Source organism: Coptis chinensis, chromosome 8 (genome assembly GCF_015680905.1).
Source record: "Coptis chinensis isolate HL-2020 chromosome 8, ASM1568090v1, whole genome shotgun sequence".
Classification (NCBI taxonomy): Eukaryota; Viridiplantae; Streptophyta; class Magnoliopsida; order Ranunculales; family Ranunculaceae; genus Coptis; species Coptis chinensis.
The window spans coordinates 82005118-82077206 of NC_141463.1; the positions used below are offsets into that span (position 1 = coordinate 82005118).

Here is a 72089-nt window from a genome sequence, read left to right on the forward strand (position 1 = left end):
AGGTTAGCCTTAGCCTTCATTTCTGAAGTCTCCACATTGAGTTCAGCCTTCCTGTTATCCTCCTCGATCCGAAGGTTGACGATCAGATCTTCTAGGGCCATCTCTTTCTTCTTATGTTTCAGACTATTTTTGTACTCCTTCCACGAAGAAGGGAGTTTCTCAATGATAGAAGCAACCTGGAAACCTTTACAAATTTTATAGCCTTCCTGCAGAATCTCATGAATAATGATTTGCAGCTCCTCCACTTGAGAAACAACAAATTTCCCATCTTCCATCTTGAATTCCAGAAACTTTCCTACAAGAATTTTTTTTCGAACCTGCATCTTCAGTAGCATACTTTTTATCGAGTAAATTCCACAACTCTGTTGCAGTCGTACACACAACATAGACATCATATAATTCAAGAGAAAGACAGTCAAGTATGTAATTTCTACATAAATAATCCTTCTTCTCCCATCTTTCCACACCACCAGAACGACCATGTTCTTCTTCATTGTCATTTGAAATGGGTTTCTCAGTCGAAATCCATTCAACTAGTTTCAGAGTAGTAAGATAAAAATGCATTTTTATCTGCCACTGCTTGAAATTTTTGCCATAAAAAATCTCAGGTTTGACAGACTTAATATTGGGTTTCTCCATTTCAGCATTATAAACAATAAAAGAGCACAAATTGCGATACTAAACAACAGATCAGAAAGTAATTTTTTCGTCTTAAGATTGTAATATCTAGTAAAGCAAAACAGAAATAAGATTGTATTAGAAACTTATCACTGAGGATTGTGCTCGGCACAATTTCCTTAAGACGAAAAATGCCGGTATGTTAGCTATCAGCCTCAAGCACACGCCTCCCAGGATACAACAGCAGAAGAGTCAGTCACCAGCAAATGAAAAACCTTGGAACTCTCAGTACTCCAGACATGGTTTTCTTTATTTTAGAAGAGAAAGAGTTTTTAATTGGATCCCTTTGAAACAGGAAAACGTTTTGTTTTATAGAAACTCGAAGTCGCAACTGAAGGCAAGAATCATGCAAGCACGCACGATCTTAGGGCAAGAAAAGTGTGATTTGGTTTTCTGGAAACAGCTGTTTTGAAACCAACCAAAAGAGAAAGAGATTTTTTTATTTGCAAGTACTCACACCCACGCGAAGCCCAAATGGGTGGATTTGCACTCCCCCTACGCGCGACGTGTGTGGGCACACATACACTAAGGTTTTCTGGAGATCCCACCTCCTGAGAGCCCCTAAACCAAGGCGGCCTTGTGTGCGCGCGAGCACCTCCTTATATCTCTCTACACTATCCCTCCATAAGGACACAAAACAAATATAAACTTAAGAGACTTAAGTTTAGTAACCAATGTGGGACTAAAGCCCCCCACATTAGAGAGTAGTAGAGACATAAGGTCATGGGTTCAAACCCATGAGGACACAATTTCATTCAAGTTTCCAACAGTTTATAGAGGTTAGGGTTTAGTACGTGTCTTAAGGTTTAAGGTTTAGGCTTAGGGTCTAGTTTATAAAGATTTTGGGTTTAGTGTCTAGTGGTTATTTGGGGTTTAGACTTAACGACTAGTGTCAAATGTCTCCACAAAATATTGGAGGCCGGCATAATATTTTTAGTTTTTTCATTATATATATTTTTAAATGTAAAGGCAGGTGGTTATAAGTGAAATAGTGACTTGGAATATATGTTTTAAAATGTTGAGTTCAAAATAACTTAAATACATTTTAAAATGTTGAACGAGTTAAAATGCATACTTTAAAATTCATTTAAATTTTTTGAAATTTTATTAAAAAAAATACTTACTTTCAAATGCATTTAAAATTTATGAATTTTTAAGTGATTATGGGAGAGGAAATCTCGTTGTTTCACATATTGTAGAAGTAATTGCAAATAATCAAATAGTGTATTTTTGTCTATTGCTTCCAAAAGTGGTTAAACATGTGTCAAATTCTGGTTTTGGTCAAATTTGGGGGTAAAAACTAAAAATATTATGCCTTTGTCTTAGGGGTCCAAAAAATTCTTAACCGACTCCCTTAAACTAATTTTCTGCATATTTAAACTATCTAATTTTTCTACAAATAGTGACATGTTTAATTAAGTTTTCAATTGTTTTTATATATTTTGATAATTTTCTCAAACTTAATATGTACCATTTTGGTTCCGGTTGTAGTACCCATGGTAAATTCAAGTTTGTTTGTTGCTCCGCCTATGTGGGGTAAAAACAAAGGAGAAAAGAGGTGTTACTAAAACACAATTCTCATTTTCCTTGTACTTGGACATAAGTTAGGCATGACTGAGATTTTCAACTATTGATGCAAGTATGCAACAACAATTTGTTGGTGACCAATTTGAGTTGCTACTTGCTACGAATTTTTTGCACTGAAAAGGAATTTTTGATATGCTGCAACGTTAAAAATGTACCAATTGTTATTATTAGTAAAACTTTTTGTGCTTATATATCCTACAACAAAATTACCAATTCAATACATACATTTAATTAGTTTGATATGATGGCCTTAATTACCTTTATCAATTCGTTCGACAAAGTTGTAACTTCCAATTATTATCTTTTTTGCAAAAAACAAGTGTATGGTTGATCCATAATGCAGTGTCGCTTAGATGTTCACGTTACTTGAAAATAGAGATGGTTTTCTCGATTGATCTGCCAGAATGCTAGGAAGACTGGAAGAGTGTGACCAACTCTGAACAATGTCTGACTTCTAGCAAGGAATTTTGATTCCTTTCATTATTCACTTGTTTGTAATTACAACGCTAATGCATTCACCATATTATGCGTAATATATATATATATATATATATATATATATATATATATATATATATATATATATATATATATATATATATATATAGGAGACTTCATCTCCACTGTAGCACTATCAAATATATAACTTGTACTTAATTAAAGAGGACAAAGGACAAAGGACAAAAATACATTAGAACCTAATGAAAACACCATGGTTAATTTGCCATTTTACCAGCTAATATATGAGAATTTGATCTCCTTGCAAGTTGAAGAGGCTATCAAATTTAAAACAATTCTTTAATATCTTACTCCTTCAATGTAGCGTCTCCAATCTCAGGTCATTCATTTGAATGAATCCACTCGATCAATTCCACAAATATGATCGATCATCTTTATCGATCCTCTCTGGTCCCACAATATTCCCCTCGTTAATGAATATAAGATATTTGTCACCTCCGCAAGATTCCGAATGTCTTTCTGATGCCATGTGAACTGCCATCAAACACTCAGCTCTCGCCTCAGCTTCTGTATATTCGGTGCTAGTCTCAGGAAAAAATACATCTGTTCCAATATTAAGTGATGAGGCACCCGAACCACACATATAAGAATTAGTTTCTTGAATATCTTCTCGTCTACTATCCACGATGTAGATTTTGTGCTAATTTTCACCTTGATGATACCCACAAATAAGAGCCAGTAGGTTACGACCAGTACATAGTGGATCCTCATTGTTTTGTGATCGCAAAAAAGCATGAATCTTGTTAGCAAAACATCCCACAGTAAAAGCGACATTGTCCTCATAAAAAATACCTAAATCTTCTAAATATTGAAGTACACTTTTGCGGCGGTATCTGTTCCCTGAACACAACATGTAAATACTCCCATCTCTAATAGGATCATATTTTGGTTGGTATTGAGTCTCCAAAGTATCAGGATTCACCCATTTTGAGTCGGTGCAACAACATATACCATTATTATATTTCATTGCAATGATAATAGTATTTGACTCCATCCTATCTTCTTGTCTTTTTACTAAGTCAGTTTATAGTTTTCATTAAAAAATTTTATCTTATACTTAAACTTTAAATTCTCTAATGTAGTGTGTTGTATTTAAAGGTTATGTTTGTGGAGAGAGAGAGCATATCATAATTGTGAGAGAGCATAGCATAATTTTGAGAGTTAGTTAGGAAAGGATAAGCTACTGGCATATACTTCTCTACAGTAAAAGATTACTAAACTTTCTCAAACCCTTTTTCAAAATTTAGATTTTAGATATGGGGAGGGATTTTAGAATACTTATCGAATAAGAATAATTATATGATGTTTAACGAAAGTTTAAGTCGATTAGAATTTTGTGTGTACTCCGGTCAATTATTGATGTGCCTACCCTTAAAAACTGCTAGGCAACGGCTACAAGCCCATGAAGAAGTGCGTAGCTAGGACAGGGCCGAGTTATCCAAGATATGTTATTGCCCATGTACATTAAAGTATTAAACAACAAGAAAACCAATGTCATGAAAACCCTAAGTTCTTGTGCCACACAAATCCAACAATAAAGCCCTTTCCAAGAATTTTTGCCAGACAGTAAAGTTCGTGCTGTTTTTTTGTCAGTGTTCCTACAATTCTATTCAACCGTAAGTATGCATCTATATATATAGGAATAAGTTTGAGCTTCACGTTCTAGGTTCTAATTGCATTTCGTTGGATTAAGTTTAGGAGACTCGACACAACCATGAAAGACAAGGTTCATGTGGCTATCAAAACCAAATAACCATGCAAATGAACCGAAGAATGTCTTGAACTGTCATGTTCATCATCAATTCATCATCTTTGCCCCAGTTTATTGTTTGAGTTGCTTAGATTGGGCTTAAATTTGTTTTTGTTGGTCTAATTTTCCCACAAATTTATCAAAATCTTCCTTCTTTAATTGTCTACAATTATGCTGTTACGTTCCGAATTTTGACAAAATCGGAAAAACAATATTTGTTCTTGATTCTTCGATTTTTGAGGTGTGATGCACTCCTAACTTTCAAAAAAGCCATCATCATTGAATTATTCTAATAATTTGAAACCAATAAATTTTTAAAATAAACCAACGTCCTCTTCATTACAACAATTTACAAATCGGATTACGTTACAAACTTTCCATTAAACAACACTTCAATTATAATTACAACCGAAAATAGAAAACATTGTCTCAACTAAAAATTTATTGCACATCAAGGGAAAACAAAACATATTATATAATGAGACGTTAAAGCAAACCACAAACAACAATCAACCTTCTTCAATACTAATCCTGTCAAGACTTATCAACTATGTTCATTTTATGAATACACATGATAAGCAAACATGCAAATCGGGTTAGCATTATAAACAATGCTAGTATGAGTAGCTTTAAAATACAAATCATACTTAATACATACTTAATATATATATATACACACACACACACACACACAATTAATAAGGCAGTTAGTTTCTCCACCAAGGCGCATTAACTTCCAACTAATATTACAACATCCATACGTACAATAATTTAAGGCAAGTAGTATAATACCCCGTGGGGGTATGTAAGGGAGTAATATTCATATCCAATGAATATCACACATGTGTCCAACATATACAGAACTACCAACCAACCTAGTATTCTCGTTCTCAGAGCTCGCTTCATAGTGATTCCACTTAGGCAAGTAACTTATTCAACTCGCACTCAGAGCGGTATCACCAACAACCGAACTCGCGTACTAGACCTGTGAGCTCACTTTAAAGTGACTTAAGTCAAGTAGATAACCTCACCCCGAAGCGACCTCCATAACGCTCGCTCCTCTCGCTCCATAATGGTTGGTAACATATGTCTTTATTATAACCATCAAGATTGAAGCTTCAGGCCCACAACTCATTGATTCTTCATAACTCGCCATCATGGCTCATAAGTGACCTGAAGATCTGGATATGACCTGAAGCAAGAAAGCACGAGGCGCGGGTTCCTTGCCTATATAAAGAGGATGAGAAACTACATCTGACTTGATTCAAGTTTCCCCCCCGAGAGAGAACTTGGTACGTAGGCCGTTCGCCCATACGAACTCGGTCAAACCCACAATCAAACATCATCTCCCTCACTTTCTTGAATCTATAAGGTTAAACCAAATACAACATTTACATTGGCGCCGTCTGTGGCTCGATTTCTTGAGTTCACAAGCATTCAACAAAACTTTCGAACAAAATCTCAAGCCCACGAAATATGGAAAACCTACATGATCAACTGAAGGCTATGGCTACCCAGATGGAAGCCATGAACGGTAGCATCGCCCAGTTCCGACAGGAGAACGCTGCTCTCAAAACCCAGAGTCCGAACGGGGTTACCGCTGAGGACAGGATCAATGAAGTCAACCAGCAGATCAACAACCGCTCCCAGTGGATTGAACAGAGCACTAGGAAGAAGGACACCACTCAGGTCGTCCACAAGATGCTGAAGACGTACTGGGCATCACCTTTCACACTCAAAGTACTCAATAAATCCCCCCCCCCCTAAAGATTTCATTCAACCTAGGTTCTCAATGTACGACGGCAGCACGTGCCCTGGTCAGCAAATAGCTCGCTACATTTAGAGTCTTGCACTCTACAGTGCGCAGGAGTTCGACCACCTGCAATGTTGCTTGTTCCCAACAAGCTTAAAAGACGGAGCTCTCGACTGGTTATACTCACTAGGACCAAACTCAATCGACAGCTTTGAAAAGCTCACTAACCAGTTCGCCAGCCAGTACGTCCACAACAGACGTAAGACAGCCGACCTCAATTCACTCTTCCAATTGTCTCAGAAGTGTGACAAACCAATTCACACCTTCCTGGGACGTTTCAAGACAGAGCTACTATCCATGGAGAGCGGCCTCAAGGACTCTTTCACCACAGTGGCCTTCTCCAATGGGATCAGGAAAAACACTGATCTATCTAAGTCACTCATGAAAGAGCACCCTGAAACACTAGCGAACTATACACACGCGTGGAGAAGTACATCAAGCTTGCGGAGGGCATTGAAAAAGAAAGGCTAAAGGCAGCAGGCGAGGTCGCTGCAATTCAGATAACGCCCCGTCCTCCAACAAGCGACCCAGGCAACAAGGTCAGCAGACCAGCAACTGAAACCAAACCAAGAGAAAGTTTGCTGTGCTTACAAGATCTCCAAGTTACATACTGGAGAAAATAAAAACACGACCTATTACCAACCTGAGGTAAAACGGCCAGAGGACACACCAGGGAAGCTGTACTGCGCTTTCCATAAATCAAAGTGCCATGGGATAGAAGAATGCCAGGGGCTAAAGTACTACCTTCAAGACCTCATCGAGGTAGGGCATCTTAAACACTACATTGATATACCTGATGGTGACCTGCGCCACAAACTCATGGCTAGCAGAGAGCGGAGCCGAACTCCACCGCGATCAAACAAGAGAGCTCGCTTTCACGCTAGAGGACATTCACACGAGCGATCGCGTCACTAGCATCGCTAACACTCCTCTGATAGAGACACTAACAGAACCATCAACATGATCACCTTCCAGTTTGACTCAATCATGTCCTCCAGAGAGAAAAGGAGACGAGTAGGTGCCCTCCAGGAAGTCTACCAGTTCTCCTCACAAGCGGCTCCCATCCCACGCACCAATGGCCGTAGCTTAGGAGACATCACCTTCACTGAGGCCGACCTTAACAAGGTGTGTCTCCCACATAATGATGCCTTGGTAGTCCATGTCAAAATTAGCGATTGGACTATCAAACGCGTCCTGATCGACCAAGGAAGTTCATGCGATATCCTATTCTATCGAACGCTGAAGGAAATGAATATGCCCAAGTCAGTCATGGTCGATCCAATAGCCCCCATCTATGGCTTTAACAACTCACGAGTTGATCCAATAGGTGACATCATTCTACCTATCTCAGTGGGATCACATGAAGGCAAGGTCAGCATCAACACACACTTTAGCATTCTAGATGTCAACTCGTCCTACACTGCTATACTAGGACACTGTTGGATCCACAAAATGCAAACAGTCCCATCAACACTTCATCAAGTGTTGCGTTTCCCTGTCCCTAGAGGCATGATTGAGCTCTAGAGCAACCAACTCAACGCTCACAATTGTAATAAGATCTACTTAGTTAGCAAGCCCACTGGGGATTCACACAAAAATAAAAAAGAGATTGCCAAAACCAAGCTGGTAGAAGACTTGATTTATGAGGTCAAGACCTTAACCGGTACCCCCCGCAGTGAGTTCACTAAATAGAACATTTGGGGCTCGGTAAAAAACATCCCTCCAAAAGTCCAGGCCCCAGAGGTCGCCCTACCCCTTCAAACGAAAGAGACACTGCAAGAGACCAAGACCCTAGAGGTCACTCACCCCACTGAGGTGGCTACTCAGAACCGAGATAAAGGAAAAGGTCAACCTAGGAACTGAGGATGACCCTAAGTTCGTTTACATAGGAGCTAACCTTGATCCTACTCTCAAGGCACAACTTGTAAGCTTTTTATCATTAAATAAAGATGTTTATGTTTGGTCGTATATCGATGTGCTGGGAATTGATCCCAATATTGCATGCCATAAGTTAAATGTTAACCCTAATGCTAAGCCAGTTCGCCAACGACCTATGAAACTATCTCTTAGGTTCAGAGAAGCAATAAACGATGAGATCAACAATCTAAAAAAAGTAGGCTTCATTAGAGAGGTGGAATACCCTGAATGGATTGCCAACATAGTAGCAGTAGCAAAAAAGAACGGCGCAGTTTGCCTATGTGTTGACTTCACCAATATCAACCAAGAAACCCCTAAAGACGGCTTTCCCTTACTAAGAATTGACCAACTCGTAGACCAAACCGCTGGCCACGAGCTTATGTCATTCATGGATGCCTACAGTAGCTACAACCAAATCCCACTGGCCGAAGAAGACCAAGAGAAAACATCATTTGTAACAGAATTTGGGCATCTACTGTTACAACGTACTCCCGTTTGGCCTAAAGAACGCTGGAGCGACCTACCAACGATTGGTCACCGAAATGTTCTAGGACATGTTAGGTGCAAGACCCCAAATTATTTTTCCATTATTTCATAATAATATTTAATTTTTCAGAATTTGATATTTATTTCTTGGTCAACAGGCTAGTAAATGTGGGATTGACTTTTTGATAGAAAGAGAAAGGAGGGAAAATTTGTATTTTTGAATTTTGAATTTTGTGTAGAGATTTTTAATATTTGGAAAGTTTTCAAAAGATATATTAATATAAGGTATATAATAAATATAGTACTTATAATAGAGAAAAATATTTCATAGTTAGGAATAGAGATATTTAGTAAAATAGGAAGTTTCTAAAATGTTAATCATAATATAAATTCTTTAGAATGAAATGGTTAATCATAAATGAAGGGTTTTCAGAAAGAATAAGTTTTTAGAACTAAACAGCTAAAACAAAGAAGAATGGAGACATGTCGGATTTGTGCACCTCTTATCTAGCTAGTTGTGAATCGGATTTTTGGCGTTCTATTATATATATATTTTCTGCAGAATACGAAGGTGAGTAGTTATTTTGCTATTTCATCAAACCTATAGTTTTCACGTGTATAGATATATTTTTTTTGTCCCTTTTTCTGCTTATTCTTCTGTAGTTATTATGTCGAATTGCTAAAACCGGTTAAAGGTTACCCTATTGATTTGCTTAATTATTGAAACTATGAAAGTGAACTGTTGAAGCTTTATGGGTCCGTTAATGGTGGCGCAAGCCCAAAGAAAAATTGTCCTGTATATGATTTGATTCTGAACTATTTTGGTTGTGGTTTTGAACTCCTATTGTTGTGGTTATGGTTGAAGGATGCTTGGTTGTTGTCGTGAAGTGTTGGGTATGTTGAATTGATTGTGGGTTGTTAGTTTATGGTTGATGTCGGGTTTAAAATTGGTGGTTCAACTGTCGGGTTGTATGGGTAAATTGTGTTGTTGGGTGAACTGTGTTTGGTGAATGTAAATTTGGGTTGTTTAATGGGATGGGTGCTGTTCAAGCTCTAGACAGGCGTTAATGGTGGTCAAGATCTGTTGGGGAGTGATTTTGAAAGTTAATGAAATCGAGTTTTGTGTTTACTAAAGTAGTAGGGGTTTTGTCCAGGAGTCAAACCGCGGGGATGAGAGTGAAGGAAGAGGAAAGTTGGCAGCCAGAACTCGAGATGGTGGTGGAGGAGAGTGCTGGTGAGGAAGAAAAAGAGAACAGTGACTCTGTTATCTTAGTTGGGCCTTGGGCTGAAATTTGAGTTTTGTTTGGTTGGGCCGAACCAATTAGTGTTTTGGGCCAATTTCATTTCTTTTGTTTGGGCCAGTTCTATTTTTGTTTGGGCTGGGTCCATATGACTTAAAATGGGTCCAATTGGGTCTTTAAGTGTTTAGACTTTTGGACCTTAGTTTTGGGCCTTGGTTTTGGGGCTTTGTCTTGTTTAATTGGATTAGGACAATGGGTTGAACTGTTTTAAACATGGGTTTGGGTTAGGACCTATTTGGATGAACACTGGCTTGGGATTGGTGACTGTTGGATTAGACCTGTTGACCAGTCAACCCTTTGAATGTTGACCATTGACCGTTGACTTTGTTTTTTTTTTTTTTTTTATATATATATTAAATTTTATGGACTAATCAAATGGTAGAATGTTGTGGAAGCCTGTATAAACTGGTTAGTCATTATCTAAGAAAGATTGGATGTTGATATTGTGCAATTTTTGACACGTGACGAGATTGAAATTTTAGGAGACATAATATTCCTAAAACGCTATAAAAATGTTATGCGGTACGTTTGGAGCAATTGTGACATTATATGGTATGTTGAAATTGTTGTTCTGTTAAATGATATCATATGTTAGGATATCTATTAAATGCAATATCTTTGAGAAATAAATGTAAACGCTCTATTATTATATCTGTGAGATGCTACTATGAGGTGGTATAATATTTGTGGATATTTCCCAAGGGATTGTGGCTTAGTGCAATAATTTATTTGGCACGAGAAAGAATGAAAGTGGTTATGAGATATAAATGTATGATACCTGAATAAATTACGTAACGAAAATCCTAGAACCTAGCTACCACAACTCATGTGATTTGGCCCATGTGTAGGGCGTATGTGATATGATTGGCCCTTGTATAGGGTGTATGAGATATTGATTGACCCATGTGTAGGGCAATCGTAGTCGAATAGTGACTTGATTTTCTCGTTCGCAAAATTAGAACGAGACGCGCGATATTTTATGCCGAATAGTGGTAGTACCCACATAATGACGTTCGTGTGAGGGTTACCTGGTATGCGATATCCCGCTTAAAGTAACTACGCACGGAGTGGTGCATTATGTGAGGGGAGGTATGTGGATGTACATGTTCGGCGTTGGGAAGCGATTGTGGTAGCCAAGAAAACTATGTAAGACATAGAGACGGCGTGATTCAAGAGACACTTGAAGAAACTCTAAACAATAATTGTAATGAAATATCAAAGTGTACGTTAAATCTATAATAAAAGATTTATTGTAATTTATGTTGTATTCACAATGGTTTTGCAGAAGGGTGGGTTGAATTGATTATTTATGCAGGTGTGACCCACTCTGTGATTGGGCCTATACCAATGTAAGTATAGAGTAAGTTTTAGTTTTGTTATTTTATTATTAGATGCAATTGATCTAGTACGGTTTGAAGCTAAGGCGCCTCAGTGGAGGAACTAAATGCCTTATTATTATTGAATTGGAAGCTAAGACGCCTTAGGGGAGGAACTACCTGCCTTAATTATTGTAATTAAGAATGTTGTATTAGTCGTTGGAAGTTAAGGCGCCTCGGTGGAGGAACTAACTGCCTTATTTATTGTGTATATATAGGGATAAGTATATTTTGTATTTTAGGGCTACTCATACCAGCATTGTTTATAATGCTGACCCGATTTGCATGTTTGTTTATCGGGTGTGTTCATAAAATGAACCCAGTTGATAAGTCTTGACAGGATTAGTGTTGAAGAAGGTTGGTTGCTACTTGTGGTTCGCGTTAGCGTCTCCTTACATGATATGTTTTGTTTTCCCTTGAGGTGCAATAGATTTTAATTGAGACAATGTTTTCGTATTTTCAATTGTAATTATAATTAAAGAGTTGTTGAAAGAAAATTTGTAACTTAATCAGATTTGTGAATTTTTGTAATGAAGAGGACTTATATTCTTTTTAAAATTTTATTGGTTTCCAATTATTGGAATAGTTAAATGAATAATGGATTTTTGGAAGTTGAGAGTGCATCACACCTCGAAAATCGAAGAGTCGGAAACAAATATTGTTTTTATGTTTTTGTTTAAATTCGGGGTGTGACATTAGGAGACACCATGGAAGTCTACATAGACGACATGGTTGTAAAAAGCAAGAAATCTGGAGATCACTTAGATCATCTCGAACAAGTGTTCTCCAGACTCAAGTGAACTCAGATGAAGCTCAACCCAGAGAAATGCCTCTTCGGCGTCTCCTCCGGGAAATTTATGGGGTATCAAGTATCTCAGCGAGGGATAGTGATAAGTGCTCAAAAAGTGCAATTTAACCCTCGATTATGCCTCTTGTTTAGCCATCTTAGTGGACTAATAGTGTTTGTAAGTTATGTTTTAAGATTCTACAGGTGAAAAAAAGAGTTTTGTAGAATATTAGAGAAAAATGGGTAAAACGGAAGCAATACGGAGCATTAAGGATCACATGGGAAGCCCGTGGACAATCATGGAGAAGGCCAAGAAATTGAAGCTATTAAAGATGCGACTTGGACCTATTTTAAAGCCTATTTGGAAGCCTAAGGCCTAAAGGATTTGTTGCTTGGACCAAAGCCCGCAAAAGAGGATAGAAAGATAGAGCAGAAGAGACAAAATAGACTTACGCGTCTGGGACGCATGGATCGCGCATCCAGACGCATTTCTCGCGTCTGGGACGCATGCATTACGCGTCCAGATGCATGAACCAACACTGCAGCCTATTCTTTCTCAGTTTTGGAGACGAAGTTGGACTCTAAAGAAGCCTATTTGTATTAGGAAACAAATGACGGTTTGGAATGCTTCTAGAGCTCATTGTAACCCCTATAAATAGAGGACCTAAGTGCCTCATGTAATTTGCCAATTCACTTATACTCTTGTCTCCAGAACTTGAGGCAGAGAGAGATTAATAATAAAAGATTCGGTTTTAACTAGCTAAGTCTTAATAAATTAGTCTTTCTAGTCTTATGTTCTTCGACTCTTTTTCTTCTTGTTCTTCGTGTTCTTCTTTCTTTATGGAAGACTAATCTTCTCCTTCAAGGGAGGAGATGAAGCCGGTGCTTAAGGTTTAATGATTCTTTTGGTTTATGGTGTTCTTCAATTAGGTTAGTTCTTTATGTTTTTAGTTATTAGTTCCATTGCCCAGGCCAGGGGATGGAAGTATAGATTAAGGTTTTTATTTATTCCAATCGAATATCATGCTAGTTTAGGATTTTATTTATTGCAATTGAATATTATGCTAGATACATGCTTTTATTTATTGCAATTAAATATAATGCTAGAATAGGGTTTTATTTATTGTAATTGAATATTATATTATTATTCTCTACTTTTCTTCTAGTTGTGTAGTGTTTTAGAGTAAGGGAAGTATTCCTTGTGTTTGCCTTAGATGGTGATTCATTGAATAGCTGCCCAAGCTCACATAAAATGAAAGAAGATACTAGTAACATGAACATAGGAACAACCTTGAGTAGAGTTAATTATTAACGATGTTTTGTCCAAGAGGGCATCGGCACTCACTCGATTGCCTAATTGTAGTCTACTTGTGAGAACAACCATGAAGCATAAGGTCACAGATCAAAAGTATCGGTGGATTATAATCTCTTGAATTCCTTCTCTTATAAATTCTCAATAGTTTAGTTAGTTTAGTTTAGTTTAGCATTAGAATCTGCAATATCTATAATCATAGTTTTTAATCCCTCAAACCCCTTTCGGTCTGTCCCTTCATATAAACATACACTTAAAAGTGGAACGATACCCTACTCATCCTTTACTTATTGAGGGATAATTAGGGTTTGATACGCTTCTATTTTGTTCAACGACCATCATCTATCTACATCATCCCACATCTCATTAATAACACAAAAAGGAGCGAGTGTCAAATGGCACCGCTGCCGTTTTAAGTTGTTTATATTTAACGTTTTCTTTCAAGATTAGAAGTTTGGATCTTGAGGCAATTTTAGCCGTATCATCCATCCTTTTGAGAAAGAGAGAAGCTTGAAGGACATCTCGAAGACAAGATCTACCATCTAGGTTAGTTGAATCTTCATTCTTTTTATTTCATTCTTAGTATAGTTGCATCATAGTTTAGTTTTATTGCTTTCTAGTATAATTGCATTTAGGACCTTTTCAACAATTGAAGTTGTAAGCCAACACAACGAAAAATCAAACTCTAGTGTTTCTTGTCTGAATCTTGACAAACGGAATATCGTTTGTGGGCCGTGGTACTTAAGCAATCTAAGTGATTCACCATAATCCTAGAAGAGACAGCTTTAGACAACGAGCAAGATACTAGCTGCAAAGCCCAACCCAGTTGAAGGAAAGTAGTTTTGCATTCTAGTATAATTTAGAATAGTTGCATATTAGTTTAATTGCATTCAAGCATAGTAGGATAGTTTTTCATCATTTTCGCATAACATTTTCTAGTGTATGCCTCATCGTCCATATCATCCTCCAGTAAGAACACAACAGTGGACAAGGTTCAACAACCAACTCACAAGAATACTAGACGAGATTGATACAATGGCCGCAAGCAATGATGGGGGTGTTATGAACCCAAATAATCCCGAAGCTATCCCACCCATGCAAGCACAACAGAGGAAGAAGCTGAGCGATTTCTATTCGCCAATCATTGGAGACCCACCCAACAGTATTGTTTTTCCAGAGACAGTAGCTAACCAGTTTGAACTTAGAGCATCAGTAATCTCTATGCTTCCAAAGTTCAATGGTTTAGACAATGTTCAGCCTTATGTTCACATGAACAAATTTCTTTCAGTCCTCAGAACTTTCAAGAACCAGAATATCAGGGATGAGAGTATCAAGATCATTTTGTTCCCACTCTCACTCGAAGGTAAAGCATCTGAATGGTTAACTGCACAACCGATCAATTCAATAGACAACTGGGAGAAGTTGAGAACAAAGTTTATGAACAAGTTCTACCCACCTCAGAAGACAGATGCCATGCAGCAAGCCATCAACAATTTCAAAGGGAAGGTGAGTGAAGAATATCATCAAAGCTGGGAGAAGTTCAATAATCGCTAGTCTCATGTCCACATCATGGATAATGACAAAGAGCACACTCGGCTCATTTTTCTATCGAGGACTCTCGATGATGAACAAGAAGATGATACGATCAATGCACAAAGGCAAGTTTACATCAATGGATGGAGAGGAAGCTTACAACTTTTCGAGAATTTAGTGAAGAAACACAACAATGGACTACTAGCAACGAGGATGTCGCTAGCATGGAGGGGAGCCAAAGCAATTTGGTTACCAAGCACATGAACAATCGGATCAAGAACTGAAGTCTACATTGGCCACCGCCACCAAAGCATTGAAACTTTGAGTAAGAAATTCAATCAGTTCTCCATGAATCCCTCCAAGATCAACAAGTCTCAAGCTAAATCTTTCCCAGTCATGCAAGCTAGCCAATGCTGCGAAGTCTGTTCGGACACTTCTCATGCAACTCTAGAATGTCCTATTTACTATCAACATGCATTAGTTGGAGAGTACAATATTAACTCATTTCAGAGGCCCAACCAAGGTGGTAATAACTTTCAAGGCAATTATTGGAGACAGAACGCTGGACCCCCAGGTTCTCAAGATCAAAGTTATATTCCACAGACAAGTTAAGCTTCACAGTTGGTTCCTCAACAACAATTATACTCTCAACAGAATTCCAATACAAGTGGATAGTTAGTGTCTGATCCTAGGAGAAATTATGCCACACCTGCCAACCTTGAGAATGCTATTACTTTGCTATCACAGAAAAATCAGAAGTTTGAAAGTGTTCTAGAGCTTATTGCACAGTTTGAGCTCAATTTCCAGCAATCTCAGGCAAGTCAATGTTCTAGAATGGAGTCTCTGGAGGCTAAGGTCGACCAACTCACTACTGCTTTGTCTGTAAAGACACAAGCCACTCAACCTAGCTTATTGGAACCGATATCGAGGAGTGAAGATGTATGCCACATTGGGACAACTTCTAGTACTGATCACCTCTATGATCATGTCAGCTCAGTTACTACTCTTAGATCAGGATTGAAGATAGACGACAAGGTTGACTTACCTTCTCATGATGACATTGCTACAGAGCAATCGGCCAAGATTTCAAATGAAGTTTGAAAGCAAGTGGGAGAAATCCTTTCAACTCCCATTTGTCAAGATAACCAAGACAAGATATGCAAGAATGCCAAAGAGAAAGAAGAGCAGACACATGCTGATGTGTTTGTACCAAAAACACCTTTTCCTATATTTTTTGCTCAAAGCAAAAAGGATAAGCAATTTTTAGAGATGAAGGAGGCATTTGAGAAAGATAACATCAATATCCCCTTTCTCAAAGCGATCAAGCAGTTGCCATCATATGCCAAATTCTTGAAGGATGCATGCAACATAAAGAAAAATACTCATGTTCCAAAGCGAGAGTTTCTAGCTGGACAAACAACATCTATTATCCATCAGCAAGCTCCAGTCAAGCTCAAAGATCCAGGAAGTTCTACAATATCATGCAAGATAGGAGAAAAATTCACAGGTAATGTTCTTTTAGACCTTGGTGCAAGTCTTAATCTCTTGCCATATCATGTGTACCAAGCGTTGGGCCTGGAGAACCTAAAGCCTACAAAAGTCAAATTGAAGTTGGCTGACCATTCTACCAAGATTCCCATAGGCATAGTTGAGGATGTTCTTGTTCAAATAGCCGATTTCTACTATCCAGTGGATTTCATTGTGATAGACACCAAGGAGGCCTTTGATAAAATTCCAATTATTCTAAGCCGACCTTTCCTCGCTATCGCAAAAGCTTTGATAAATTGTCACAACGGTGAAATGAAGATCAACTTTGGTAAGATGTCCATGGACATAAATATCTTTCACCTGTTGCATAAGGATTGTGATGACGCCGAAGGTGGAGAGGTGTACTTCCTTGATAGCATGATACAAGAATCCTCCCCATTCGAAGATACAATTGAGAGTGCTCAATCTACAGAAAACTGTGATGAACCTGAGAACCCCACCATGGAGGCGCTGCTAGCCATGTTCTTGGAATCTCTGTAGAAAATTCAGAATTTAAGTGAGCAAAATGGAAAATTGACAGAGAGAGTATCATATCTTAAGAACATGAACTCTACATTTAAGGATGAACAACAGACTTCTACCCAAAAAAATCAGTTGCTAGAGAATTAGCTTAAAGAAGTTTTGGAAAAACAACAGAATCTAGAAACTGAAATGAGTCTTCTGAAGCAGAAAGTGGACCATATTGATAAGATGCATTGCACTGCTAAAGCTTCTTCTACACTATCATTGTCTGAACGAGAGAAATATGTGAATCAGTCTACCGCCCACCTTGAGCGCAGCCAGCCAGACAACCATTATCATTACTGTGGTGGTAAAGGGCACATCGAATACTATTGTCCTGTTAGAAAGAAAGATTTTCGTCAATCTTCTACACAGAGGAACCACAAGGCCTATCACACAATCATCAGACCTGAAATAGTTCAAGGTAGAGAAGCAACTTCACCAGTAATCTTTCCAGCATATCAAGGAGTATTTTTAACAACCCACAAGGTGAAACCTCCTCGTCCTTCAAACATTCGTCAGATTTGGGTAAGAAAATCTGATCTCCTCACTCCAAATTGATAATGCATGATATATAGTCTTAGGGATCTGACTTAAAAAGACCTAAAAAAAAAAAAAAAAAATCTTGGTAAAAGGAAATGTTTTTATTTTTGGAATTAATTTTGATAGTCAACATCAATGGTAACATCTTGCCTTTTTCTCATTCATTTCATTTACTTAATTTCTATACATTGAGGACAATGCATATGTTAAGTTGGTGGAGGGTGTACTTGAGAAATAAATTTCGAAAATTAGTTTTCAAAAACAAAAATATTTTTGTTTTTTCTATATCAGTAGCATGAGAAAAATGAATTTTAATGATGAGTCTGGGATATAGATTCTATACTGCTTAGTGTTGAGCTTGATAGATAGTTGATATTATTGATTTCATTACCGCTTAGACTATTTATTATGCTCGGACATAGTTCTTGTTAATAGAATTATTTATCAAGGCACCACCATAGTACTTGGTCAGTTTTGTGTACTTTTGCTAGAAGAGAGATTTAAACCCCTAGTAAACTGAAAGTAGAATTTTTAGACTTAGCCCGTGAGACTTGAGCTTTATACCCATTCTTTGGAGAGTTTTCTTTCAGTTCTTTATGTCATTGTAATATAGTCTCATTATTTGTTAATTTGGTTAATCACGAAGTGACATCAACTGGGGAGATAGCCATTAGGTCTTGTAGTCTATTCGAAACAGAGTATCATACTGATAAGTCAAGTAGTTAACCCATTCAGCCTTTATCCTACCTAGTAGGACCATCATGTTAAACCCTTTTGAGCCTTACAATAAGCCATTTTCTTCCAAAACCCTTTATCCTTTACCCAACTCCAGACAAGGAGTATAGCCAAATCTTTATCAGCCATACCTATATATTTTTAAGAATACGAGGGGCACAAGGAGGAAGAAAGACCACAAAAGGAAGATTACAAGGAAATATCAGAGAGATACAATGAAGACCATCATTCTGTTCAAAGTGAAAGAAGCTAGTGGAAAACAAGCATATCTAGTACTAATCAAGGATATACCACTGAGCTTAAAAAAAAAAAAAAAAAAGTTGAACAGAATGGATGGAAAAGCTAAGACAAAGGAAGAATTTTTTCGGCAATATAGAATTTGAAGAAATCTTCCAAAGAAAGAATCAAAACCCTTAGTGTTTTTAGAAACAACCTTAGAATCCTTTTTACCTTTCCTTCATAAAATAATACCTAAGCCAAGTTACAACCCATGACTTATCACTACAGTATGTTGTACGAAGTCTAGAATAGGTGAGAGGATGCTAAAGTGAAGGACCCGACACTTCATATGTGATTGACATTTTTTCCATGAGACTACTTTCATTCAGAAGTTTGTTTTTCAAGGTAGTATGTGTGATGTTCGTATGTATTATTCTTTTCCCCACATACATGAGGTAAAATAGTAGACCATCTTCTGAGAGATTCTTTGCTGAGAGTATGACTGGTGAGGATTGAAAGTCGAGATTATCTGTCTAAAGGTAAACTAGGAATTTCATTTCTTGGATAGGAGAGTATAGGAGAGTATAGGAGATTGACTAAGTACAAACATAAGCCCTGATTGAGAATTTTGTCAATTTTTACTATCTCCCATCATAATCTATGAGTCTTTGCAGCAATATAGTTAGCAATGGAGACCGTCTGTTAGAGTAAGCACTAAGTGGGTAAGAAATTTCTCTCTCTGAAAAATACTATAATTCTTGAACATGCTATTGATTGATTTTGTGGGTATATCACCTGAAAACCCTCACGAGACTATAACTCGTCCTTTTTGGGGAATTAAAGGTTTAAAGCCTTGTTGCATATGGTAAATGCAATCGCGATGCTTGGGAAAGTGAGTTAGGATTTTATTTTTGTTATTAGGATGTGATTTTGATCACTTATCTATTTTTTTTTATCTTATTTGCTAAGAGACTAGCAAAAGGCTAGTTGGGAGTTGTGATAAGTGCTCAAAAAGTGCAATTTAACCCTCGATTATGCCTCTTGTTTAGCCATCTTAGTGGACTAATAGTGTTTGTAAGTTATGTTTTAAGATTCTACAGGTGAAAAAGAGAGTTTTGTAGAATATTAGAGAAAAAGGGGTAAAACGGAGCAATTCGGAGCATTAAGGATCACATGGGAAGCCCCTGGACAATCATAGAGAAGGCCAAGGAATTGAAGCTATTAAAGATGCGACTTGGACCTATTTTAAAGCCTATTTGGAAGCCCAAGGCCAAAGGATTCGTTGCTTGGACCAAATTCCACAAAAGAGGATAGAAAGATAGAGCAAAAGAGACAAAATAGACTTACGCGTCTGGGACGCATAGATCACGCGTCCCAGACGCATTTCTCGCGTCTGGGACGCATGCATTACGCGTCCAGGCGCATGAACCGACACTGTAGCCTATTCCTTCTCAGTTTTGGAGACGAAGTTGAACTCTGAAAGATGTCTATTTGTATTAGGAAACAAATGACGGTTTGGAATGCTTCTAGAGCTCATTGTAACCCCTATAGATAGAGGACCTAAGTGCCTCATGTAATTTGCTAATTCACTTATACTCTTGTCTCAAGAACTTGAGGCAGAGAGAGATTAATAATAAAAGATTCATTTTTAACTAGCTGAGTCTTAATAAATTAGTCTTTCTAGTTTTATGTTCTTCGACTCTTCTTCTTCTCGTTCTTCATGTTCTTCCTTCTTTATGGAAGACTAATCTTCTCCTTCAAGGGAGGAGATGTAGCCGGTGCTTAAGGTTTAATGATTCTTTTGGTTTATGGTGTTCTTCAATCAAGTTAGTTCTTTATATTTTTAGTTATTAGTTCCATTGCCCAGACCAGGGGATGGAAGTATAGATTAAGGTTTTTATTTATTGTAATCGAATATCATGCTAGTTTAGAGTTTTATTTATTGCAATTGAATATTATGCTAGATACATGCTTTTATTTATTGTAATTGAATATAATGCTAGAATAGGGTTTTATTTATTGTAATTGAATATTATATTATTATTCTCTACTTTTCTTCTAGTTGTGTAGTGTTTTAGAGTAAGGGAAATATTTCTTGTATTTGCCTTAAATGGTGATTCATTGAATAGCTGCCCAAGCTCACATAAAAGGAAAGAAGATACTAGTAACATGAAGATAGGAACAACCTTGAGTAGAGTTAATTATTAACGATGTTTTGTCCAAGAGGGCATCGGCACTCGCTCGATTGCCTAATTGTAGTCTACTTGTGAGAACAACCATGAAGTATAAGGTCACAGATCAAAAGTATCGGTGGATTCTAATCTCTTGAATTCCCTCTCTTATAAATTATCAATAGTTTAGTTAGTTTAGTTTAGTTTAGCATTAGAATCTACAATATCTATAATCATAGTTTTTAATCCCTCAAACCCCTTTCCAGTCCTGTCCTTCATATAAACATACACTTAAAAGTGGAACGATACCCTACTCATCCTTTACTTATTGAGGGATAATTAGGTTTTGATACGCTTTTATTTTGTTCAACGACCATCATCTATCTACATCATCCCACATCTCATTAATAACACAAAAAGGAGCGAGTGTCAGATAGAAGCGAACCCATACCAGATTCAAGCGTTCTTGGATATGCCAGATCCAAAAACAAAGAAGCAGATATAGAAACTGTCAGGAATGGTGGCAGCTCTAAACCGATTCATATCGAGAGTGTCAGACAAATGCCGACCCTTCCTACAGATTAACAAAATGAGCACGTCCTAGAAGTTACCGACTTGTGCCCACTCTCTGAAACTCAGATGAGTCAAACATGGATGCAAACTCTTATAGATTATATCCAGCTCCACAAGGCACCAGTAAATCGCACAAAGGCCAGACAAGTTCAATATCAATCAGGTCGCTACTGCCTCGTAAACGGCAAACTTTTCAGGAAATCCGCTGGAGGACCCCATCTGAGGTGCATAAGCCCAGAACAGGGTCAGGCGATTTTCCCAAAATGTATGAAGGAGAATGTGGAAACTATGCAGGAGGTCGCTCTCTGGCTCACAAAGCGATCTCCAAGGATACTTCTGGCCACGAATGCTGATCGACGCCAAGAAGTATGTACTCAAATGCATTAAGTGCCAAACATTTGGCCACAACATCATTCAGCCAGCTCGTGAACTGATCAACATTGCCAGCCCTTAGCCATTCCACATATGGGGCTTGGACATCATGGGTCCGTTCATTCCACAAAAGAGCACAGGCTTTCGGTTCGTCCTAGCTACAATAGACTAGTTCACCAAATGGGTGGAAGCGATTCCCTTGGCACACGTCAAAGAGGCTAATGTTAGAAACTTCATTTGGACTAACATCATTACTAGATTTGGCCTCCCCCACACATTGGTGATGAACAACGGCTCTCAGTTCAAAGGAAAAATAGTTAAAGAATTCTTGGCTAAGTGGAAGATCATTCACGCATTCTCCACTCTCCAGTACGCCTAGAGCAATGGTCAAGCGGAAGCTAGTAACAAAGCAATCCTGGAAAACTTGAAGAAGAAGATCGAGAAGAACAAAAGTCAGTGGCCAATGCAACTAGAAAACATTCTATGGGCTCATAGAACGATAGCTCTAACTAGTACAGGCGAGTCGCCATTCTCATTATGCTATGATACTGAAGTCGTCATCCCTACTGAGCTGACAATTACAATGACTCGATCAAAGATCGTTGAATTTGGTCAAAACGATTCCATTCTCGCTCGAGAGGTCGATTTACTTGAAGAATGACACAACCTAGCAGCCATTCAAGTAACATCTTCTTCTTCTTCTTCCTCTAACGAAAGGGATACCAAGTGAATGAGCGTGAGAAAATGGATGGTTTTGAAAAATATGTGGGATGTGGATAAGTTTTAGAAGGATGGCATGGAAAAAATGGTTGGATTCTATGAGAGATTAGCTTATGTGAATGGTGGTTGGGTGGTGCTCTAGGTAGTGTTTGAGAGGGTGGATCATCACAGGTTCTTAAAACTCATAGAATTCCTCATCTAGCTTGGTCGCATCTACATAATTATGATATTCATCTCCATCTTTGAGGAATTCATCTATCTCGTGTATTGTGAGATTGACTCCATCTCTCATAGGGTCGGAAGGCAGGGTGGAAAATTCTTTCTCTATTTCATTTTTGATCAAGGAGTCAAAATTGTGATCTTTGTCTTCTTCCATAAGAGGGGTATCTACTAGTGTGGGGATGAGATCGTTGGAAACACTAATGTGATATACAAAACACTCAATGGACTTCACTTCTCCTTCTACAGGCAAACCTAGTTGCCCCTGCTTTTGTTTAAATATGTTAACTTCCACAGAAAGATTTCCAAAAGAAAGAGTCATTGAGCCATCCCGACAATTGATTTGGGCATTGGCAATTGCCAAGAAAGGACGCCCTAAGATGATGGGAATAGAATCATGAGCAGTTTTTGTGTTGAGAATAACGAAGTCAATTGGATAGTAAAAATCCTGAACTTTAACGAGAATATTTTCAACTACGCCTTTGGGATACTTAATAGAACGATCGGCTAATTGCAAAGTCATTTTGGTTGGTTGAAGTTTTGTTAGACCTAGTTGTTTATATAAATAAAAAAGGAGTAAGTTAACACTCGCCCCTAGATCTAATAAAGCAGTTGTTATGAAGGTATCACCTAAGGTGCATTATACAGTAGGACAACTAGGGTCCTTATACTTAACAATTCCGTTATGTTCAGATAAAGAGGGATATTGTTCAGTTAAGAAGGCTTCGTAAGGTATGTTGGTTTTCCTCTTCTTGGTGCACAACTCTTTTAGAAATTTAGCGTGTCCAAGTAGACTTTTTATAGCATCTAGAAACGATAGGTTTATAGTTAGATTTTCAAACACTTTTCTAATCTCATCAAAATTCTCGTCTTTTTTAGACACAATTAGTCTATGGGGATACGGTGGTTTATCTCTATATTTAGCATAAGGGTCAACAGTATTATTAGTCTTTGCTTTATCTTTAGCTGTTTTCCATCTAGGTATCCATATTGGAACCTCTACAGGTGTAGGGTCTTCAATTTCTCTTATTGGGTCTTGTAAGGTTTTCCCTTTTGGTTGTGGTTTAACTGGTACTTCTACAGTTGTAGGGTCTTCAGTTTCTATTATAGTATTTGGTATGGTATCATTTTTAGTTTGAGGGTGATCTTTAGGCATAGTCACTTGGTTATCAACTACTCGCCCTGAACGAAGGGTAGTGACTTCCTGTAGGTCCCCTGGGGTTATATTACCATTACACTGAATACTTTTTATTTCGAAGACGGTGTTTGTTGACTTAGGATTAGGCACTGCTTGACTTGGAAACACGCCTGTTTGGTTATTACTTTGGTTAGGAGACATGTCAATAACCTTTTGGCACAAAGACTGCATCATTTGCATCGTTTGTTTCATCATATTAGAGTTTTGATCATGCTGATCTTTCATCAAGTTGGAGTTTTGTTGCATAATTTGATTTTGTTTTTCCAACAAGGTCACTACTACTACTTCTGTAGATGGTTGAACTGGAATTAAGGCTTGTTGAGCATTCATGTCTAGATGTTGATAGTTTTGGGTCATGGGCACTAAACCTCTATTCTAGTCACCTAAGTTTTCTTGTCCTTGAGGTTGAGTTAACTGGTTGAAGTTTGATGGTTGTGGTGGTGGTTGTGCATAAACAAGAGGACAATAGAAGTCGGAATGCTCAAGACTAAAATAGACATTAAAATGAGTAGATTTAATGTTGATGAAAGGAGTGGGTTGTTGTTTAACAAAGATGGCATCTACCTTTTTAGTGAGGACATCGATAAGAGTTTTAAGCTCGGGATTAGGTTTAACCTCAGAAGGAGTGGAGCGGGAAGAGTCGTTACCTCCCCAATTGTTGTTCCTCTTAGATTGATCTTCTAAGAATTTATAAGCCTCCAAGGCTCCTTTACTAAGAAAACTACCCCCAGTCATGATATCTAGAACCTCTTTATGATAATGTGAAAGCCCCTTGAAGAAAGCACGAACAAGCGTGTCTTTTGCAAGGTTATGATGTGGACATTCTATGAGAAAATCAGTGAAACGGTTCCAGGCCTCTGAAAAAGATTCATGAGGGTTCTGGTAGAAGAAATGAATCTTTTAAAGCATTTCATTAGTCTTCAGTGGTGGGTAAAACTGTTCCATGAACAATTGAACAAGATTAGCCCATGAGTCCACAGAGTTTGGCGTTTGGGCAGTTAACCAAGACGCCGCCTTGTCGTCTAGGGTGAATGGAAACACCCTAAGTTTAACTTGATCCGGACTTATGCTAGGATGATGGAATGTAGTGAGAACTTGTTCTATCCTACGCATGTGTTGATAAGGCTACTCATGGACTAAACTATGGAAAACCGGTAACAAGTTAAATATATTCGGGGGAATTCAAAAATCCCCCACTAGGTCTGCAAGAACGATGCACGACTTAGGGCCATCGTTTAGTGTTTTATAAAAATCAGAGAGAGAGGTTTCTCAAGTTCTTTAGCCATTGATGTAGGTGTAGTGTGTGAAATTCTAGATAGGCGTGTGATATTGCGTCTACAAAAAAACAAGCCTGATTATACTAGAATTGAAACTCCTCTGATAGAAGAGGCGAGGAGTGTAAGAAGGAGTACCTGAATGCCTCATTGCTACGTTTATGAATATCATCTTGTATACGCGAGCTCAGTGTATTTAACAAGTTAGAAACATTGAATAACTTGAAGAAATGGAAGTTTGTACTAACCTGTGAAGATCGGGCTGTTCAGAAAAGGGCAAGGGATGCACTCAGAATTTGCCTGTGAAGGGCGCAGGTCACGCTCGTGCCTGAGGCGATTTCCAGTAAGTTGAGCTCGGGGGGCGCTCAGAATTTGCCTGTGAAGGGTGCAGGTCGCGCTCGTGCCTGAGGCGATTTTCAGTGAATTGAGCGCGGGGGGAGCTAAGAATTTGCCTGACACGGGCGCAGGTCGCGCTCTTGCCTTTGGCAATGTCCAGTAAGTTTAAAGTGCTCCAAAAAATTTGAAATTTTTACAATAGTTTGCTAAGACATCTATGAAGTAGCCTGTGCAATTTCAGATCAATTGGAGCTATGAAAGTTCTTCTACTGCCCTTCAAATTTTGTGAAACAGTTTTCGAACACAATACAAACAACTGAATGGTTAACCAATCAAAACAGAGCCAAAAATCGCCAAAACTTTACTGGAAACTCCTGACAAATTTTACGTGTTCCTATAAAATATTTAGAACAATTGGAGTTCTACAAACTCTCCTTATCGACTGGTGTTCCAGATATTAAGTGTTTGCAAAACTGCAGAAACACACTGAAAACAATCCACTAGTTAGGTGGTCAAAACAAATAAAAAACTCGTCAAATTTTTACTAAAAACTCTTGACTTATGATAGATACTCTTGTAAAAATTTTAAATTTTTTGGAACTGCCTAAGTAACCCTAATCGTCTGTTTTTCAAGAACTTACGGTTTGAAAACTGAAATGTAGCATTGTAAAGATCGTATTAGTTCACTAGGTAAAACAACTAGGAAAAATCTGAAACAATTACAGTAAATCAATAACACCTTAAGGATTACGTCTGTAAATGTTCATAATTTTTTGAAATTTACAAATACCTTTACTGCAGTGTTTTCCTCTGTGAATCCGCAGCCCCTATGCCTAAAACAGTGAAAATACCGAAAATACAAGAAATAAGAATGAAAAATTAAAAGGGTGGGTGGGTTGAGAATGGGGGATTGCCCTTGGATTCAAGCAATTGAATTCTTGTCCTGGAAGAGTTTAAGATGGTAGAGGCGCCATTTGATAAAGATAAATTTACGTGTAAATTAACTATCTATGCGTAAACACAAATAATCAATTAACTAAATAAGTGCTTAATCAATATTCCTATCAATTCATTATGCAATATATAAAGAGTACGGATTCGTTCAACTCATAAACTATCAAGACATAAATAGAATTCAACTAATTAAACAAAAGGAACAATGATGAGAGTAATATGTGATGTAAAAACAGTAAATAAGATGTCAAAACAGTATATATAATGATGATAAAAGGGTATAGAGAAGATTCAATCCACCACGCAATTCGATTGACCATTAGGTTGATTATCGAATTGCCTATTCTGAATGACTAAACGCTCACTCGAGCTCAGGGCTACATAGCTCACAAGCTACTTAGCCTTAACACTTCTCACTAGTTAGAGACCTATATTTCTAGGGTCAACTAAGTGCAGAACGCTCTCTAAGAGCAAAAAATTCAAACGAACTCAAACGCTCTCCAAAGCTCAAACGTTTTGAATGACTAAACGCTCACTCGAGCTCAGGGGCTTCATAACTCAAACACCTCTCACTAGTACAAAACCTACATTGCTGGGATTAACTTAGTGAAGACTACCCTCTAAGATCAACACGCTTGCTTAAGCTACAACGCTCACTCAAGCTCAAACACTTCATAGTATCCTATGTCTTCCTAGACAATGGGATATACATTTCTAGGTCAAATTCCTATGAAAGTATATACAACAAGCATTCAGACAAAAGTAAGATCATACTTCAAAGTACACATGCATTTCATAAGTGGAAATACGAACTGCCTGAACACACTCAGGAAACCAAATCTTTAAAGCTACCGAACTGCCACTTATATAGAAACCAGTTCATCCCGATCTCAAAACTAAAGCGATAGATAAAGCGAACTGCCCAGGTTTCCCTAGGTTATTAGCTCTTAATGTATCTGGGCCGAGCCCCAACCATTTCAAGAAGCGAACTGCCCAAACAGACCCAGGAAACCAGTTTTATTGTTTTACAACCACTCACAAACTCTAAAATTAGAAAAATATTTAAAGAAACCTCACCAAGGAAGAAGAAATGTGGAAGCGATAGTCAAGCATCAGGAGTAACATGCTTATCTTCAACAGGCACGATAGCTCGATCAGGAGCAGCTACTGGTAGACGGAGCGTTACTAGCATCTCCAGGTACGACAAGTACACTCGTACCTAGAGCCCCACATTCATGCTCTCCTGTCAATTCAAAGTACGTCTCCTCCAGCAATGCATAATCTTGGCACACTCTATCATATGCCTGCTGAGCATGACGAGCAACCGACTTGCATTGCTTGGTGTACTCAGTTACTGCTCCCAGTCTTTCTTGCACGTCAACCATCGAACTGACCAGCAACGACTTCAAGGACACAGCGTCCTGATGCACTCAATTCAACCAATTCCTTCCTCTCAGCCTCTTGAGTGAGCTGCAAGCCCAACAGGTTCTGCTTTATCTTACTCACGTCATTCTCCACACCTTCCATAACTTGGGTCGTGTGCTTCAGTTTATGATACCCAGCAAGAAACTACAAATGGAACAACGATGTTATTTTTCACCGATAAGAGAGAAAAGACTAGAGAAGGTTAAAAGCTTACCAAATAGCATGCCATATCCATGGTCTTCAAAGTCTTGTCCAAATCCTGGTCGTCCAACTCTTCCTTGTCACCTTCCAAGACAATCCTTTCCAGGAGACAGTTCGCTATGGGTGCCGACCCGAAGCTGCAGTCAATTCGTTTTACTGCCCGCTTCCTCCCCATCTTCCTAGTATAGACGAAGTCAGTTTCAGGTCGCCACCTCGCCTCCCCAACGCCCCAGCCTCAGAGTTTTTGCCAGCAACAGCTTTCCCCTTACCGACCACATCACGATCGCGAGTGCCCATGTCGGCCCCACCCTTTGAACTCGGGTTCCTGAACACCACACCTCCAGTTTGCTTGCGCGAACCAGAAGCAGAGCGACCCATAATTTTAGATCGTTTTGTGCCCCTTCGTATCAGCAGAGACCGCCTTCCGCTTACCCAGATCGCGTGAACGGTGTGGCAAGAATTCAATCTCCTCCAAGATGAGCGGAGAGGTCTCCCTGATCTTAGAAACCAATTGTGTTCCGATAAAAGATCTCAATATCGTATTCTTCTAGAAGAAAAACAAAAATTGCATTTTCATTATGGTTTGACAGAGCGACAATTACTTAAATACGTTCATATCACTGGAAAAGCCAAAGGTTCAACAGGTTAGGTTTTACTACAATTACTTGAAATGCGTTTGGATAACGATTAGGCATGGCTTCGACCATTCCCGGAGCCCGACAATTGGTTAACCATAGACATATTGTACAAAATCATCACCATCTGCCCTCGGCATTCTACACTTCGTTGACAACACGAATTTTAGCAAAAGAAGCGTACTAAGCATACATATCACAAAGAAGAGCAATGAAAAGAGGTCAGAAACTAACCTGAAGCACTCAACAACTTTGGCAAAAACTTGGACAAGAACGTTGGTAGAGATTTGGCAAATAGCTTGAGGAAGGTGATGAACTAGTACCCCTAAACCTCTCACAAAAAGTCTTTTAGGGTGAACTGTTTCACTTCCCAAGACATACCATAAATGCATTGAAACCCTAACCGACATGCCGTGTATTCCGCCATCTTTTCAAAATTCCAAAAAACAGGGAGGTTACCATTTCTAGCTCTCTCAAACGGTTTGCATCCTCACGCGTGCCACACACGTGCGAAGGCCCACTCTAAACCAGAATGCTTTAACAGGAGCAAGACGCTCACTTGAGCTTAAAGGCTACATAGCCTAGACACTTCCTACTAACTGGAGCATGCAACACTATACAATGCAACAACATCAGGCAATATACATTCAAGGCATCAAGAAAAGAGCAACAAGAAAAAGCATGCATTTCATAAAGGCAAAGGAATGAACTGCCTGAACAGGCTCAGGAAACTAGTTCGTTTGCTAGCCGAGTCGTTGGGACGTCCCAGAAAACCAACTCGGCTAGCAAGCATTCGTCACGCAATGAACTGCCTAGAACAATCCGGGAAACCAGTTCGTTAAGTTCTTGCTCAAATACTTCACAGAAGCGAACTGCCAAGGTTATCAGCTCTTAATGTATTGGGCCATAGGCCATGTAGTAATAAATAAAGGCGAACTTCCCAGGCAAGCCCAGGAAACCAATTCTATTGTATCAGAACAACCAATCACAGATAAGATAAGTAAAACAAGGAAACATTCTCTCACAGCTGACAAGATTTAAGAAATATTTGGTAAGTTCTCAGTGGCTATGGGCTCCAGCGCTTCCTCAAAAGCAGCACTTTTCAGGGCGGGATCCGAGGCAACCTCATTCACAGGAGAAGGACCTTCACATACAAGAAGAACGATACTAGCATCTCCAGGTGCGTCTAACACTGCTGCACCTTGAGCCCCACGTTCTGGTTCCGCCTGTAAAGCAAGGTATTTCTGCTCCAGATCGTTGTAGTCCTTGGCCAAGCTCGTTCACCTCTCCGAACAGAGTCTCATAGGAATCCTTCACCGCCCTGGCCGTAGCTGTTACCTTATCCACGTACCCAGTGTACATTGCCACCTCGTCATTCGCCTCCTCCAGTGCCGTTGCCATTAGCATTTTCTCTAGAGCGATCTGATCATGCTGCTTCTTCAGTTTGTCATAACTCGTTTGGAGAGAGATCTGAACAGAACGCACGTTCTCTAGTTCCTCTTTCATCTTCTCTCACTCGCCCTTTTCAGCATCAACAATCACGGCCAGCTCTTTCAACTTTTGATAACCGGACATTACCTACGAAACAGCAGTACGTCCTAAAATCAATAAATCATCCTACACAATACACAACAAAAGGCCAAGTTATACAAGTACATACCAAACAATATGCCAGATCCATGGCCCTCACGTTCGCAGCAAGGTCGCCCATAGCATCCAAATTCCGATGATCTCCATCGAGAACGATGTTATCCAGCAAGCAACTCGCGATTGGAGCTGACTGAAAGCTACAGTCAGACCTCATCACGTACTGGGTTTCTCCAGTATCAAGGTGAACATAGGTGACACCCGTCTCAAAAGCGACACCCTTACCCTTGCCAGGGCCAGCCTTGGCACTACCCTTACCAGAAGACTTCTCTCTTCTAGCTGGAGGGATTACAGTCACAGCAGCAGTACCCTTCTCCTTCTCAAGAAGGTTCAGGTCATCATCTCCCAGATCGACCCTCTGGAACTACCTCACTTGAGAGCTCGAACCACCCTCTGAACGACCAACTTTCTTTCCTACAGAACGGTGACCAGACTCCACCCCCATTATGTTCTCCAAACGAGCTACCTTAGCTGCCCTATCGTCATCACCAACAGCCTTTCTTTTTAACCAACTTCCAGGTTCACGAGCTACAACTCTCAGTTCATCTACATCCACCAGAGCAGACGCCCGCCTCCTGGTTTGCTCTTGGGGAGTAGGATCAGAACCAGAATGGTGACCCTTCCCACCACTAAGCTTGGGCATCCCACCATCACCCCCAGAAGGCCCAGCACCTCCCACAGGCCTCAGCGGCCCACTCCGGCTCTTATTCCTTTGCTCCCTGGTCAGAACGCCACTATCTTCCCTATTCATGACAAACTCGCTAGAAGATTCACTATCGACCTGACCACGAGCCCTTTTCTTTTGACTCCTCCGCTTGAGCCTTATCCCACGACCTCCCCTTTCCACAAAGAAAGCAGCTACCTCAGGAAGTTTCTCTTGCTTCTTAGCTTGGCTAAGTTTAGCGAATCTCTCGATCCCGCCACGTTCAGTACGACTGGCAACAGCGACCTTTGCAAAACAATCAGTTCCAAGGTCAATTCAAAACAAACAAGTACTGCTCAGTATACAACAAAGGAAACAAAAATATACCAAAAAAATTGCGAACCCTAGTATGAATTGCAAACCCATTAGCATAGTAATTTCCAATTAATAACAACGGCCTTCTATCCCAAGGCTCGTTGCTCACACCATCCAGAACGCTTGACTTCCCCGTCAGCATCTGCAAACTAAAATTATTGGTACGAGATGGCTTCACAGCGAAGTGCTCAATAATATCAGCAACCTCAACACGGTACCCCAACCTTTCATTCAACAGGTCAAATACCCTCAACAAACGCCAAGTGTTGCCAACAAATTAGCAAGGCGACTTCATACAGAAGTTCAAAAAGTTACAAACAAGTGGCGAGAACGGTATTCTCATACCAGCTCGCAATTGCCCCTCACAAACTACCACCCCATATCCCCGTGGGATATACGCAATACTTAAAGCGTCAGTGTCATCCCCTACTTCATGTATCTCCAGGTTGCTAACATCTATACCGCAAGCGTCCCTCAATTCACCAAGAGTTTCTAGAGCACGCTTATCTACATTTCTAGGGGGCAGCTCACTAGAAGAGGAACCTTCACAACGTCCAGAGCTGCTCGCCACCGTGACCACAGACTCAGAATCAACCTCTTTAACTTCCTCACTCAACAAAATCTCTCGAATCTCATCAGATCGAGTATCATCTGAGTCAGACATACTTCCTCTCCTTTCACAAGTTAACACCAACAAGTGACAACCACCAACGATCTCACAAACCAACAGAAAAACCAGCAAAGAAAAAATCGCAAAGCAAAAATGGCAGAGAAGAGAAACTAACCTTACGCTCTTGTTTTCAGTTGGATGCAAAGTGACGAACCATTCAATTCTCCAGGCGTATAATGCAAGCCACCAGTTTGTTTCCCAAAAGAAACGTAATCATTTCATTTAGCCCTAACGTGCCACGTCTACCCACAAAACGAGGCAGTTCAGCTGCAACCTTTCAAATCAGTCGTACCACGTGCCCCCCACGTGCCACTTAAAACTCACGTCAGGTCACCGTTCATTGGTTAAACGATCTGATAAGCTAGGTCGGTCGTTGTTTCTGTGCGAGACCATTCGCATCCTCATATGTGTTTAACACGTGATATCGTTCTCTCTCATCAAATCGCTCTTTCGCAAAGAGCGACCTACTGAGAAGGGGCTGTGTAAGGGAGTAATATTCACATCCAATGAATATCACACACGTGTCCAACATATACAGAACTACCAACCAACCTAGTAACCTCATCCTCAGAGCTCGCTTCATAGTGACTCCACTCAGGCAAGTAACTTATTCAACTCGCACCTAGAGCGGTATCACCACCAACCGAACTCGCGTACTTGACCTGTGAGCTTGCTTCAAAGTGACTCAAGTCAAGTAGACGACCTCACCCCGAAGAGACCTCCATAACGCTCGCTCCTCTTGCTCCATAGCGGCTGGTAACATATGTCTTTATTACAACCATCAAGACCGAAGGTTCAGGCCTGCAACTTATTGATTCTTCATAACTCGCCATCATGGCTCATAAGTGACTTGAAGACCTAGATCTGACCTGAAGCAAGAAAGCATGAGGCGTGGGCTCCTTACCTATATAAAGAGGATGAGGAACTACGTCTGGCCTGATTCAAGTTTCCCCCCTGAGAGAGAACTTGATACGTAGGTAGTTCGTCCATATGAACTCGGTCAAACCCACAATCAAACATCATCTCCCTCACTTTCTTGAATTTGTAAGGTTAAACCAAATACCACCTTTACAGGGTATACTGAAAAGGTGCCTATCCCGTGGGGTGACGGTTGCGCCAGATATACATTCTACCACTTGGGAAGTTGTTTGAGATCTGGGGCTTAAGTAATTGATCTACCAAATCTTAACGTTGAAGCCTTTTCTAGAATGTTTGGTTACGGATTCCTTGGGAACTCCGTAGTTAAGCGTGCTTCGGCGGGAGCAATATAAGGATGGGTGACCTCCTAGGAAGCAGCTGTTCGAAGTCAAAAACCCCACACTGTCGGATGTCCACAATGGCTAAGTGGGGATAGTATTGACGTAGTACGAATTGAAGCGATGGATCGTTACAGGTACGTAGTTCTTCCATTGAGGTGCCTTAACTTCCAATTCAATAATAATAAGACATTTAGTTCCCCCATCGAGGCACCTTAGCTTCAAACTAGATCAACTGTATCTAACAATAACTAAATTACAAAAGTAAGACTTACTTTGTACTTACACTGGTGTAGGCCTGATCGCAGAGTGTGTAATACCTGCATAAATAATCAATTCTACCCACCTTCCGCAAAACCGTTGTGAGTGCAAATAAAATACTATAAAACAAAATATTTCATATATAAAATTCCAATCATTTCATCAAACCGAGATGAACAAACTCCATGACAAATTTCACAACCATAGTCAATCATTTATTATTGTGATAACATACACTTTTACAAGTAATAATTATTATTTAGAGTTTCTTCAACTGTCCCTAGAATCACATCGTCTCTATGTTTTACCTAGTTTCTTGTCTACCACAATCAATCCCCTCTATCGAGCTGAACATGCACATCTGCATGCCTTCACTCACATAATGGAACCACACCGATGTAGTTACCCTAAACAGGATGTTGCATACAAGGTAACCCTAACACATACTCAAAACTATGTGAGTAAGCCTTTATTAGGCATAAAATATTGCGCGTCTTTACTGAATTGACCACGAGATAAATAAAGTCATCATTTGGCTACAAGGGCTCATTGTTCCCTTAAAACAAAAATCATATTCCCTTCACAAGGGTTAATCATATAATCAAATGATTTGAGGTAGCAGGTGTCAACTAGCAAAGTTGGTAAAACCTTTGGGTGATGATACCGTAGGTCCGGGGCTCAAATCCCGCCAACATCAAAGACTTACTGATCTAATTTAAAATAGGCTTGCCAATAATAATAATAATAATAATAAATGAGTTGTGGTAACTAGAAAGTAGGATTTTCATTACGTAAATTATTCAAATATCTTGCAATTATATCTCATAATCATTAATCTACACTCTATCACGTGCAAATAAAATATATTGCACTAAAACACAACGTCGATCTCATAACCATTTTTATTTTTTTATGTGCCAAATAAAATTATTACACTAAACCACAATTCATTTGGAAATATCACAAATCTCCATAACAACTACTATATCTCTTAGTAGCATTTCAAAAATATAACGGATCATTTACTTAACAAATATAACGGAACATTTAATGATGTTGTTATTTATTAAAAATACTACACAACAAATAAGAACACCAAACATATATAACATATATTACATTTTTCAACGAGTGCTTTAACTGATCCGAGCATTCTACTTCATATTTCATAGTATTCAAAACAACAATTATAGCATTTTCCGAAACATCGCATCACAACTGACATCATTGCAAAGAACAATTACAACACTTAATAAACAACATAATATATAATTGACTAAAGAATAATGTAAATTCATTTAACAACATTTAACAACACCTTATAACACCAAGAAATATCAAGTGCATGTCCAAACCATTAATAAATTTCTCATTTTGGCATTTCAACATTTACATAATATTTGTGCGAATAAGAATCAATAGTAAATAATATTAAAATAAAATAGTGTTTCCTATAGATTGAAATGAAATAAGATTTATACAAAAAAATTCCTACCATATCAATATAGTATTTAATACAACACAAAAATCACAACTACTTACTAAAACAACTTCAATTATTTTCTTTTTCTCTATTTACGTTAAACAACGTTAGTAACTACTATGCAATATTCATCAAATTCATGCAACTAAATCTAAGACAACATTGATATCCACAATTTCATAACTACAATACATACACTAATATTTAGCCTTTCAAGTACCAATATAATGTAAAAGTCAAATCGTGCAGTACATATCTCATTGCTTTTGCAAATAATTAATTGAACAATCAAAGTAATTGAAAATAACTTATTAGTGAGGTCTCAAAGTTAGGGGTGTGCATGGGTACCCAATTACCCGAACCGAACCGGAACGAACCATTTATAGCGGGTATGGGTCCTAAAATGTTATACCCATTTAAAGTGGGTCTTCAAGAACCGACCCGATAAAGAACCGAACCCGTTAGAACCGAATAGTAAAAAACCGATGGGTACCCGAACCGAAACCGGAACCGATTAGTTTGATTTTGATATATAGAATTTAGTATTATATTACACTAAATAAAAACAAACCCAAACATTTTATTATATATAGTATTATATATTTATATATAGTTTATATTTGTTAGGTGTAAAATTATACTAAATATATATAACATTTAGCATAATAGTAAATGTGTGTTATTAAATGCATATTTTATAATATTACATTAAATATGTGTATTATAAATATTAATAATAATATTTACGTGTCTACGTCTATACGTATAGTCGTATACTATGAATTAACTTATGCACTGTCTATATTAACTAATACATGAACGTGTACGTGCTTGATATATTACATGTATATATATTAGATAACGAATACGTGCAATGCTAACTAACAATTGTGGTACATGTGGTATTTATTCTATATATGACGCATTACGTATAGTATAATATATATATATATATTCGATTTAAAATATACACATACATATAATGTATGAGAATATATTTAAATTTTTTAGATAACTTTCAAATATTATTATTGAATTTAGGACCATTACTTTTTATGAGAGGACAAAAATATCGATGACAAGTGTTATAGTCCCCGTAAACCAACTTTTATATTGGTTATATAACTAAAAAAAAATAATTTTAGCAATAAAAATGTATAACCCGATAAAGAACCGGAACCGACTTATTTAATGGGTATGGGTCTGGGTTTTCAAAATATAGGAAAAAACCCGAAAGAACCGAACCCGATAGAAACCGCTAAAAATAGACCCAGAATCGAAACCGGTAAAAACCGACCCATAAACACCCCTACTCAAAGTAATTGAAAATAACTTATTAGTGAGGTCTACTCACCTTTTGTTATTACGAATTGGAAAACAACCAAAGAAAAAGAAAGCCGCTCCATGAAAAAATCCAATGCAATATCACCAAGCAATAAAAATATACTCCATGTAGAATCCAAGAAAACCCCAAATAACGAAAATTTCTACGAAAACACCATATATATTCTTGTTTTTTCTTCATTTTGTCTTATTTTTTTAACTGTCACATCTTGTTAACTCTCTCTCTCTCTCTCTCTTTAGCATTCTAAGATCTAACAAAAATGAGATACAACTCTCTCTCTCTCCTTAACATTCTAAGATCTAACAAAAATGAGATACAACTCTCTTTCTCTCCTTAACATTCTAAGATCTAACAAAAATGAGATACAAAAACTAACTGTAGAAATAACTACAAATAAATTTTCCCTTAGATAGTGTCACTTTCCTTATTAGCAAAATCTCTATTACTATTTATTTTTTTATGCAAAATCTCTACCCACATTATCTCTTTTAATAATGAAATGATTTCATCACAAAAAAATATTTTTTTACTTATAAAATCTCTACACAAGTAATGCTTTCAAAATTTAAAAATCTTATTTTCTAATAAAATCTCTACCCATTATTTTAAAACTTAAAAACTGTCATATTAAACCGTTTTCAAACTAAACAAACTATTTTCTCTCATTTTCAAAAAGTCAAACATACACATATATTCTAATTTAATAGTCAACTTAAGACAGTTAATATTATATTAAATTTTATAAAATAATTAATTTCCAATATTTAATAAAAATAGGGTTTTAATTACATATGCTATACTATGAATAAAACAGTATGTTAAGAAAAGGAAACCACAATTTGCTTTCCTTCTTTTACTCATTTTTTTTGTAGGAGACTTTGAATTGGAGTTACTATAAAACTCTTTTTTGTTTGCCAAATCACTACTTATTTCCCTTTTATATACGTCTTGGTTAAGTTACAACGTCAAGTTTGTATGTTGCACCAATTAAAAACATTTCACTTTGTTGCAACTTATTGAGTAATTGATTGACTAGGGCATTGTAAAATCTACACTTTGATTCAAACACACAAAATCGAATAATACACGTAGAAGACAAACTTGAACTAAATAAACTTTATTATATCAATTGAACCACTTATATTAAACTTGATAAACAAAAGAACTTACCTTCATACCAGTGTATCTCTTTTCAACAATGCATCTCTCTTATTATTCTCTCACTTCTTCTTTTGCTAAAGTCTAGGCACTCACACATATATATAGCTTCTCAAATTACTAATTTATACTAAGCTACTATACTAATTAGAAAACTTCTAATAATACCAACCCAATTCTAATCTTACTTGTATTGTCAATATCAACTTGGTTCCTAATAGCAACTCATATTTGCTAATCACATAGATCTAAACTTACTAATTCCAACAGGTTTTGGCACAACAATATATTTCAGCATTATATATTGAGACTATTCCAAATTTCCACCCCATTCCAAGTAGAGAAAAGGATCGACGAAGCCATGCTATATAAAGACATGCACGCAAAGGTTGTTGTGATTTGAGTACAAAGAAGTTCATTTCCCCAACAATTAAAATTGAATGTCACCCCACACTTACCTTCTATATACCTAAAACACTAAAAGATACCTACATCTTACCACTCTCAACCTTTTAGAAAATGATATGAGACCTTCACGTTTTCTTGCCTTCTAACCTAAGAAACATGATTGCTCCATATTATCTAACCTTCCCCACCATTTTTCTCATTTTCTCAATATATTTTTACCATTAATCAATAAATCTAATGGAATGTGGTCGTATTTTTGTTTTTAACTGTATTTTTGTTGTGGTTTATGGTAATTAAGAATTCATTTAAACAGAACTTAATTATCTTCCTCAAAGCTAATAAGCTCTCAGACACATAGACAAACAAAAACAATGAAGCCTTCCATTACTTCATACTCTATATCTGTAAGAAAGACGCCCTTCTCTCCCGTTCTTTTCACATTGTTGGCCTTCATATTATTCTTCACTGCTCTCTACAGCAATGACCTCAACTGTTTCTTAGGACAACCTTTTCAATATTTCAAAGCTTACCAACCAATATCAACTCCAGGTGCGAATATCTTAAACTTAGTCCATTTACTATGTTAATAAACACCAAGTGGCATTGTTTTCTGAGATAGATTGCATGTTTTTGGAGGTGAGAGTAGAGAAGGACATACACAAGGTGCCATTTGCCATTGGGAAGATTGAAGGAGAAGAATGTGATGTGTTTAGTGGGAAGTGGGTACGTGATGCATCAACCAGGCCGCTTTATGAAGAATCGGAGTGTCCTTATATACAACCTCAGATAACTTGTCAAGAGCATGGAAGGCCTGATAAGGAGTATCAGTCATGGAGGTGGCAGCCTCATGGATGCTCCTTACCCAGGTTAGTCAATCTTGCAAGTTTTTTCTTTGTTCGAGTAATCTCTTAATATAAAGAAAAACTTAAAATTAGGTCCTTATTTACTATGTGCTCTTCTTTTTAATTAATAGTGCATTTTGGTTATTGAATATATTCACAAAATTAATAGTGCAATGATATAATAGTGCATTTTTAATTACCATGTGACTTGGCTAATTCATTAATTTTGTTCCAATCCAAAGCTTCAACGCGACATTTATGTTAGAAAGACTTCGAGGGAAGCGAATGATGTTCGTTGGCGACTCTTTGAATAGAGGCCAATATATATCATTGGTTTGTCTACTACATCGATCTATTCCAAAAAGTGCAAAAACCTTGCAAACAATTGATTCCCTCACAGTCTTCAGAGCCGAGGTAACATGAAATTCTACCTCATGAATGAGATAATATTATTCTTTACAAATCAAATTATGCAGTTGGCTTCACTTTGATCGAGCATTTGTGTGAAAATATGTAGGACTACAATGCGACAATTGAATTCTACTGGGCACCATTTCTTCTTGAGTCAAACTCGGATGATGCAGTTATACATAGAGTTCCCGATAGAATCATACGTAAGGATTCAATAAATACACATGGTCGACATTGGAAAGGAGCTGATATCATAGTTTTCAATAGCTACCTTTGGTGGATGACTGGCAAGAAGCTTAAATTTCTGTAACATCCTAACCTTTAATTGAACTGAAAAAGTTAAAATTATTTCAAATAACGTGCAATATTACGGATTTAAATCTAGCCCACGGGCTTACCCTTTGTAGTTGACGGTGTGGCTCGTTGGGCATTACCGCGTTATATCCATTGTCACCAATTACGGTACGGGTTTAAAACGGTGTACTTGAAAAAAACTTAGTTCATGTTTTAAATGGAACGTCTCGGGAAAAAAACGGAAAAAAAAGCGTAAAAAAATGTGGGGCATAAAAAACGGGTTTTAAACCGTAAAACGGGTTTAAAACGGGTAATACGTAAAAGAAACAGTAAAAACCGATGATAAAGAATATAATAAATAAGAAGTTTGATTTTTTATAAGAGTGGAAAAAAGAATAGACACATAAAATAAAAATAAAAATAATACAAATGAAAGAAAATTCAAATACATGAAAGTATCAAATTATCATTACTCATCCAAATACTATAAGGGGCTATTTGTTTTTTTGGGTTAAGTTATAAGAGGGTCTTATAAGACCATGTGTTATAAGAGGGTCTTATAAGATGGTCTTATAAAGTGGTTTGTTTTTAATTTTAAGTTCCTCTTATAAGCACTTGTAAAAATAGAAAAAACAAATACATGACATCTTATAGATGGTTATTTGACAAATATAACCCTACTCTACATCACATTTAACTTGAATATATTAATTTGAAATAAGCATTATAGTTTGATTTTGGTTTCAAATCAATTTTGATAATTAGAATATCAATTTTAGGAAACTACCTTAATTGGCGGTGGTAGTGGTAGTGGTCTTAATAAAAGTGGAAATGATATTGGTTTTAATAGCATGGTGATGGTGGTGGTAGTAGAAGTGGTGGATGTCTTAATAACACGGTGGTGGTGGTGGTAATAGTTTTTAATAGTGCGGTGGTGGTGGTGGTAGTGGAGGTGAAGATATTGGTCTTAATAAATCCAAGTGGTGCGGTGGTGGTTGGTGGTGGTGGTGGTGGTTTTTAATATACTTGATGTGGTGGTGGTGGTAGTCTGGTGGTGGTTAAGGGTAATGGAGTTATTTGGAAAATAAGATAATGAAAATGGAAGAAAAGAGATAAATGAAATTTAGGGGTATATAGGCGGGGGTGTTTGAGTCATTTTGAGTTATAAGACTTATAGAATTGAAGTAGATCTAATTTTGGTACTTATAGAATTGGAGCTCTTATAAGACATTTAGTAGAATGCCTTTTATAAAGGCAAAAAAAACCAAAAAAATGTAAAAATCACTTTGGCCACATCTTATAAAGAGGTTATAAGACCTCGAGGTCTTATAAGAGGCAAAAACAAATGGCCCCTAAGTTTTAGATTCAGTACCAAAACACGACTCTAAATAAGATACTACTAATTACCAACCATAATGACATAATTAAGTTATACAAATAAGTTAGTAACTTTAAAATTTTCAATTAATTATTAATAGTCCAAAGCAAAATAGAACTGTCTCAATAAGTCAATCTAATGCTCACTCTTCAAAAAGGTAAACTCCAAAACTCCTTTTTTCTTCTCGTGTTTTTTTTTTTTGATTAAAAAAAAAAAAAAAAAAAAAAGTTTTAAACGAGAGATTTTCAAAATCTCGGGTTTTAAACGCGTTTTTAAGTTAAAAAAAGCGTTTAAAAGCGGGTTTTTTTTTAAAAAACCGGGTTTTAAATTGGAACCAGACGCCTTGCCAATATCTCGGGTTTTAAACGCGTTTTTTTCAAAAAAACGCCGAATTTGGTGACAATGGTTATATCACGCAAAAATAAAATCGAACTAGGCCATGAGCTGGGCCGAGGACCCGAGCACACACTAGTTTTCTAACCTGAATGATTCAATTAAGTACAAATTATTTTGATTCTCTAAAAGCTAGTGCGCAAGATGAGTTCATGAGTCTAATAACACTCTTCCTGATTTTTCATGCATGGCGGACAGGCAAGGTTCATTTCACGAAGAGAAAAAAGAGATTGTGGAGATTGAAACAGAAGAGGCATATCGCATGGCAATGACAAGTATGGTCAATTGGGTGCAAAGCAATATGGATCCTCACAAAACCAGGGTCTTTTTCACAAGCATGTCTCCTTACCATGAAAAGTAAGTACGGTTATTTCTTGTTTCATTGCCTATTTCTTCACTATTTATTCATTTTTACCATTGAAAATAGTTCCCATTACATGGTGTAGGTGGGAGTGGGACAAAAATTCAGAAAAATGGTCTGTATTTTCAATTTTCCAATGGCCCAATCCAAATACAACAATGTGCTCCAATGAATTTTCGAAAATTGTAGTATGAATTATGAAAAAAAAATACACACGTGCACACAAGAACGCACAGGAAAATTGAAACCGCACACCTCACTTTTGTGACTCGATGCATCTTAAATTGGAGTTCGAATATTTTAGGAGCATTGAATGGGGTGGTGAGCCAAATGGAAATTGTTTCAACGAAACAAAACCTATTGAAGATCCAACATATTGGGGAACTGGATCACGCAAAGGCATAATGCAAGTTATAAGAGAAGAATTTGATAAATCTAAAGTGCCCATTTCATTTCTCAACATTACTCAACTCTCAGAGTACCGAAAGGATGCACATACAGCAATTTACAAGAAGCAATGGAGTCCGCTTACTCCTCAACAGTTGGCAAATCCAACAAGCTATGCTGATTGCGTGCATTGGTGTTTGCCTGGACTTCAAGATACCTGGAATGAACTCTTGTATACCAAACTTTTCTATGTCTGAAATCAAGTGGATTTCTTATGTATCCATTGTGTGCTTCGTTTGTTGAGAGGAGGTAAAATGTTGGGGGAGTTTTGCATTTTAATCCAAAACAATTTCATTTCCAAGTTTCTTTTTAGATTGAGATTTTTTACAATATTGTCACTGGGTTGTTATGTATGTACAACTGTACAAGGCTACAAGCAACTGGGTCTAGCCGTACCAAACATCTCAACCAGCTAGCTACTGTTATGCTCAAATACTGTGGGTTTTGTCTTTTTCATCAAGCAATTTCCAAATACATATTTAGTACGGTGATTCCATTGGGCACTCATCAAATTGGATTGGGCAACCCCTCAAAAAAAAAGAAATTTTACAAATTTGCCATATTACAAGTTTGCCATCAAAGCTCAAGCCCAGCAACCAATTCAACCGGTATCGCCAAAACGAACCTTCCGGTCGTTTTTGTTTACTACTCAACGACGACGACCATGTCGTTTGAGTGTACACTCAAACAAACTTGAGCCAAGTCGTTTACGTTTTATACTCAAAACGACATGGTATGGACAAGTCGTTTGAGTGTTACTCATTAAGTGAAAACGCGATGTCCATGTCGACTTGTCCAAGTCGTTTGAGTGTACTATGTCGTTTGAGTATGCACTCAAACGACATGACCGTCGTCGTTTGAGGTTACTTTGAGTTTGAGTTACACTCAAACTACATGGCCAAGTCGTTTGAGTGTATACTCAAACGATAAAATGGACAAGTCGTTTGAGTGTTACTCACACTAACATTTAAACTTATTTTCCATGCATCATTTTTTGAAGTGTACTTATTCCTTTTCAAACTAAAGTAGACCATGTCGTTTGAGTCAAAATGCACTCAAACTCCACATGACCAAAAAGTCGTTTGATTTATACACTTAATATAGAAGTACACTCATTATCAAAAAACACACATACGAATTAATCATCGATGATAATAAAACTTGGAGACAAAACCAAAATTAACACTCAAACTATGCGGCCAAAGGTTTAATCTTTTGCACGTGAAAAATGAGATCATGTACCAAAAGCAAGTTTGAAAATACAACAACAACTCAAACAAACATGGCAAAAGAAAGAAGGTTTGAAGAAGGGGTTGATGGAAGTTAATGTTCAAAACGACGGGTTCATGTAGTTTGAGTATACACTCAAACGACATGGCGAGCGTTTAGTAGTTTTTTGATTTGAATGTTTTGGGGATTTGAAAACGACATGGGATAAAGAAGGTATTTGAAGTGTACACGGTGTTTTAAAACGAAACAATGGCCGCGAATGATATGGCCGCGATCCACTTTTTGTGTGTTAGTGTGAGTAACACTTTAAAATTTCAAAGCGATTTGTCCATGTAGTTTTTGAGTATACACTCAAACGACTTGGACATGTAATTTGAGTATACACTCAAACGACTTGGTCACGTGTTTGAGTGTACACTCAAACGGCGATGGACACGCACTCAAACGATTCCAAATGCACTCAAAGCGATTTCAATTGAATTAGAAAAATTAAAATCCGATTTAAAAATTGGATTAGAAACAACACAATTACATCAATAAAACTACATGCACTCTACACTCTTTATCATTTATGACATAGTATCTTTATAACCAAGTTAAAACATGTAATCAAACATGCTATCAAAAAATCTAAAATAATAATTTGTTTTATATCTAAACTTGTTATTATTATTATTATTTTTTCAATTGTGAATCATAAACTAGTTTGGGGTTTAGAGTTCAGAGTTCAAGGTTTAGAAATTTCGTACCAACATATTTCACTTAATTATTTGAAATAATAATTTGTTTTATATCTAAACTTGTTATTTTTTATTTTATTTTTAAAATTGTGAATCATAAACTAGGTTGAGATTTAGGGTTTAGGGTTTAGAGTTGTTTACAAATTTAAATTGCTAACATATTTTACTTAATTATTCAAAATAATAATTTGTTTTATTTATAAACTTATTATTTTTTATTTTCTTTTTCAAATTTTGAATCATAAACTAGTTTGGGGGTTTGGGGTTTGGGTTTAGGGTTTAGGGTTTACAAATTTCGTACCGACATAAAAAAAAATTTAATTTCAAACATATTTCACTAAATTATCCAAATCTAAAATAATAATTTGTTTTATATCTAAACTTGTTATTTTCCATTTTTTTTTATTCAATTGTAAATAATAAACTAGTTTGGGGGGTTTACAAATATATTTCACTCAATTATTCGAAATATATCAAAATTTCAAATATATATAGAATACTCATTCACTCAGTTTAGAGTTTAGGGTTTACATAGAATACTCAAGTTTCTCTACATACATACTCAAGTTTCTCTACACACTCAAGTTTCTCTAAATGGAACATGAAGATGAAGAAGAAGTATTTGAGGTAATGTTTGAGGTACAACAACAAATTAGAGAAGAACAACAAATTAGAGAAGGAGAAAATAGAAGATATGTTGAAAGTGAAGAAGTGGAACAAAATGTTGAAGGTCAAGGTGAAGAATTTGAAGATGCGACAAGTCGAGCAAATGAAATTCTGAGAAATCGTCGACGACAAAATGCAAACCTAAATAATGAGGTAACACTTGATTAAAATGAATACAAAACACTTGATTGAATGAATGAATGAATGCAAAATGAATGAATGCAAAACCCGAGCCCAAACGACATGGCTGGGTCGTTTGGGAACACTATCAAACGACATAGGCCTGTAGTTTGAGAACACTACGGAACGACATGGCGGTGTAGTTTGAGAACACTACTGAGAAGCAACATGGTGGGTCGTTTCATTACACTACAACACTACATGGCAGGTCGTTTCATTACACTATAGAACTACATGGCGGGTCGTTTGGACTCTTGATGAAACTACATGGCTGGGTCGTTTTGAAACTAAATGCAAATTGTTTGAGACTCTTGTTTTATTCTTCTATATGTAGAATTCTTTGCGCTATCCGGGAACCGATCTTCCGGAAACTTGAATGATGTGGATTGTCAACCGATTTTAAGTGATACAACAAGAAGTTTTTTACTCTGAGGAAAAGGTATGATTGAGTAGGCATTGATTTCATTTTTTTTTTTAAATTTTCTAAATATAATTTTATTAGTGTATTAATAATAGTTGTTGTTTTTATGTGTTTAGGTCTTTCATACACGTAGCGAGGAGGCAATCGATTGGGCAACCCGCTAGAGGAAGACAAGTTAATGTTGTTGTGGTCATTGAAAAAGTCGGAGTGTGCCAAAGGAAACCGAAAGTAGCAAGATTGAATTTGGCTTGCGAGTGCTTTCGGGTGTGTATCGGTCACACAAGAAGGAAGGCTAAGAGAAGGCTAATAAGAGAAGGTCGGGAACCAAGAAATCGAGATGTCCATTTAAGTTAAAAGGTGTTTTCCAACGCAAGACCTTGTCGATAGTTGGAAAATTGTGGATTCTTAATGGTGTTCACAACCATCCATTGGCGAAGACCCTTGAAGGACATGCATTTGCTACTCGACTAACCGTTCGAGTTAAGTATTTGTCGAGGAGATGAGTAAGTGTGGAATAAAACCTAAACAAAAGTGATTCAAGAATAGGTATCATGATAACATCTCTAGTATATCCCAAGTCTACACTTTGCAAAGGCGGAAGGTGAGGAAATGGATATGAGCGGTCTCACACAATTCGAGATTGCGTGAGTTGTTAGCAAAAGAACATTATTTTGAGGAGTTGAGACGGGATGAGAATACCGAGGAGATAACGGATTGTTATGGGCCCATCCGAGGAAGGTGTTAAGTTGGCTCGGACTTTTCCAACAGTTTTTCATGTTAGACGCTACCTACAAAACTACCAGTATCGGTGGCCTTTTCGATAGTTTGTTGGGGTGACTTCAGCGTGGAAATCTTTTCACCGTGTGTCAGTCTTTGCTTGATCACGAAACAACGGTCGACTATGAGTGGGCCTTGCATCATTTTAGTGGCTTGCTTGGTGACATAAGCCCATCGGTGATCGTGGTGTCGGCGGGGACTTAGCTTACGATGAGTGCGTGGCGAGTTTTTCCTAACACACACAAGCATCTATGTAGATGGCATATACTACGTGGCGTCCTTTCAAAATGTTACGATATTTTTCCAACTACTGAGAACTTGTAGAAGGCCCGGTTCGTGGAACAACGTAGTCAAATCGAAGACGAGAGGTTATTTTTCAGTAGATGGGATGATTTGGAAAAATATTACGGGGTTGAGTACTCCAATTTTGTTTGTTATTTGCAAGAGACTTGGTTTCCTCATAGGGATTGATTCATATGTTGTTAGACTGACCAACACATTCACTTTGGGAGTACAACGACCAATAGAGTTGAAGGGTCTCATGCTCAGGTGAAGCATGTACTAGGAAATGCAAACTGTCATGATTTTTTGAGTATGTTTAGCTTAATCCACCCGATTCTAGAGATCCGGATGTCGAGATTAGAGCTACCTTCGAGAGAAGTATGATTGTAACTTCAAAGCACCACCACCGGATTCCTTTGTTTCGTGAACTTCGGAGGCCTTGTCTCACGCAAGTGTTTAGACTTGTTATTTGAAGAAATAGATACCCGCGTAAAAGCGTGTTAAAGATGGAGAGATAAGGTGTTGGTGCTATTTGCGCCGCCAGCCATGGACGCCATGTGCTCATGAATTAATTGAGTTTGAAGAGCAAGAAGCGGTCCATCCCTTTGATCGCTATCGACCCTTTTGGAAAACATTATCCGCTTCTCCCAATGTGTGGGTGGTGGTCCCGATGTTGCACCTTCGATGGACTTGTTCATGAATAGGTTTGCAATGGTTTTGAAGAAGTTAGAGGGTTATGATTAGGAAGCTTATGGAGATTGCCGTGCGAGAAAGTACATGGCTAGTACGCCTTGTGAGGAAGCAAAACCAAAGGTCGGCCGAAAGGTAGGCTGCAGAAAGCTTCAACTGGAGATGATAACTCTTCAAAGCGAGATCCATCTCATTTTGAACATTTTCAACGTGACCATGAAGAGTGGGTCTCGTCACAACCAAACATTACGCCCACCCAAAACACCCACACTACACCAAGAAAGAAGTCTTCTCCAAAACTACCAACCCAAAACATCCACACCACACCAACAAATAAGCCTTCTCCAAAAACACCAAAAACAACCACACCAAGAAATAAACCTTCTCCCCAAAACACCAAAACAACCACACCACGAAATAAGCCTTCTCTAAAACGGTCCACACCACGAAATGTGAGAGATGGCTTAGACTTTGGAAAGACGAGGGGTCCTAAGGATTACGGGTTGGATATTCCTGAAGAAATGTATAAATACATTGTTAGAGTCCATGACCCTGTTGGCGATGGCAACTGCGGTTATAGAGCTTTCTGCATTGCATTAGGAAGAAGTCAAGAAGAATGGCCACAGATGAGAAGGGAGTTATACGAAGAGCTTACTGACAACCTCCCCCTTTATTGTACTTTGTACAATCAAAGTGAGGTTTTTTATTCGATGAAGGAAATCCTACATGAAGAAGGTTACGCACCCTTAAATAAGTGGATGAGCATGCCTTTTGCTGGATACTTATTTGCTTTAAGATTTAATGTTGTCCTTATGCATTTAGGAGCTCGTCAGTGCTTCCTTCTCATGCCTGAGAACCCAAGCAAATCCCCGAGAGAGTGACCCAAGTGTTGGGTAAGCACATGTTGGTGGAAATCATTTTGTCAATGTTGAACTTGTTGAAGATTGTCCGATTCCTCTAGTAATGCGCCAATGGCTTAGAGCTCGATATGATATTGCTGAAAGTTGGAATTTGGCCTTGACAGTAAGGCAATTGCAATTTATGGCATTGAACATTCCCAATTTAATATGGGAAAAGGAGCTCGTTAAAGACCCAATAGTACATGTTATCGACTAAGTTGTTTGTATGTTGTCGATATGATATTTTGATGTAATTTGTATTTTGATGTAATTTGAAACAAGTGTAATTTGATTTGATTTTTATGTTATCAATGTTAGGGCTTTTATTTGATTTGATTTGGAAATCGAGTAATCGACTAAGTTGATTCGGACGGCAATCGAGTGATTTTGAAATCGAGCAATCGACTAAGTGATATATTGATGTAATTTGATATTTTGATGTAATTTGGAACAAATGTAATTTTATTTTATTTTTTTGTTATTTGGAAATAATGTTAGGGCTTTTATTTGATTTGATTTGGAAATCGAGTGATCGATTAAGTTGATTCGGACGGCAATCGAGTGATTTGGAAATAGAGCGATCGACTAAGTTGATTCGAACATCAATCGAGTGATTTTGAAATCAAATGATCGACTAAGTTGATTCGGATGGCAATCGAGTGATCAACTAGTTGATTCGGACCGCAATCGAGTGATTTGAAATAATGTTCGTATGTTGTCAATAATGACCGAAACTACACGGTGAAGTCGTTTGGCTTTAATACAAAACGACCCAGCCATATCGTTTGGTCTAAAGGCCAAACGATGTGGTCATGTCGTTTGGCCTTTAGACCAAACGATGTGTCCATGTCGTTTGGACTTTAGACCAAACGATCTGGCTGGGTTGTTTGAGATTAAAAGTTTAACGATCTGCCGTGGTCGTTTGGTATAAAGGAAAAACGATCTGCTGTGGTCGTTTGGCCTTTATGCCAAACGATCTGGTGGGTCGTTTGGAAGAAATTTTTTCAAAATTCGTTTTGTTTTTACAACACTTTCATATTCATCAAATTCCACTTTTCCATTCAAACACTCTCATTCATCAAATTCCACTTTTCCATTCAAACATCAGATATCAAACACTCTCATTCATCAAATTCATCCATACATAAAATTCCATTCAAACATTAAACCCTAAACTGAAACAAATTACATTCAAACATTCATGCAAACATTATATCCATCAATTCATTCGAAGTTAACAAAATTACAAACCCTAAACTGAAACAAATTACATCCATCAAACTAAATTACAAAGTTACAAACCCTAAACTGAAACAAATCAACTATAAGCCCACCAATGTACTTGCACCTAGTCAAGTTATGCGCTGTTGAAGGAGGACCTTGCTTCCTCCTCGGCATATCATTCCCGACCAATTGCAGACCTCTCTCTAGCAAAAGCGGTGGTTTCATCGATGACGCCGTTACGCCGAAAAAAAAAAAATCAAGATAAGTTACCAATCGAATGCAAAAATCACAGTTAGAGAAAACTCAATTAAAAATCACAATACTTACAATCGGTGAACGGTTAGGGCGGTGTCTCGGGGAGGGATGAATAGGAAGAAGCTCGGGGTTCACCAAAACTACATGAGAATTCCTCGCATACCAAGTCATGTAGTTTTGATGACACTCCCATGGATAAGGCGAAATAGGTCCTCGGTTGCAAAGTTGGATCACGTGATTTTTGCCCACGACTCGATAAAGTGGCCCAATATTGGTCAGCTCACCTCATACCAGCGTGGCCCCGCGGTTTTTGTTCTCCAATTTGGCATTGGAGGATCTTTAGGTACAAGTTGCACGTGACTAACCGGACGCACCACCCTTGCGGCGGCAGTAAAAAGCTCGACAATGTTGAAAAACATAGCAATCCCTCAAAAATGCAATGTCATCGATCGGGTTTGTATCTCGATATTTTTGTAGGGATGCCAAACAACTGAAACAAAATCAAATGTGTCATTAACAACTCTAATGATCAATTACTAAAAATAAATATAAACAAACTTAAATATCAAATTGTCATTGAATTTAATACTTACATTGAACTCATTCAAATCATCAATTATCGCCGATAAAACTGCAATGTATACGTTGTGTCGTGTAATAGTGTGGAGCGATGTGGGATGTCTGCGGAGCACGCGGGCTGAGACGAGATATAGTTGAAGTTTGGGACTGTCATGAATACCGGAAAATACTCATAGATCCATGCCTAGATATACACAAATAGTTAACATATTGATAGAGTAATAAAATTAACATTAAAAAAAATAAACTCTAAAATACTCAAGTTTTACGTAGAAGAGTCATATAGCTGTAACCCCTTTCACCTTCGCACATGTGGCAGCCCGGAGACCTCTATATAAAAGCGCCAAAATTTGCTGCACCCCATGCATACTCTTCTATCTCACTGAATTTCAACAACGGCCTCAGATAACATATAGGCACTCCAGTCCCAGACTTGTCAGTAAAAACGGCACATCCAAAGAAAAACAGAATAAAAGCTCTAACAGTCCGTTGAACATCCCGGAAACTTCGAGGCCTTTCTACCACATTCCTAAAAGCGTCACATATAGGGCTATCATGAATCTTGTTCGCAAAATGCTTCGGATGAATTCTAGCCTTACTTTTGAAGTGAACTTGCTAGCTTCCATCTCCTCCCTAATCAAATCAATAGGGAGCCCCGCACCAAGATGTAAAGAGATTTATCGATTGTTGTAAGTTCAAATTTTGTCCCCTTGCACCATTTTTCCTCTAATCAGTAACTCCACAGATTTGGACAACATCGTCCAAAGTCACAGTCATCTCCCCAACTGGCATATGGAAGGTGTTGGTCTCCGGATGCCATCTCTCCACAAACGCAGAGATCAATGGTGGATCCATATGCTCGTGATAACCTTCCACGAGATCAAACAACCCAGTCCTTCTCAACTGCACGGCAAATCTCGGAGACCTTTCACATTCATTTTTGAAATCCCATTGGGATAACTTCGCTAAGTGTGAAACACACTTCAATGCTCCGCGATCCTCCTGAAACAACCGAGCACGCATTAGATATATATGAACAGAAACAAAAGATTTTGTAAAAGAAAATCAAAGTACACAAGAAAAACAAAATATTACCCTTCTCTCCAAAACATCGCGAGCGACATGCACCGCATAGTCATACAACAACTCTGACTCATACGGGCCTCCCCCATACACACCTCTTTGAAACTCCAAATCATCATTGGATTTTCTTACGAAATCCAATACGGAGGTGCTTCTTCCATTTGGTGGTACGTCTTCTACCACATATTCTTCTTCAACATCATCATCCCCGCTCATCCTCCTCCTCACTCTCACTCTCCTCTTCTACTATACTCTTCCCTTTGTCTTGTCTAAACCTACATCTAAACCTACATTAGTATCACTATCTACACTATATTCACTAAACGAATCAACCTCGGGAACCTCTTTTTCCAAATGGTCCCCTACGCTACTGATGATGTTAAGCCATCTGCCTTATGTCTTTTTCTTCCAACTGCATCACCGCTAGAGGAACTGCCACCAAACAATTTCTTAACACCCTTGAATGTAGTTTTCGCTACATTCTTCACATTCTTTGATCGAGGACCCATCGCTACAAAGAAAAATAAAATAAGTATTAGTAAACCATATTTAAATAAACAATGTACAAAGAAAACCATTAGAAAAAAGAGATAATCCCAGTCGTAAAACTAATATACTTATAAGCTTGCTATGATAACTCCAAGTATATATGAAGAAATAGAATGAGGTGTTACATCCTTCCAACAATCAATAATGACATCCTTCCACTTAAACCATATGTACAATAATGACATCTATAAAATATACATAACCCATAAAATATTCAATTTACAATTTCTGTCCCTCGTCAAGCATAGGGAAACCACCCAAAAAAACCACCTTGATTGTACATTCAAGAATTTGATAACCAAAGAAAAAAAGCTTCTCACCTATAATGCTTTACCGCTTCAGTTTTGTTCCCATGTATATCTAGACCTTAAGCAAGTACTGTAAAAAGCTGCATGTAATCAAGGTCATTACTCATTAGTCAAGACTCAAGAACAAAAGCAATATAAAAGGTGAGTAAAGAATGTCTGAGAGACACTAATCATAAAATGGTAAAAGTATCTTCTCTTATAACATTAAGCCCTAAAGGAAAATACTAGGTATGAAAGATGAGCACTATGAAAGTTTAGCAACAAGATGTAAAGCAACTCATTTTTTAATTTTCAAACGGGGCTCTAAATCACATGTTTGGGGGTATCACCATGCTACCCCCTCTAAGGGGTAGCATCGCTAGTATTTCTCTAAGCGTATTATTACTAAAATGGAGAACTTTATAGAATGTAAAATAATCTCTAACAAAAGTAGCTTCAAGTCTTCAGCTTATGCAAATTAAATGTAGTCCAAGTCATATTGCAAATTATATGACTCCTCGTGTCATTTACTTGATCATACTATAGACCAACTTAATAGCATCCTAGATAGTAAAACAACAACCCCAAGTCCACATGCTTGTATAATACGCAATAATTCTGCAATGGCATGCTCAGAGCTCAAAAGGAGATGTTGTTTGCCCAATACCTACACCAAACTTTCTCTTAAACGGACGGTCCATCGGAAACTTATATAGTGTATTTGATTATTAGCTTATATAGTGTCGTTCGTTAAACAAATTAATAAGACTGTAAACTAAAAGGTTTTGAGACTACACTGTGTAAGCTTATGAAGATATTATATAAGTTTTCGACGAACATGTCCATTTAAGAGAAAGCTTGATACCTACACTATAATATAAACACATATTACAATATAAAGATTCTCAAATACTAGAACTACTATTTTTTTTTTTTTTATGTCGGTGACTAAGGAATGAGCAAACATTTTTGTTGCCCATCCCACATGACATGATATGAATGGGCTTATAACTAATAAACACCAAAATTCAATAGTATCCAATTATAATATGGATTCATAGGCGGACATGGATTGAACTCACAAGTTAGATAAAGTACCATATCATAAAGGAGAAAAAACATTAAAACCGCTCTTCTATATGATCAAATATACATGTTTATTGTATTTGTTTTTACAATATTGTTTTGGTTTAGTATTAATTTTCCACATTGTTAACTAGCTTATTGTGTATATGTTCTACTTAGGTGCTGGCGGTGATGGCTTTATTGCTCAAGACATATCCTTTGTCAATACTGCCGGTCCATCTAAGGGTCAAGCAGTCGCTCTTGTAGTCACTGCAGATAAATCTGTGTTTTATTGATGTTCCATTATTGGTTACCAAGACACTTTGTACACCCTCTCGAATCGACAATTTTACAGAGAGACTGATATCTATGGAACTAAAACCTAGTACACTTTAGTTCACACAATCGACACTTAGTACACTTTGTACCCTTAAAAAAAAATCTTTTGTTGTTCACTTTCAATGCATTGATTCTCTTTTTCAGTTTCTCTCGAAGAAAATATATAGGAAATTCGAGCTCATTTTCTCATACTATATAAAGATGAACAAGACAAACATCACATTCCCATAACTCATCAAATTAAAGTTTTGTCAGCTGTTCTCACTTTTTCATTTTCTTAATCAAGATGACCATGCACACATTAGGAAAGTTCTTTGTGTTCCGCGAGTGGAGGACATGATGATAAGAACCAAGTGGAGTCTTATACCAAAACATATGAACTACTGACAAAACTTGGCGAGTTCACAGTTAGGCTCTTAACATCCAAGAGAAAAAACTTTTTTTTTTCTCTTAAGTGGACATATGGTGAAGTACAATGAAGGGACTCAATTTATTCTTTCCTTATTTTGCACAGAAGATAATCGTTTCCCCCCACTACCCTAAATCTAGTCTAATCACCAAAGAAATAACTGACCACTTCTCCTCTTCGGTAAAGAACCAATGCAAAAGACAAATTTATCGATTGAAACCATAATAACAGGGGCAAATTTATCCTTGAACACACAAGCTCAAGGTCCTCTTGCCATAACTATTGTAAATAAGATTTCATCTCAATGGGCCCTCACAAAATAAAATAGTAAACACTCAAAAACACACTAAAAATTTTTCTAAATGAAACCCGCCGAGGTCTATCGACCTTATCTCTCAAGTTGGATTGCTTTCGGTTCTTCCTAAATCACCATCCGGGAAACACAATTCACAACACTTACAGAATAGGGTTCATTACTAAACACTCAAACCACTCTAAGAAATTAATAAATGAACACACTTAAGTCTAAAGTTGAATTTCGGTTCTTCCTAATCTTCATTCCATTAACATGGGTCATAACTTTCAAAGAAATTTGTAGATGACCACGAAATGCAACAACATATCAAGTTTGAGCCATATAATTCACTCTTACAACTTAACTTCGGGCAATGGAAATAGCTAATATGAATCACTTAAACCATTATGGCTTCACTACCATCCTTGACAAAGAGCTAACGGAAGCCGCTACCCAAACTACCAATAATCTAGTAAACATATATTAAAAATAGTTAACTAAAAGAAATGTGGTCAAAAACTTTTACCAAAACGATAGCCATCCAATATAATAAGATTCATCACAAACTTTATCTAAAAATAACAACACTAGTTTTAACACTCGGTTCAAACACAAGTAAATCAAAATGATAAGCGAACCAAATCAAACACTTTCGGTTTAAACACAAGTACACTTGCATCTCAGATTACTGTTCTTAGTGGGGTTTTGGCCCCGTTTGCTCATTGACTCGTCACTGTCAATGTTCGTTCTAACCATATCCTTAAGCCCCACATCATAAGACACTGTACAACCCTAAGGATACTAATACATGCTCTCAAATTACAACAACCATAAAGAGGTAGGATAGCTTGCATCTTGAAACATCAAAGTTGGTCTGACCTTAACGAACATGCCACACAAGGTGGGCTATGCATCTAACATCACCAGTGTACATACAACATATATCTAACATCACCGAATATCTAACATCACCAAATACTTCAAAAATGTCATCTCTAACGGTAAGCAGTGGCTATGTATCTCTCATAACCCCAGCAGGAAGGGTCCCTCGACCAGTTAAGACAGTAGGGGTGCTTACCGTTTGGTGCGCCTATGTTGTGTTACAGTCATGGCTACGAGCCTACGATAGTCATTCAATATTGAATGCCTCCTTGCTTATAAACTCTCTCAAAACACTGGTTTAAAAAAAAATTACGGTTGAATGGGTTATCTATAAATTCAGATTTGAAGGGTCGATATCCTTCAATAGTGACAATCATATTGTGTAACAAAAAAGCAATGTACAACCAAAAGGTACAGTTTCATGGCTAAACATACAAAGGAGCACCAACTGCGAAGACACAACATCTCAAACACACAAAGGAACACCAACGACAAAACCAAACACCTCAAGCACATGGGATGTTTCCAAAATAGTATATATAGCCAATGCAATTAAACTTCATAACACAAATCGAGATGGGTCATTAAAAACACTAATCAGGAACAAACCACAATCCAATAAATTTCAGTTCGTACCTTCAGACTGGAAATGAATCAAAGAGTACAATGCAAGAATCAAACAACTGGAAATGACGAAATTTCAAGCTTTCACCGCTCTCCCAACTTGCAAAAGCTTCAATGGAGAAATTGCAAAAGCTCGAATGTTGGATTTGATTGGGTCGCGATTGGATTAAATTTCAGCAGAATTGGATTGTTTCGTGTTTCGTGATTGGATTGTTTCGCGATTAGATTAAATCATGATTGGATTGGTTCAATAATATTGGATTGTTTTTGGGTTTTTTTTGTTAGGGTTCGAAGGGTTTGCGCGAGAAAGATGACCGGTTAAGGGAGGTTTTTCCGGTTTGGCGATGGAAGTGGGGGGTGTATTGGGCTTTGCGATTTGGGCTTGCAATTTGGGCTTGGGCGGAGGCTGCCCAATGTAATTCTGGTGGCGCCCAATACAGCACCCATTTAGTACCCATTGAAATAACCGGCCCACTACATTTTTGTAACTTTATGCAGCTATAGACCTATAGTGGGACCACAAATTTACCGGCCCACTACTTAAGAAAATTCAACATATATTTAGGCCCAAACATATAAATTGATTAGGAATTTTGGTTTTAGGTGGGGTGAACAGTAATTTCGATTTTGGACAAAAACGGAATGACATCAACAACTATCATTAATAATTTCGGTTTTAGGATATTTTCGGGCTGACATCAGCAATTTACTTTTGTTTAATACCAGTTATAATCTTCTTCTCCATCTAATAAAAAAAAAAATTTACTAGAAACTTGTAAAATATTTTTGAGATCTAATTGTTTCTATCTTTGTGCTAGCTGATTTGTGTGTTATATATGAACTTGTGATTAGTGATTTAAGATATGAGAAAACATCTACCTTCTTCTCCCTCCATCTAGCAAAAAACAACTCCAACTAGAAACTTATAAATTTGTTTGAGATCTAATTGTTTCCATCTTTGAGCTAGTTGATTTGTATATTGTGATTAGTGATTTAAGCTATGAGAAAACATTTTATTCTCTTATGACAAACACTCTTCTCACTTTGTAATATATTTGTTCACTTTTGAATTTTAGATTATTGTTAATTGAAAAATAATTTGGTCGATTTCGACACCGAATCAACAAGCAATTAAACAACAATTGATTTTTTTTTTTCAAATTCTTGAATCTTCAATTAATCAATTGTGTGATTTATTTTGATTGATTTCGATATTGTTGTGGTTAATGACATTTTTTAAGTTTGGAGTAATAGTCTGATACACATGCACATAACACTATGCATTTGTATAATACCCTACATGCAAATATCACTATGCATGTGTATACTAACATGCACACACTATTATACATGTGTGTTATGCAAACATCATTATACATGCATGAACAATACTACATATGCAAACACCAAGGGCGGCCCTAGGCGAGATCCTAAAGTGTGGCATCTGTAAAAAAAATGATGAAAAATACATAAGCCAATTTTTTTTTTCTTATTTGATAAAAAATGAAGTCCAAATTCCTTCGTACTCTTATGGAATCAAATGTGTGCTTAACATCAACAAATTCACACCAAACTTTAATTACAAAAACTAAGCACTACTGACAAGCTAGTATTCTTACATTTCTAGCTGCGAAACCACTAATTAAGTCTTCATAATCAAGTTTTTATAGACTTTTCAATAGATAACATAGCTAATCCATTTAATCTTTCTTATTGAGACATGCTCAATCGAAGGTAAGATTTGATCAACTTCAGCTTTGAAAAACTTCTTTCTACAGATGCAACGGTAACTGGTATAGTCAACAAAATTTTGTATGTAACCCAAGCATTTGGAAAACAGTTATCTCGTGACTTCAAATGATTTAGCACGTCCATTGCTTTCTTTTTGTACGGTTATCTGGTAAAAGTTCTCTCATGATTCTTAACTCTGAAAATAAATCTATCCCATCAATATTAGAAACACCTTCATGTTTCAAAAACTCTTCAAGATTAATGCAAGAAGTCTTTAAGCTATTTGTATCTGCAACTTTTAACTTCTCTAAATCAAATAAGAACCCAAAAAATTTCTCATACACTTCGAACTGCTCAAATCTACTCTTGAATGAAGAAAGAGCTTGGTCTATTATGAATAAGAAGTAGTTAACTCGAAATGATTCTTCAGCTAATTGTGCAGTCATTTCTTCACTAACATTCTTGTCAAACTATTTTTTTCTACTAATGATTCGCCTTTCACGGAAAACTGGTTGAATTTTCATCATAGTTGCAATATCCTTAGCTTCTGTCATTGCTTATTCGAATCCAGTTTCTCTATACATCTCAAAAATAGAAATAGGTCTTTTCATTTCATGTATGGCCACATCAATCTGCATGTCTTCAGTTTGAAACTTTTTGTTAACAGAGTTAATAGCAAAAAGCAAATAATGCAAAATTACCATGGCAAGCAAAAACTCAAAACTCTAAATTTCATATATTGCTAGTGACTCAGCTTCACTCTTTGTTTTAGGATCGTCACTGTTTTCAACCAAGTAAACCAACACATCTCTTATTTTCAGAGCTTGATGTCTAACTGCACAAACACTGTCTACGCGACTCTCCCAGCGTGTTGCTGACAACGACTTTAGCGAGAGACCTAACTTGGGCTTCACATCTTTCACATGATCTTTAAACACTTTCCACCTCTTTGTGGAAGACAAAAATAATGAATAGATTAGTTGAACCACTCCAAAAAAAGATATAGCTCTTGAACAAGAGCTAGTCATATCATAAAGAGCAAGATTCTGACTATGACAACCACATGGAGTGTATAAGGCTCTAAGGTTTATTTCAAGTAGTCTACTTTGAACTCCTTTGTGTTTTCCTTTCATATTAGATCCATTGTCATAACCCTGCCCTCTTATATCACCAATATCAAGGTCAAGAGTGTTCAAAACATTTTGTCCTGATGTGTTATCCACCTTCAAAAATCCTAAAAAGAACTCTTCAACCTTTGGGCAACTTGATGTAACATCTACAAATTGAATCACAAGCGACATTTGCTCTTCATGACTAATATCCAGTGTACAATCAAGTATTATTGAAAAGTACCTAACTTCTTTGATTTTCTAGACAATCGTTTTCTTCACCTCACTTGCTAACAACTCTATCAACTCATTTTGAATCTTGTGGCTAAGATAATGATAATGGATTTCTTTACTTTGAATGCGCCGAATGTGCTCTTTCAGTATTGGATCAAATTCAGTAATCATTTCGATTAAACTTAAAAAAAAACCCATTATTCTCATCATAAATCTTCTCATTCTTCCCACGAAAAGCCAAATTACATTTATCAAGTGCTTTCACTAAAGCAAGAATTCATAGTAACACTTGTCGCCAATGTTCCCTCTGTTTGCTGATTTCTTCTTGCATTTTTTTGTCAATTGTTTCATTCTTGTCAAATCTCTTCTTTAGTTCATACCAACTATTCCAATAAAGAAAATGCTCTGGAGATGATTGATGCTTTGAAAGCTTTCTACTTAGTTTATGTCATTCACAATACCCTTCACTGTCCAATTGAGAAGTGTCCATGTGTTGCTTGAACACCTTACAATAAAAACAAAAGACCCTGCCCAAAGAAACAAAATATATGAGCCAAGTTCTATCTTTTTTAAATCCATTTGGCATTATTCAAGTGTAATGCTTAGAAGAGAAATGTCTGCCAAGGTGATTTTTGGGAAAATCAACATCAGTAATTCTTATAGGACCCTTTTCGACAATTAAATCTCTAAGATTTTGATCAATATTATCCCAATTTGCTTGATCAAAGTAGTGGACAAGTACATGTTATGTATTCTCATTTGTATCTTGATTAAGATCGTCATTCACTAAAGGCTCATCATTATCATTCACCAAAGGTTCAACATTTATATTCACTAAAGGTTCAACATCTTCATTCACCAAAGCTTCAACATCTTCGTTCAATTCATGCTCTCCATTATCATCGTCATTCCTTTGTTCGACGTCAACCATTATTTCACTTGAACTTTCTACTTGTCCTTTGTTACCAAAAAAAATTAGTATATCTCCCCTTTGGGATTGAACGACATCGTCTAATCTTTGCTTCTTTTTCCTTTTCTCAGAGATACTTTCTAGCCGGAGGATTCGGAGGCATGATGACAGGCTGACAAATGACAATTAAAATTCACAAACAGTCAAACAATGATATGATTAATTAAAAAAATCACCACAACCCCAGCTTACACACAAAATATATATATAACAATAGCTATTAATGTCTAGTCATCTCAAACTAAAAGAAAACGAAATTAAATAGAAGTATAGAATCATAGAATAGTTTAAAAAAATACTTACTTTGCAAATAAGTATGATTAAAGTTTTAAGGAATTAATATGTATCAATTAATTAAAGAAGTAAACAAAAGACTACTACTTACTTGGGAGTTGCACGTATATTGTTAAAAAGATAGGAATGGAGTGCAAGTTGGAGAACTGGAAAGACTTTGGAGAATTGCAGAGACCAAGAGATTGAGAGGAGTTGTCAGTCGTGGAGAACAAGCCTCAAGCCTCTGTACAGTTCAATTTTTTTTTTTTTTTTTTTGATAAAGTATCGATAGGGTTTTTCCCTTTTGGGCTTTATGTAATATGTGATTAATGATTTATGTTTGGGCCCAATGTTGGGCCGAAAAAAAACAACAGGATGTTTGTTTGCTAAAGCCTTTTTGGGCCGAAAAGAAAATAGTTGACCACAACTGCTTCAGCCATGGGGGCCTTAATTTTGGGCCAAAGTTTGGGGCCCCCAGCCCGCCTATGTGGACTGTCGTTAGGGCCGGCCTTGGCAAACACTACTATGCATGTGTGTACCACACATGTACACATCATTATGCATGTGTGCAATAAACATGCAAATAAACACCATTATATATGTGTACAACACACATGCACTGTATGTATATACCACACATACACACACCATTGTGCATGTGACATGCAAACTCCAAAGATCACTATGCATGTGTATAATACACATGCTCTCTATACAATCTAACTTTCATGTTTATACACATTAATTTATATTTTAGTTTGTATGTACACAAGTTTAAATTATACATATAAAGTTGCATTCTAAATTATTGTTTGTAGACTTGTTTGAATTTGTAACAATTTGCTTAATTAAATAATAAATTTCTCGTGTTAGTTCTAATGTGAAATGTGAGTGGGCTAGTATGGTAATAAACAAAATTGAAAAATTTGCAGTAAGTTCGAACCCCATTGGCCACATTTTTTTTTGGATTTTTCTAAAGAAAAACTTAACAAGGGTAATATTGTCTTTGCACAATGGTCAACCTGGTTTGTGCTGGAGCCATAATTATCAGCCGTGCCCGACTAGAAACGAAATTAAAATACAACTTTGTCCAATGACCAATTTCCTGAAAATTCAACTACCATCAGACCGGGCTTATGGTCCTGGAAATGAAAAATTGCCCTTCCCTGATATTACTAAATTTACTACACGAGATATTTTGTATTGTAAACGTTTTAAAAAAAAACTTATAGAATTCAATCCCAGGGTCGAGAATATTCTCGAATCTCATTTTTTAAAGCAAAATCTGCTTCCCCAATTTACAAGTGGACAAAGGGTTTAGCTGTATACTCTTGTTTCAGTCCTAGAAGGAATGGAGGCACCGTTGTGAATTTGTCTATTTATATTTTATAGGAACAGGAGTAACTATCAAGCTGTCTATCATAGGTTATCGAAAAAAAAATAAAAAATAAAAATCAAGCTGTCTATCATGTCGTTGTCTCTATCCTCGTTATGTGCCTTTCAACCGTTACCACAAGAATTGACCTGTTCTCTGACCCGTTACTCTATTTGATGGCGCCTCAAGCTAGGAGGCTGGATGTAATTAAGCATAAGGATCTGGAATTTAAGCTGAGTGCATTCGCGTAAACTCTTTTTTTTTGGGTAATCAACCTATAGTATTTATATATTAAGAAGCAGAGTTTACATAAAGTCTATCCTCTTCCTAGAAATTCATCAGCCATATAAATGGTAGCTGGACCATTTACAAGGAAGAAGGATGTTATTTATATACCGACTAGAATATATGCAACTTTTGTTTCCAGTAAGTCCTATACAGTTTTTAGTGACGTGATACTAGTGCATTGTTGAGAATGAGCTGTGATGTCATAATAGGTTCGTATTCTTCCACTCCAAATTTTTTTAGATTTCATAGTCATAAACCTAAACAATTCCAAACTTCAAAAAAAATAGTAAGACAAAGAAAAATGCGACAATTTAGGAGTCGAAAAATGGCGACAACCATTTTTAAAATGAGGTAATTGACTGTTTTTTATATAACAATCGTAGAATATTAAGTTATTAGTCGAAAAGATCTCTTGAAACAGCCGTTAGTTTCAACTTTCAAGTGGTGGTACTTTAATAGACCTTACAATTTGGCTGCAGGCATGAATGTTTCTCTCTATAAATTTGTGTCTCTCATTTGCTTTTGCATACAATTTCATTTGAATTGATTTATTAACCTGTCGGCTATGTAGTTGACATTGCAGCCAAGATCCAAACATCTAAACCAAATTACAAACGTGAAAGAAACTAAAATATAGGTGATACAGTGCTGTACGTACATGAGTACATCAAACACAACATAGTCAAAATAATTCATGCATATATAACTGACCAGAAGCATGAATCTCCAACACTATATGCATTATTGCAATTTGCAACCAATGATCAGCAATCTATCATCTATGCTGAATCAGAAAACGAAAACACTACATTATTAGGATTTTGCACTGCTTATTTTATATAGTTCAAAAAATTCATTTTCTTATGAAGAAGTTTTCCATTGATATATAATGTATGAAAAAGCAATAAAGAAATCATATATGTATGAACATTTTGTATTATTTGTTGGGACAAGCAGCCCGCTACGTCGACATAGTACATATATACATACTGTTTTGTAGTGCACCTATCCCCTACGGCCATACCATTTTTGTATAATTTTTCCGATATAATTTTAACCCTATTTTGACAAGTACACATATTCATTAAGCGGATTTTTTGTGTAGATGATCCATGCTAGGAAAGTCATTTCTATAAACGTCAAAATAGTATGTCATTTCAATATGTCAATTGCCCACATAGCTTGAGCTTTATATAAAATTATACACGTATCCCAATTAAATAAGTTGTTTTTTTCACATCCATGGCCGGCCTTAGGCATATGCTGTCTAAGCCCTTGCATAGAATATGCTGTCTAAGTCCTTGCATAGAGCCCCCAATATAAACCAAAAAGCCCTAGGAATCTTTAAAAAGGCGACTATAGTGTTAGAAACCTAAATAAAGGCTGGTTCATAGGAAAAAAAAAAAAAAAAAAATGAAATAAGGCCCAATTTTACAAACTTTGCATTAAGCCCTTTGAAACACGGGGGGCCTGTTTCAATTAGACTTTGTATATTATAATTTCTTCAATTTGCAATTTATATATTATTATGTCTTACGAAAGTATTTATTTAGTATATCTCTTATAATAGTTTTAAATCCCAAAAATACGAACAAGTTGAGCTTAATTAAATCGACAATATATTCTTTCGGTGCCGTGAGAAGTATTCTATGTCATGTATGTATATATTGTAGGTCTGGTCATATATGATTATCGGAAAAAAAAAAAAAAAAAAAAAAAAAACACGGTCTGGTCATATATAGTTGAATATTGGTCTGCAAAGTCATTTTCTATACCAAATTAAATTGTGTTGTAACTTCCATAAGAGCTATACCAAAAAATTTCTAGCCTAAATTCTATGAATGAGCTGAGATTAGGTTATTGTATATAACTTCCATAAGATCTTAATTATTTTTGAATTTTTTAGGTTTTGGTTTCACGAGATAATGTTACTATACATTAGGCTTTGCCCCCGTACGTTTTATTCAAGATTAGGTTGTAGCTACTTTTCAATACCTAAAAATTCATGCATATAAACAGTGATCAACCAATAAAACACAATTTATGCCTTAAAAACTCATCCTGCAAATCATACATCACAAGCATAAACATTTATATACTACTTGAAAAATAGTAAATGGAGACATGCACGGCTTGCCATTGACGATAGGGCCATAAACTATAGACCATAGTGGCCGGGATCCTTTATGAGTTTTTTAGAGAATCTTAAACGCATTCACACATGTTGGAAAAAGATAAACATACTGCGCTTCCAGACTTGTAACATGATAGGCCTATAAGAAAATATCTTGTGAACTACCAATTGTTGATTTGTTGTACGATGTGGTATCTACTTTCAAGTGGGCTGAAGTGGTTGAGATAATTGAAAATTTGAAATAGAGAAATGTAGAACAAACCAAAATGTGGGGACCGAATGATCATGGATTCATGTTAAAGCTCAAAATAAAAGTAACAAAATAAAGGGTAAAAGGTAGTGGTGGAGCAGTGGTGAGAGCTTTGAATAAAAGCCATGGCATAGATTGGACGGTAGCTAAATGAAATTGTTTGGCAATGAAGTAAGATAACATAATAAAAATCTGTGTAATTGACATAAGCCGAAAAAAGGGAAAGAGAGAAACATAACTTATTGGTACATTTCATCTACGTCAGAATTGCCAATGACAATATAACTTTGACAGTTTTACTTACGTCGATCAAAACCAGTATTTTTGTTGAATTAATTTGAATTGTGATCGTGATGTTAAAAATGTGTAATTGACTTTATAAAATTCTGCCAGTCGTTAGTTGGTGTCAATTCTTTTCTTTGAGACTATGCCTTCAATCCCTTTCTTCTTTATTTTTCTTTTGCTATATGCTTATTCGTATAAATAGCAAAATATGTTACATTTCTTGGTTCTCTCCCTATAGTTAAAAACTTCTTGGCGATCGCCTCGTGCAATTGAAAGTTTGCAACTTGGTAAGTGTCATTGGTCCAAATGGGCGATCAACCCCCAATGAAGAACAAACCGGGCCCTTTTATTTGGTTGAAATGGGGGTGTGGACGTGTAGTATGCAGGAACCGAATAGCCAATAGCTTGTTAACTGGCCTTCAAACGTACAGGCCTTGCGTTGCTTTGATAGTCTTTGTTATTAACCCAGACAAAATAGTAGAAACTGACCTTTCAACTGCCACCAAAAAAGTGATAAAAGACAAGGCTGTACTTCTTTCTTCTTTGCTCTAAAGGAAAATTTTACTCAAGTTTCCGCCCACTTGTTCCTCTGCCTCTCTTCCATTCAACTTCATGACATTGCCCACCATATCCACCGCCTTGCAAGTGGCTTGTCAACTTGCTTATTTCTTCGAGGGGGTACTTTCTTAGCACCCATTATATTCCACAGAATTACGAAATTGTCACAAGGCTTAACTATGCAAATTGACAATAGTATCCTTACTTATGCACTTGAAGCCTAGTAACGTTGCATCAATGTTGAGCTTTTGGAAACGATACTAACGTGTTACTTAATAATCTCTACAAAGAATCGGTCATTCAGAGTTACATCATGAGGAGATGATATTGTTATAGAAATGTAAATACCACAATGTTGTTGTGTACAACTCAATAAGCTTCCAGTATACATATGTCTAATAGTTTTAAATTTCAATTTTTAAGTTTATTGAAATCTGTTCGGTTAAGATGCTAAGTTGTGTGCTGAATCGAATACCATTAGAATCTCACAAATTTATCGTCCATGCCTCGCCGCGGGTATTATACAACGTTATTGTTAAGAAAATGTGCACCACTTGCAATCGTTGCTCAGTGCAATTCATTGAAAGAGCTCCATTTTCGTATCATGTCGCCATCCTAGATGACTAGATCTTTGTAAATTGAGCTTCTAAAGTCTAATTAAACTTTTAGAACAATATTATATTTTATTTTTTACGATAATTAGAACAATATCATATTTTGTATGCTTGCTCTCATCACATGAGATCATATCCAATCTCCTGGACAAATGTGTAATTCCATAGCTTTAAAATCATGTCCACTAAAGTAACTTACCAAATACAATTGATACAATCCATGCAACTTGCACTATTTTAATACACCCACATGAACTTAATTAAAACGTCGAACCAACTAACCCCACTTTTCTCCGTCCCTCTCGCTCTCCGCGATCCTCTCATATCTTCATATATACATCCCATAAACCCCGATCTCCAAACCTTCTTCCTCAGCTCCTTCCTTCTTCTTCTCATCAAAACAACTTATACAAGAAGAAAGAAAGAAAGAAAAAATGATTTCAACAACACCAAAATCTTCTCTAGAACTTCACAAACAAACTACTAACAACTCCCACTACAAACCATCACAAAGAGCATGCACTACTACTACTACTACACCCGTACCCGAAGTTGTTGCACGTCACCATGCTCATTCTACTGGTCCCAACCAATGTTGTTCTGCCGTAATCCAAACAATCTCTGCTCCCGTTTCTACAGTTTGGTCAGTAGTCCGTCGTTTCGATAATCCACAAGCGTACAAGCACTTCGTAAAAAGCTGCCATGTGTTAGATGGAGATGGTGAGGTTGGTACGTTAAGAGAAGTGCATGTAGTATCGGGATTACCAGCTGCTTCAAGTAAAGAGCGCCTCGAGATACTCGACGATGAGAGTCATGTTCTTAGTTTTAGTGTTGTGGGTGGAGATCATAGACTTGCTAATTACCGATCTGTTACAACTCTTCATCCGAGTTCGCTCAGTGGATCAAGTGGAACGGTTGTTGTTGAATCTTACGTAGTTGATATTCCACATGGGAATACTAAGGAAGAAACTTGTGTTTTTGTTGATACAATTGTTAGATGTAATCTTCAGTCTTTGGCTCAAACGGTTGAAGACTCAGTCAGATGTAGCATATCTTAAGTCAACCCGGGTGTACTTGATCACTGTCTAGTTGTTCTCTTCATTAGCCTCTGTCCATTTGACCACCACCGTTGATTTTTATTGGCCTCGGAGAAAAATCAACGACCGTGATCACTTGGGATCCCACACCTCTTTGTTAGCATGGATTGAACGGTTATATTTCCCCCCCTTTTTTTTTTTTTTATATATATATATATATATATTTTTTTTTTGGTTTGAATCTCGAGACATTTATTTATGGAATAATATTATATATAGTGTTTTATTTATTCTGCACAATATGTTATTTAATTTGATTATGTTTGTGCATAATGCACCTTCTTAATGTGTGTATGGGCTTCATATGAATGATTCAACGTTACCACATTTATGTGATGACAATTGTGTTTTTGTGTTTCACCAACAAAATCTAATATCACAAGAATGGTGCGGTTTTTTCTCCTCTTTATGAGTTGCAGAGTTCACAAAGTGATAACTATCAAAATAAAAAAAGTTCACAAAGTGATCTGGTGGTATGGGCTAGTGCTTGATTTATAATGATTGGTATCACACATTGTCGGCCAAGTTGACCTTACATTAGGGGTGACAGTTTTGTATCCGACCGAACCGCTAACCTGATACGAATCTAACACAAAATTAGTGGGTTTGGATTGGAAAAAAAGGTTTTGGGGTCATTTAAGAGATACGAAATTAGTGGGTTTGGATTGGAAAAAAAACTTTTTGGGTCATTTAAGGGTTGACCCGCCTAACCCATCAAATAAATAGGTTGCGTTAGGGTCACATATGTTAACCCGAGTAACCTGTTAGTAGCTCGATTCGTTTTCGGGTATAATAGGTCCGATCATCAACCTGTGACCTGTATAACCTGTTTTAAGATAAGTTTCATTATCCCAACAACCTAAAATAAACGACTAAAAGGTGGTCATTCCATAAATATATATTTTGTTATTCAATTTTCATTAATATATAATTGAATTATGGATGGTTTTTGAGAATTAATACATATATATTTTTTAAATATATTTTTTTGATAAATAAAATCGTAAAATACTAAATATTTTGTATACATGTTGTCTGTAAATCCGATCCAAAATCAATGTTCTAAAAAACGCTAGGCAGTAGTCGGACGGTTTTATTTATTTAATTAATTATATATATATATATATATAATTAATTTATTTTTTCTCTAATAGTGGCGCACAACGCACTTCCATCAACAATCATGGAAACATAATGAGGTGGGATTTGTTAGTCGCGCCATGGTTTACATGTTGTGAGGATTGTTTGACCTCAGCTATTTTAATTTATTTTGGTTGCTGGATTGCTAAGAGAAGAAAAAAAGAGAGTAGAATTGGAGAGAAGAAATACATACTGAAAAGAAGAGCGGAATCGGTTGAACTGGATTGTTTGTTGAAGAATCTTGACCGAGAAGAAGAAGAGCCGTTGATCTTTTGTTAAAGAAGAGAGACTGAGAAGAAGAGCCCGATTGTTTGTTTCTAAGCCCTATCGGGCTTTTTTTTTAACTAAATTTAAATTGGGCCTATAGGATTTTAAATTTAATTGGGCTTATAACAAATAGGGCCAAAAAAACAAACTGGACCTTCTAAACTGTCCAACCCCGCCTAGACCGATTAATCCGCCGCCGAGTTCGATTAAACGGTCCACTGTTTTATCAATCGTTTAGGGTGAAAATCAGTATGGCTAGGCACCGCCTAGACGGCCGCCTAGGCCGTTTTTTAGAACATTGTCCAAAATTAATCTAAAATCTCATTTATCATCCCAACTACCTAAAATAAACGACTAAAAGGAGAATGATTAGCTGTCATATTGATTCATTCGATAAATATATGATTCATTATTCAATTTTCATTAATATGTAATTAAATTATAGATGATTTTTGAGAATTAATGCATATATATGTAATTAAATATATATATATGTAATTAAATTATAGATGATTTTTGAGAATTAATGCATATATATGTAATTAAATATATAGATGATTCATTAATATATAATTAAATTATAGATGATTCATTATTAAATTACTAATCATGAAATACTAAATATTTTGCATACAAGTTGTCTGTGAATCGATCAAACTGATATAAAATTGATCTGTTGGCTTAGCGGGTCACCTGTTATATAGACGGGTTGGATTTGGGTTTGACAAACTCGACATGATTAGTAATTAAGTCGGATTTGGATTTGTTCTCCTAACACGTGACCCGAATATGACACGACACGAAATTGACCTAACACAACCTATTGCCAGCATACCTTACATCTTAGTATCTCATGTATTTGATGTATGAGTTGCAATATATACCGCGAATTGTTACATCAATTTCTATAATGTATAATATATATATATATATATATATATATATATATATATATATATATATATATATATATATATATATATATATATATATATATATCAGTTGTCACTTGTTAGTGTTCACCACTCATTCTTAGCAAGCATTGGCTGTAAGAAATACCCATTAAATAATACGTTGTCTATGTCGATTTAGGAATTGTATGTCATTGCTAAATTTGATATCGCAATCATTTAAATATATTTTTGATTGACTCATTATTATTTACCATGCGGAATCCCGGTTGGATAACATCATAACTATACATTACTATTCCTTTATTACAAGTATTCCTTTTATTACAAGTATGGAAACTTTATTACCCATTGGTTTTTTTAAGTCTTGAAACCTGTCCCTCCAGATCGATAGTTAGTATGGTTTTTTTGGATTCTAATTGTAAATGGTAATTGTAATTATATAGGAGAGACTCATTTAATTATTTATTTTAAACAAAATGGAAGATAATTATGTTATTTGAGTGAGATTAGGAAGGTTCTTTTAAATTATCAATAATAAAATAAAGCTTGTTTTAATTTCAATGTGGAAAATGGGGTAATTATTTAATTTAAGTGACATTAGAGAGGTGTTTCTAAATTATTAGTAAACAAAAGAACCATATTCAAATTATATTAATAAAAGTAGGATTTATTCTAAATTTAGTGAGGGAGATATTTCTAAATTAAGTAAATAAGGAGATTTAAATTTGCCTACTCGAGAGTTGAGGAGGCTTCCGAATGACCCGGCTATCATATAGTGTAGAGATTACTAGCATACGTGCACACGCACGCTCTGCGTGTACTATCCCAAAGCCCATTAGAAATTGTTGACGTGAAAGAACTACATTTTAATGACATTTATACCCTTTTTAAATAACAGAATTTACATCTTAGACTAAGCATAAAAGTCTGTAAATAAGAAATAACAATAAAGGTAAAATTGGAAAAACAAAAGTCCAAACAACCCAAACGGAACTGTTACCTGAGTAGTTTTCTTTACAGAGTAAATATTAATCTCTCCTGATTTCATAGTTATAAAAAAAAAACCTCTCATGATTTCATGCGCACGAGGGCATAATTGTCCATTGGAAGACAGATTGATCTCATATCAAACTCTTGACATGTGGCTGTTGAAAAAAAAATAAAAATTATCATCTTCTTCAACGCATGTTCTTGTTCTTGGGAGCTATTCTCTTCTTTTTCCTTGTTGGTCATCTTCTTCATGTTACATTTCCAAAAATGGAATACTCAATTCAAACCCTTCCCATTCAACCAAATCTCATCTTAGTATTTAAGCCAAGAAATTTGTGCTAAAAGATTATAACTTCTCTTGATAAAAACTCAAACTCAAAACTCAAAGGTAGAACCCATAAATCCAAAAAGCCCTTACAAATTACAATCACTAATTACCATATTGAAAATTCAAAACCACTTACTCCACAACTCTCATAAATCCGACAACCTTATAATCAATCCCACGAATATAATCCAATGGAATAAGATGATATATATGGGGAGGGATAGAGGCACATTCATTATGCACACATTATACCCACATTTCCAAAATACAAATGAATTAAGGCCTAGTTTTTTGTGGAGATGATCTCCCAACCATGAAGATCATTCTCACAAAAAATCATAATATTTGGATATGTCTAACCATGTAAAAATTAATGTTCATTTGTGTTCATTTTTGAATTTTTCATCTAACGGTCTAAAAGTTTTGTGAGCATGTTCTAATGTTAGACTTCTTTGAATGAGCTAAATTTTGTGAGCATGCATGTTCTCCATGGTAGGGAGATCATATCTACAAAAAATCAGCCCTTAATTCAACTTTTAAGTCCATAAATTTGCTTGAATTAATTTACAATGTGGCTATAATGTGCGCATAAGAATGTGCCTCTATCCCTCCCCTATATATACTAGCCTTTTGGGCACGCTCGTTGAGCGTGAACTGGTAAGGTGGCTTTGAGTTATTGCTTCTATTTGAGTATTTGACGGAGAACGTTTGTTCTGGTATTTTGCAATATTGATATGTTGACATGATGACATGTGCTGGAGAACGTAGAGATAACCAAAAATTTGAATATTTAAACAAAATCTTCCTTGTGTATCTCAAATACACGGCAGCAAATTAAAGAAAATAGCGATATACATGGTAAGAGAAAAAATGACAAAGATATGTTGGTCGAAGAGAAGGGAAGAAGCCCTAAAGAACGCATACCACTTCAAGATGGCAAATGCTCCCACCAAGTAATATGGCACATGGAGTAGCGTTCTCTGATAGAAGCACAAATTTGTATATCTTATCACCACGATCCATTATGTTAACTATTTTACTTGCCAAAGCAATGACACCAATCCCAAATATAAGAAGCACTAAAAGCCTTGTAACTGATATACAAATTGTTGTTTTTATTCCAAGTTTACAATCATTTGGCCATTAAGCAAGCATGATTGCAAGAATTAGGATCACAGAAGGTACGATGCACCACTCAAAATTTCTAGACTACATGTGAAGAAGGATAGAGGAGCATCATATCCCAAAAATAGATCATTTAGTGGTAAGAGATGCTATAGTTGGGGTTGAAGGATATGCTGTATAGTCCAAACACGTTTTACGCTTTATTCAAACCTTCTGAAAGAGCCCACCAATGTTTAACACTATATCTTCTGTACATGTTAAAAAGATAGAGAGTGTCTATTGGTGTACAGACCAAAACTTAATGTTACTTAGGCAGGAGGGATTCCAGTAATAGACCTATCACCATTGAATAACTCAGAGTTGTCCAATGATCAACAACTCATCGGCTCATTGGTTAGTGAGATAGGGAATGCATGCAAGGACTGGGGATTTTTTCAAGTGATCAACCACGGTGTACATTCTGATTTACAGAAACGCATTGAATTAGTAGCAAGGAAGTTTTTTGGTTTGTCAACAGAGGAGAAAAGGAAGGTGGCTCTAACGGCTCATTTTAAGGTGTACCAATGCGTGTGTGGTATCCGTGTTTTGTGGAATAAGGGCTTTTTAAGGACCCTATTCTTCTCTATTTCTTTCATTTCGTTATTTCACACCAATAGGCACTCACCGTCTTTTTAACATATACAAAAAAGGTATAGTGTAAAACATTGGTGGGCTCTTTCAGAAGGTTTGAATCAAGCATAAAATGTGTTTGGACTATACAACATATCCTTCAACCCCCAACTATAGCATCTCTGTTACCACTAAAGGATATATTTTTCCGATATGATGCTCCTCTATCCTTCTTCACATGTAGTCTAGAAATTTTGAGTGGTGCAT

General features: G+C 36.7%; 3 protein-coding genes, 1 non-coding gene and 1 pseudogene across 5 annotated transcripts; 3 read left to right on the forward strand and 2 right to left on the reverse strand.

Annotated features, from left to right (window-relative positions):
- The first annotated feature begins 24663 nt into the window (after nucleotides 1-24663).
- Nucleotides 24664-24767, forward strand: LOC147483494 (small nucleolar RNA R71). Its single transcript, XR_015207090.1, has one exon. It is a non-coding gene; the product is annotated as a small nucleolar RNA R71 (small nucleolar RNA).
- A 13440-nt stretch (nucleotides 24768-38207) lies between these two features.
- LOC147483495 (protein trichome birefringence-like 33) lies at nucleotides 38208-42385 on the forward strand. Of its 2 annotated transcripts, none has more exons than XM_086580489.1 (6): nucleotides 38208-38478; nucleotides 38576-38795; nucleotides 39014-39185; nucleotides 39289-39488; nucleotides 41446-41604; nucleotides 41694-42055. In XM_086580489.1, exons 1-6 carry the CDS (start codon nucleotides 38301-38303, stop codon nucleotides 41800-41802), a joined length of 1038 nt encoding a protein of 345 aa, XP_086436615.1. In that variant the 5' UTR covers nucleotides 38208-38300; the 3' UTR covers nucleotides 41803-42055. The 2 variants fall into 2 exon arrangements, with proteins under 2 accessions (XP_086436615.1, XP_086436614.1); XM_086580488.1 differs by having other exon boundaries at nucleotides 38212-38478; nucleotides 41913-42385.
- A 14821-nt stretch (nucleotides 42386-57206) lies between these two features.
- Nucleotides 57207-57708, reverse strand: LOC147483496 (uncharacterized). The gene is made up of 2 exons (XM_086579575.1): nucleotides 57605-57708; nucleotides 57207-57321 (listed from the first exon to the last, which is right to left on the reverse strand). The coding sequence occupies exons 1-2, from the start codon at nucleotides 57706-57708 to the stop codon at nucleotides 57207-57209; spliced, it is 219 nt and encodes a 72-aa protein (XP_086435701.1).
- A 279-nt stretch (nucleotides 57709-57987) lies between these two features.
- On the reverse strand, nucleotides 57988-58563 carry LOC147483497 (uncharacterized). Its single transcript, XM_086579576.1, has one exon. The coding sequence runs from the start codon at nucleotides 58561-58563 to the stop codon at nucleotides 57988-57990; it is 576 nt and encodes a 191-aa protein (XP_086435702.1).
- Nucleotides 58564-65608: 7045 nt separating this feature from the next.
- On the forward strand, nucleotides 65609-66785 carry LOC147483498 (abscisic acid receptor PYL4 pseudogene; annotated as a pseudogene).
- The last annotated feature ends 5304 nt before the right edge of the window (nucleotides 66786-72089 follow it).

Excerpts from the sequence above, each read along its gene's own strand:
- LOC147483495 (XM_086580488.1), top strand. The coding sequence starts at position 38,301 with ATGAAGCCTTCCATTACTTCATACTCTATATCTGTAAGAAAGACGCCC. Across the intron at positions 38,796-39,013 it reads CATGGATGCTCCTTACCCAG|CTTCAACGCGACATTTATGT; the intron begins GTTAGTCAATCT and ends TCCAATCCAAAG. Across the intron at positions 39,489-41,445 it reads GGCAAGAAGCTTAAATTTCT|GCAAGGTTCATTTCACGAAG; the intron begins GTAACATCCTAA and ends CATGGCGGACAG.
- LOC147483496 (XM_086579575.1), bottom strand. The coding sequence starts at position 57,708 with ATGACTGCACAATTAGCTGAAGAATCATTTCGAGTTAACTACTTCTTA. Across the intron at positions 57,322-57,604 it reads AGATTTGAGCAGTTCGAAGT|TTACCGTTGCATCTGTAGAA; the intron begins GTATGAGAAATT and ends TGACTATACCAG.
- LOC147483497 (XM_086579576.1), bottom strand. The coding sequence starts at position 58,563 with ATGTCGCTTGTGATTCAATTTGTAGATGTTACATCAAGTTGCCCAAAG.